Here is a 72,089-nt window from a genome sequence, read left to right as displayed (position 1 = left end):
CCTAGTTTCCATCTCTTCCGACTTTCCAGACCTGCGTACCTTCGAGAGCGAGCAACGTTACGACCCTACCTTGAAATCCCTACGGGCAGCTGCACGTGAGCCAGCAGGAACAACACCGTTTACTTTGCGTAATGGTTTCTGTACAAAAAAAATTACTCCGCGGATGGTCCCCCATTGCTTCTAGTTTTGCCCGAAAATCTGCGCCCTGCTGTCCTCCGTTCCATGCATGACGATATCACGTCCGGGCACCTTGGATTTGCACGCACACTACACCGACTTAGACAGATATTTTTCTGGCCCAAGCTCTGGAAAACAACGAAACAGTATCTCGCCAGCTGTACTCTTTGCCAGCGCCACAAGCAAACGACGACGGCCCCAGCAGGCTATTTACAGCCCGTTAGGCCACCGACGCTACCCTTTCAAAAAGTTGGCATCGACTTGCTTGGCCCGCTCCCAAAGACGTCGGCTGGCTATCGCTGGATTATTGTATGCGTAGACTATCTTACTCGCTACACGGAAACGGCGGCACTTCCATCCGCCACTGCAGCAGATGTCTCTTCATTTTTGTTGCACCACGTCATACTCCGTCACGGCGCTCCCCGGGTTGTCATCAGTGACCGTGGACGGCAATTCACCGCCGACGTCGTTGAAGAACTTTTACGGCTTTGTGGTTCTGCATATCGGCATTCCACTCCTTACCACCCGCAAACCAATGGCCTCACGGAGCGGATGAATCGAACCCTTACCAACATGTTATCAATGTATGTCGCTGCTGACCACAAAAATTGGGACGCCGTCTTACCTTTTGTAACGTACGCATACAATAGTGCCAAGCACGAAGTTACTGGATATGCGCCCTTCTTTTTGCTGTACGCACGCGCCTCCCAGAGCTTTCTAGACACTATTCTACCTCTATCGTGCCAAGAAGATCTTTGCGTCGCCCAAACTCTGTGTAGTGCTGAGGAAGCTCGTCGACTGGCGCATCTTAGGACGTTGTCCTCACAAGGCAACAGCAAGATTCGCTATGATGCGCGGCATATCCCCGTCAGCTGTACTCCCGGTGATTATGTTTGGTAGTGGACACCTGTTCGCAAGAAGGGATTGTACCGCAAGTTTCTCGCCACTTACACGGGACCATTCGTTATACTCAGCCGCTTGAGTGATGTGAACTATGTCGTCGCCAAAGTGACGGCAAGTAATCGGCGTTCGCGTGCGACGCAAGTTGTTCACGTGGCCAGACTCAAGCAGTACAATCACAGGTCCCTTTAACTCGCTCAGCGAGCTTCGTCTGCCCCCGGGGAAAATGTCGCAGCACTGCGCGACTGAGGCAGAGAAAGAAGTAGGGTGTGCGCGCGTGATCTCGGGGTGCGACAGCTTGGCCTGCCATTGAACACTCCGGTACTACTGTCTTTCGTCTGTGCTTGGGCACTCACACAGGAATGTGTGCTTCGCCTTAGAAAAATTTATTATTGAATCAAACCGATTTCATTGATGACCGTATTATTCTATTCATTCCTCCTCTATTGCCTCATTGATATATTATAGATAATTATTTTTTTTCCCTCTACGTAGCATGACAATCTACTGAACCGTTTCGATTTTCCCTCGCCTAAATTCATGTAACAAATTTTAGATTTTTACCTCCATTTTCTGAACACATAAGCAAAGTCTGCCCGACTCTTGGCCAATCCCCGCGAGTGGGTAAGCGCCAATCTCATCAAGGACATCATCATCATCATCTCGGGGTACTCTGCGCCGGCTGGGCCTAGCCTGTAGCTTCCATCTCGGATCTCGTTTCACCCTGTAAATAAACATCATGCGTAACAGTATTTTGCCCACAAAGTATCCAATTCGCGTTACTGTGCCTGTCCCAGCACTAATGTCCAACCGTTGTCTCCAATCAACTGCTGTCATTTCGTTTAAGATACAGAGTACGGGCGATTCCTTTCCATAAAAAGGTAGTAAAGAAAGCTATAAATTAAAGGCCAATATCGAATATTGCAGATTTTTCGAAGGGTCTGGAGAGAGCAATTTTAAAGAGACTCTTGAGTTTCGGGCAGTAATAACGCATCAAAGCAAAAGCTGAGCATGGCTTCCAAGAACACCGCTCCATTGAGCTTACTTGATTAAAAGAATACTTGCTCAGAAATCTTGAGGATATGAAAGTATTTGTCTTTTTTTATTTCACTCTGGTTATCGACAGTGTAGATAGGGCCATTCCCAAAATTAAGCCACTATGGTGTCCGCGGCCCGCCTCTCGAACTCTTAAGAAGTTTTCTATCAAATAGATTCCACTTCGCCTAAATAGGAGATGAAATATCAAAGAAAGTGAAAATTATTTCCAGTGTTCCCCAAGGTAGTCTTCTTCGTACCTCAGTTTCCAACTTGTACATAAATGACACAGTCCGTATTTCTTGCATTCTAAATATGCAGTGCATGTTTACAACACTAGCATCTTTGTAGCCTGTTGGTCTCCAGATGAGGCATTTTCCTAGGCGATAAAGGTTACTGAAGAATTAGACTCATGGACGAAAAGGAACAAGCTAAATATTATTACAAACCAAACCAATGCAGTCATTCTTGAGCTAAAAACAGACGCGTTCCTGTACAATATAACATGACTTTTCGTTCTTATGGAATTGAAAGTGATAAATCTTCTGTGAGCGCTGCGTCTGCATTTCATCTTCCTCATCTGTACGTACTCATCGCCACTCGGGGTCGTAAGAAAGGCGGCTCGCTCGCTGAAATAAAAGGAAAGACCTGCGTCCTATGCGTTGTCTCTGAATTGACGGAGGTTGCTCTCCGGCCCCGCAGTCCTCTCCTCTACCGAGCTTCCCCTCGAGCACATCCATTAAGCTCCGCTGAGCTTGTCGCTTGTTCGCTGCGTTCATTATTCCTCGAAGCTTTCAACGATGACGCATCTGCTGCCCACTTATATTTTGACAAAATCCACAACCGGATCAAGAGCCCTTTCTACAATCCTGGCCTTTCTACCGTCGTGGCTAAGTCCCTCGCTTCTTGTACATTTTTTGCTTTGCGAAAGTGGCCACCAAAGCGTTCTGCTGACCTGCTGCAGCCTATTCCTATATGGGGACACCTTCTAACATCGTTGGAATAGACTTTGTCGCACCTCTTCCAATCCCGCCGACAGGACATCGACGGATATTTTCTACTGTCGATCAACTCACAGGCTACCCAGAGACCGCTCCTCTACCCTCTGGCTCTGCGTCAGAAGTCGCCACCTTCTTTCTTGAAGCCACCGTGCTACGTCATGGAACACCTGGCGTCCTGCTGAGTAACTGAAGCGGGACTTTTTTGTAGACAATGCTGCAAGAAATACTCAGAAAATGTCGAACAGTTCATAAAACGTCATCAGCTTACTACCTACAAAGAAATGGCACATTAGTTGACATGACATCCATGTATATCTGACCAGACCATAACAACAGCGACACATTCTCCGATTTGTGACGTTTGTTCATAATGCCGCTGTTGAATGAGCTACTGGCTACTTCCCTTCATACCTCGTTTATGGCTATTCGCCGACATTTACGATCGATGCTTCATCTTTAGTATCCCTGCTAGCTCTTTAGAGTATGTGTCCGAATCGTTCGTCTCAAGACTTGACAAATGTCGACAACATGCTTGACTTGATACAGAAACCATGCAACAAGACCACGGGCAGCGTTACAACTCTCACCGTGATGTTTCGTTAGGTCGCGGAAATGAGGTGCAGCTCTTGACACCAGTTCGCACCCCGGGCTTGTGTGAGAGGGTCCTCTCGCGTTTTCTAGGACCCGATATCATTACAGAACAAACGTCACCTGTGAACTACCGTGTCAATCCGTTAAAATTCCTTCTCACCATCTTTGCCGTGGTTCCGAGGTTGTTCCCTTGTCGCTTCCCTTATAGTAGGTTCGGGGTTCCATGCCAGTCTATGTTGCGGCCGGGTGGCCTGTTTCAGCGCGCGAGTGAAATTAGTGTGAGCGCTGCGTATGCATGTAATCTTCCCCATGTGTACATACTGATCATCACCACTCGGGGCCATAATGGTTGTTGGCTTGCGCGCTGAAATTAAAGAGAAGACATGTCACCTAACCGTTGTTTCTTACTATAAAGGTTCTTGGTGTTTACTTTCATAGACGCTAATGTGGGGAGACCATGTGAATCATATATGAGTAAAATTTTGCCATAATGCAGGCATCAATAAACAAAAATCACTATTTACTATCCCAAAACGTTAAATTATTAACCTACAAACCTATTTGCTTTCCTATTTGCCTTACTGTAGTTTAATAATGTGCCCAACCACAAAAAGAAATGTTGCGAAGCTCATAAAAGCTCAAAGAAATGGCCGTGGCTTAGCTTGGTTAAGCCTGGTGATTGCGAAGCAATAGTGTGTTATTCTCGGATCAGCTGGTAGTATGGCTGGTGGTAGACTTGGGTTATGCTAGTGTTACGGCTTACGGTGAATCATCTAAGTACCAGCACGTCCAGGTGCATCTCGGACTTGAGCACGCCGTTGGCGAACGGCCGTATAGAGCTGAAGGACGAGAGGTCCAAGTAGCGCATGACGACGTTCTCGATGCTCGACACCCGCCGAACGTCGGCGGCTGCGAGGAGGCCGCTGCTGATGTCGCGACACGCGAGGATACTCGGGCGCCGCGCCGCGCCCCTGGTGAGAGGAGCGGGAGTTAGGCCGCGGTTGGTGGCTACCGCCTCGCCTCGCGACGGCCTGAGATGGGGCCCCGTTTTTACACATCGTGTGTGACGTCACTCTAGGTCACGTGGTGTGACGTCACGCAGCGAGGTCACGCTAAAGGTCAATCATGCCTACCACCGCCTCGCCACGGAACGGGCTGAAGTGCGACCTAAAGTAGTATTGCTCCGCAATAAAAAGTATTCTGCGGGTTATTTCAAACCTCGCTTATAGCGAGCCTGCGTCGCACTTGCTCAAGAGCTTGACCATGGTAAAGCTTACTGATCTATGCTCGTATAGGTTAGCCCGAGCAAAGTTGAAGAAACACTGAAAAATAATTTGCCACGAATATCAAATAAATGTCATATATTCCGCATAAACTGTTCGTGAGTTAAACAATATGATTTGGCTGCACTATTCATTATGTAAATTACTCAGATTTGTTTATACAGTTTGTTTTTCACTGCTTTTGTCAAGGTACATCTATATGTCATGTTGCCTTTTGTAATTATCCCCGTTTGGTTCCTGTTGACCCATCTCACAGCATCCCTTATAAATTTACGCACTTGTCGATGTACACGTGTCAGCGATGTTTATTGTATGTGCTGACAGGCAGCACCAATCGTATGCCTTCGTTGTCTTTTATTTTTTCATCTATTAGTTTTTTATTGTGTGTTTTGCTTGCCTGTCTCACCGTCATGTTGGCAAGCGGTTGACGGCAGTCAAGCGATATTTTTGCAGCTTTTTTCTCACCCCCTCCACTGATCAATGGGAAGTCAGGTTCATTCAGTCAACAAAAAATAGACTGATGAAGACAATGATAGTAGAGCGCCTTTGAACATGAAGCGTTGTCTGAGAAAGCTTACAGACCTTAAGGAGCACGAGTCCGGCATTTGGAAGCGCCTCCAAAGAAAATGCGCACCGGCGTTTTCTGACCTACAGTGGTCAGGACTCGTCACCCTGCATATGCTCCAAAGGGGTGCAGAGTTGAATATATTACAAGCATTCTGTCCCAATGCAATCCGGTAAAGCCACTCACCGCGCACGAAGGCGCCAAACTTGTAGGTATATCAATGCATTTCTGCAGCTATGTTATTTTATTGCGAATCATTTTTAAGCAGTTTTAGGCACATCGATTCTGTCTGTCTGTCTTTCTCTGTCTGTCTGTCTGTCTGTCTGTCTGTCTGTCTGTCTGTCTGTCTGTCTGTCTGTCTGTCTGTCTGTCTGTCTGTCTGTCTGTCTGTCTGTCTGTCTGTCTGTCTGTCTGTCTGTCTGTCTGTCTGTCTGTCTGTCTGTCTGTCTGTCTGTCTGTCTGTCTGTCTGTCTGTCTGTCTGTCTGTCTGTCTGTCTGTCTGTCTGTCTGTCTGTCTGTCTGTCTGTCTGTCTGTCTGTCTGTCTGTCTGTCTGTCTGTCTGTCTGTCTGTCTGTCTGTCTGTCTGTCTGTCTGTCTGTCTGTCTGTCTGTCTGTCTGTCTGTCTGTCTGTCTGTCTGTCTGTCTGTCTGTCTGTCTGTCTGTCTGTCTGTCTGTCTGTCTGTCTGTCTGTCTGTCTGTCTGTCTGTCTGTCTGTCTGTCTGTCTGTCTGTCTGTCTGTCTGTCTGTCTGTCTGTCTGTCTGTCTGTCTGTCTGTCTGTCTGTCTGTCTGTCTGTCTGTCTGTCTGTCTGTCTGTCTGTCTGTCTGTCTGTCTGTCTGTCTGTCTGTCTGTCTGTCTGTCTGTCTGTCTGTCTGTCTGTCTGTCTGTCTGTCTGTCTGTCTGTCTGTCTGTCTGTCTGTCTGTCTGTCTGTCTGTCTGTCTGTCTGTCTGTCTGTCTGTCTGTCTGTCTGTCTGTCTGTCTGTCTGTCTGTCTGTCTGTCTGTCTGTCTGTCTGTCTGTCTGTCTGTCTGTCTGTCTGTCTGTCTGTCTGTCTGTCTGTCTGTCTGTCTGTCTGTCTGTCTGTCTGTCTGTCTGTCTGTCTGTCTGTCTGTCTGTCTGTCTGTCTGTCTGTCTGTCTGTCTGTCTGTCTGTCTGTCTGTCTGTCTGTCTGTCTGTCTGTCTGTCTGTCTGTCTGTCTGTCTGTCTGTCTGTCTGTCTGTCTGTCTGTCTGTCTGTCTGTCTGTCTGTCTGTCTGTCTGTCTGTCTGTCTGTCTGTCTGTCTGTCTGTCTGTCTGTCTGTCTGTCTGTCTGTCTGTCTGTCTGTCTGTCTGTCTGTCTGTCTGTCTGTCTGTCTGTCTGTCTGTCTGTCTGTCTGTCTGTCTGTCTGTCTGTCTGTCTGTCTGTCTGTCTGTCTGTCTGTCTGTCTGTCTGTCTGTCTGTCTGTCTGTCTGTCTGTCTGTCTGTCTGTCTGTCTGTCTGTCTGTCTGTCTGTCTGTCTGTCTGTCTGACTATACATATGTCGCTCTGTATCTACTTAGGGTGTCGTGACGCCATGATGGCAATTTGCTTTACTAAACTATTTTTCCTTAATTTGATGATGATATGCGGCACTTGAGATGACTACGTCTCATGTTATAACATTTTAGTATCAATGCCATCAATGTCATTATCTAGTCTTTTATGCCATAGTAATGCCATCTTGGGGATTTCTCTTAACTGCATCGCATCAGGATATGTATGAAATGCATGAATACCAGGAAATTCAAAGTATCGATAACATGACATTCCAAATCTGCTAGACGTTCATGACATGCTTTAGATTTTATCACGAACATGCGTGACAAGACGCAATAGGGTGCATGTATAGCACAACATGCTTATTACACCTATCATATGAATGCCATGACAACCTGGTCATGACATGTATTTTATGATGGTATTTCTGTCCTGTCATTCATATTAAGTTATGCACTGCTAGCTTGCGCTACTAGGTGTGTGCTCGTGCGTGACCTGTCATGTTATGAATGTATGTCGTACATGTAATTCATATCTTCGTCAGGACATGCGATGTCATTTATGCTGCGCATTCAAGTCATGTGTGTCGTTCACGCTATGTCATGTTGGGTATATAATGACAAGAATTACACGTCATTTCGCATGTTACGCAAGAATTATTATTCTTGGCATGGGAAGCAAGCTAAGTGACGTAATTACATTTCATGTCATTCATCTCATGACAGATTGATTTCACTCACGCACATCTTTATCATGTTAAGCGATTTGTGACAGTACTTGTAATAAAAGTAATGGCGCGAGTGTTGCGGAAACAGCAGTTGCGATGTTGATGACATACAAAGTACCAAAAACTTCGCGTCAAATCCGGGAAGTCGGTATATCTGTAGCACAGCGAAACAATGGACATCAATTTAGGTCAGGCAATTTCACTCGGCGAGTAGCAGCATGGACTTGGAAGAGAAAAGTTTGGCACAGTTGCGTTCTCTTTGGGATGCTGTACACTAGTAAGAACTTGTGTACGTCGCGGTGTCGTGTACGAAGCTGACAAACTTCTCCTGGCGGCTGTCACACTGTTCTAGAAGCAATGCTTTCTTTGTAGCCGAGGCGGGTTATAACACAATACACAAACACAGTTGGAAGCCGAACCAGCTTGTACCGTAATCACAGCGATAACGGGAGGATGATAGTGCACGACAGTACTTCGCGCATCATTCAACAATGTGAAACGGTGCTAGATCATGTGTTGCCCCTTCGAGCCGATGAGCTGCATGGTCCATCTGGACACCACCTTGGCCTGTCGGCGTACCTCAACGTAACGGAATGCGCATGCGTATTACTTGTCTCTAAGCCGATGTTTTGTTCTGTTGTCATTTTTTCGTTACAATATGATGTAGCAGTACAACGTAAACAAAGAGCAGAACAGATGAAGAAAAGACAAGATGAGTGATGACGTGTGTTGTCCTGTCTTCTGGTTACTTCCTTCACTCTTCAACTCTCTCCTCACTTCAAATGCATTTACAAAATAAACCCTACATATCAAATGCGTTAAACAGTTAATTTATTAGGAAGTGACGCTTTTGCAGAAGATGTAGATTTGAGCACGTGAATTTGGCGTGGCCAACAACGGAAAGCCCACAGCCAACCAATGCAGCATCCCCGCGGTTGCGCACGTTCATAGAGGCAAACACAGGTGCTCAGCGTTTGTAGCCTATTTCAAACAATCCTCCGTTCTGGCCGAAGAATTGAACCAGCGCTACTGTGCCTTGATGACGACGGTCAGTTCGAAGGCCTATTGTGAGGTAAATGCCTGCGGACGACTTTTCCAGCTTGTCATTGTCCCTGCCCGGAGTGCTTTCTCCGAGCTCATGAAACAGCAAAGCTCAGCTCTGCTTCAAATGAAGGATATAGAAGCTTACATCGAAGCCTTGAAACTTGCACCCAAAGTGTTCGAACGTTATTTCTCAACAAATGCCTTCTTCGCGCAAATCCACCAAGTTTTCAGTGTCGCCGCTGGTGTACTGAAAAGAAAACGATGGATATTTGCCGACGAGAAGTTTGGAAAACAATTTTCACTTATGTGGAAAATTTTGCTGCAAGGAACACACCGACGGATCCAGAGAAGCTTGTTTTTTTCTTGTATTTGTGCAATATAATGGAGTTTTTTAACATAACTACAACGTCTTAAATATGTGACTGGAGAGGCGTTGTAATGCGTAGGACAGATAACCAGCGAACCATTAGGTTTAGAGAATGGGTGCCGCGGGAACGTTAACGCAGCCGAGGATGGCAGAAAAGTAGAAGGGATTTTTATTTATTTACAGAGCACCTACATCGCCATAAAGGCCTTACGTAGGGGGGAACAAAATAGAACCAGTAATATAGAAAAGCTTTTGGACAGATATACTCACAAACAGAAGCACTACAATAGCTTTTAGAGAAAGGCATACAAGTAATGTGAAACAAACAGCTTTCAAGATATATAACACATACATTTGTTTTACAAGAGCGCCATCACAGCATAGAATCGAATAATTCGTTATTTGAAAAATTTACTACATCATTTGATAAATTGTTCCATTGTCTAATTTATTTGAAAAAAAAAGACAAGTAGAAAGTCTTTGTTCTGCAGTTGTAGGCTGAGATCATTTTGTTGTTATCACAGCGTCGATATGTAATCTGGTTCCAGGAGATAGTTATAGCCATTACTACCTGTCTGACTGTTATATATTCGGTGCAATGGTTTGAGCCTTAACTTCTGCCTACGCATATGAAGTAGATGCCACCCTAAAGTGGCCTTCATTTCGGAAATGCAATGATGAAATTAGGAAATCTGCTGGCGCAACTTGCAATCAGCTAGCCCAAGATAGCGGCACTTCGAGATTGCTGGGAGAGGATTAGAACCTTAGCCATGGAACCCTAACCTTATACAGCTTCGCTGCAAAAGGCGGTTGAGAGATAACTTAGGATTTGGGCTATTGGGTTTGTGCGCATTCTTGGCTACTTGGCCATGATGAATTTAAAATTATGACAAGAAGGGGATATATTTAATTGTATGTAAGCCATTGATTTGTCTGCACACACTTCGCGTGAACATACTTCCCTCTACAAGCATCATCCATCGCATTTATTTCGTGAAGCGGAGACGTGACATATACAGGCGATCGGGTTGTGTCCGCGTCATAGGGTACTGCAGCTCGTTAGGTAGCTCAAGCAAGGTTAGAGTCATTTAAATTGGAGCACATCGTTGGATCTGCGTTTGTTCAAAGCGAATAGCTATCTTTGCCTATTTCGTCCGCTTTCGCCGTCGATCGGTGATTAAAAAGGCTACCGATAAACTGATGCTAATGCAAAAGACATCTTTGCTAGTGTAGCCGAGTGACCAAGGTGACCAGCGCAGTCGAAGCCTAACCAGAAATACGATTTTGAAACCCGTGGGAATTCTGTGCAGTGCGAAAGCTTAGATGTTGTGGTGAAGCGGTCGGGAAAAACGGGCTTCTTCTCCTTCCACCTACCAGTGACCCTAAGGCGGCGGTGAGAGTGCGCTCCACTGGGAGATGACTATGACTCCAAGCAATACTCACACGACAAATCGGTTTATATGTAAAAGCACATGTACAACTATGAGTGTACTGGTTAGTGACTCTACATTTCCGGAATTACGCGATGAGACTACGAACCCTACCTAAATATTTTCACCGCAAGAAGTATGCTTTATCAAGCACGTTATTCTTTAAATAAAGGGAATAGCTTTCTAGAAGCGTTTGGCTATTCGCTAACCTCGAAAAACTTTTGGCGATAATTATTGTTCTTATGTTATGTATGCAAGAGCCGGAGCCCCCCATTTAGAACCAAAGGAAGGGGACGCCACAGGAGCTACATCGTTCAAGTTAGTGCACACGACCGAAGCATACGCCTGTTCTAACAAAAATTGATCAACCAAATTTTCTTATGTCATGAATTTCATACATAGCAAACTTCATGATTTCAAGCTGGGAAGTGTACAGTCGGCATTGATTGTGAAAATTGAGAGAGAAATGCAAAACTTGGGAGGCAGCGACTAGGACAGGCAACCTATGACTGCACAGGTCGGGTGCGGTGTGCCGTATGCCAGAGGTACGACCTTAAGTAAGAATTGTCATCACGTATAGGCTCTAAAGATATACGAGTTCTTTGTTGGCTTAGCTGCAACAATCGCAATTTATCTCAACATGGTGATGCTACGCATCATTCACTGAGTGAGGCAGGAGGGCAGGTGGCCCATGGATAAACTTCTTGGCTATATTTACTTTGGAGCCACACTGCCAAAACACTGTATGCGTGACGGATGCGCATAAATCCCACATTCTTACCATGTTAGAGTGCAGTCTAATAGAAAATAAAAAAGGCGAAGAGCAAATAGCTTTTTATTGAAGCTGCATTTGATTATTTTATTTCCGATATACTGATTTCTATGAAATATTTGATCGTCAGAATAAATGGCTGAATATGTCCGCTTAAGTCCACTTAAGTTGAGTAATAGAGCTACTTCTTATGTGAAAGAATGGAACAATGTCTGTGGAATTGTCCTGTTTATAGCATGCCTTGAGGGCCAGAATATTAGGCGCTGAAGCCTAGCGAATGCAACATGCAGCCATTCGTCGAATACTCGACTTACAGTTGTTCAGATACGCTGAAACGATATGCAAGGTCGTTGAATCGCAGCCTCGAATTCAGCTTCATCAAGAAGACCGAAAATTCATCGAACTTTGCGGTCGAGTTTCGTTGAACTCCGCAATCTTGTTTCGGAGCCTTCAGTTGAGTTTCTGCCCGTTCCATCTGTTTAACAGTGGGGTTTTTGCTTCTAGAGATGAGCTAAGCGGCTATCCATCCTTACCGCTTCCAGTTCAGTTTGGACTTTCTTTGTCGCCGCACTAAGATCCTCTTTCATCTGTTAGCCTACTGCTCTAGGCTAAGTTCTGAGCCATGTTTGTGCTCGCTCTTCCCTATTCTTGCAAGATTAATTCCAACCTGTACTAGTGAACTCTTTCAGAAAATTAATATTGGAAATAAGACTCAGTTTCACATTAGGACGTTGTCAGCGCCACACAAGTTGCGCAGCTGGGTTCGTATTTTTATCGTACAATAAACAGTTGAAAAAAAGACGTGAGCAAAGTGATTTTCCGCCGTACGCATATTAGTGCATTTGGCGATGTGCGAATTTCATGCAACCAGGGCCCAGTGGTTCCAGAATTTATATTGGGATTGGTAAATTCGTTTTCTACCGCATGTTTACCGAAGCGTTTTCTAGAAGTAGGCATCGTTTTTGCTTTTCAACATATTTGCTCGTTCGGGACTTTTGGAAAAGGTGTAATAAAACCCCATAGCATATCTCTGAGCCTGTATACGTCTGATCAATAAAAACAAACAAGACTGTAAACTATGTTGCTCAAGCTGTTGGCTGGATTAAAGAAATTAACAGAAGATTGCCTAAAGAAAGGTCGCCTATGAAAATGAAGGACTTAGCGCGAACTGCGACATAAAACAGGACGTCCCAGCACCTTTGATAGGCTTTTATTTTTTTTGGCGGAGTTATATTTTTGGTTTCAATATTTCAAGAGACCACATATCGTTTGACGGAAATGAAATCCACCTTTTTGAGCCCCTGCAAAATGAAATTTAAGGAAGGTGTACGTTTCTCAAGGAATACATCACGTGTCGATTCACAACCATAGAGCCCTGCTCTCTTCATCTGACACCATAACCATAACTGTGCTAAACCTTCTAGAAATAATTTTTTCCTTTTGTATCTATTTCAGAGCCCTTTTTCGCAAGAAGTATTTCTAGGCAAAACAATTCTTTACTACAGAATAAATTTAGGTGGCTAAGCGTTTTCTAAAACAGTCTAGGTTGCACTTCGGTTTCGAGCAAACCTCAGTCCAACACAAACGTCTCATTTAGATTTGGTGCGAAAATTCTACGCCTTGTTTGGCATTGAATTTTTTCAAAATATATTGGGAGCACTGTGTATTGTCTCGAAAGACAACAAATATGGTGTAGCAAAACTCTAGGGGGGGGTTAACATAAAACCGTGGCGTGGTAAAACCTCCTCTATGTAACTCAAAAAATCCAATTCTACACTTCGCTAACTGAGGGGCCAAACATATTGACAATCAATCTGTGGTGCTTCGTACAGAGGGAAGAGAGCGAGGCTCTTCATTATAAAAAAAGATTTTTGCCGTCCCGTATACAAATATTTATATTTCTTGCCTCTCAAAGCACATATATAAACGTCCTTTCATGTTTCCCAAATTCACCTGTGTTTTTGCATTTTTTACAGTTGCATATGTGAGTAGTTTCCTGGCAGCGACTCTCTCGTGACTACACGAGAGAGTCAATGAACTCCAGCTTTGCAACGTTCTTGTTCCTGCTCATATGGCTGCGATTTTCCACGTTGCGCTAGTATATGCTGGCAGCTTGGGTCGTAGATAAAAATTCCATGCTTCTCGTACTTCTGGAACCATGTCAGACAATTCTTCTGCGGAGGCTTTGTGATGAAGGCATTCCTAATTCTCAGGTCGTATCTGCGAAGTCTGCCTAGAAAAGGATCAAAATTGTCTTAACGTTGACCAAGCCAACTGACAAAACTGCTAATCTTTCACATTATCTTAAAGAGCGCAGCTGCTCAAACTAGATTCATTTACTAGATTTTATGTGCTAAATTTCAAAACCAATATTCTATTTCAGTGTTTGAGCAATATATTGGCATATGCTTTTGTTCATATAAATGGGTTAATCATTCACTGAAGACGACAACTTCTGAATGAACTACTCAAACCATCGTTTTTTCTTTCAGTGGTCTCCATGAGCTTTGTCTCGTAGCGACCACCTAAATTCTACGTAGATGTACTACGTACGCTTATTTATTCTTCGTACCCAATCGTCTTTTGACAGACTAACCGCATTGTTAAAATTTTATGAATTACGTTTAAATACTTCAAACGGAACAATGTTTATTTTATCAAATACTCAGGGCACTTATGACAGCAAAACTCGATGCAGGATCTCAAACGCGTTCTGTAGGGTGCAGCTTCTAAAACAAAGAGGGTTACTTTCAATAGTAAAAGTAAACCTTATACAGGCGTACTTTCCATTTGGATGGCAAATATAAAAGTCTAGTAGCCATCATTCTTTGTTTAGGAGGTCTACTTTTTATTTATACGTGTTATCAATTATTTCAGCAGGTGACATTAAAGAGCTTTGGCGTGGCTTTCCCAGACGCTTGGTGTGCTACTATAACACTTTATCCAGACGGATACGTCACAATTCACAATGATGCAGCCGCACAAGTGTATTCTACTGATTATTTGGCTCAATAGCGATTGTAACTTTAAATGTAAAGGTGACCTCACTTCTGATGGCAGCCAATTTCTTGTACTTTAAATCTACTGCACGATCTGATTAGTGAAACTTTGCTACAAGCTTCTGGCCTATCATGTTACACTGTCCGCATGTGGTTCCCAATTTCCTAAATGCCCGCTGGCCTATTTTTATATCTTTGCTGATTTCACCACCAGAGCTGTACATCGTACACCTCTCCTTGTCCTTTTTTAGTTTTCCCCACCTGGCAATTTAATAATATATTACATAAGCATCTCGAATAACAACATGCTAATAAACCATTCATAGTGTTTCAATTATTTATAAATATACTGTAAAAATATTCACCATATATTGAATGTGAGGAAAAGAGTATTGTATTTTGGTCAGAAGCAAAAGAAAGAATGCGAGAGAAGAATACCAATATAGACATAATTTTTATTGCCTCTTTGCCTGCCACCACGTGGTAATTTATATTTTTAGCCACTGAAAAGTGTGTTTTCTCAAAATATATCTAAAACATCCATGATATGTTCTTGAAGGACAAACGAACTTTTCTAACATACGCATAGGTCCAATGTACTTCAGAAACTTCGCCTACATTGGTCGAATAATATGCATAGCATAGTAAATGTCATGTCACCATTTATGACATTCTTCCGCGTAGCCTACACACAAAAACTAGCTAATTGATAGCAGTTGGTGAGTGTTATAAAAATGAACGTGTGCGAGCCATAGTACTGGTACCATCTTATCTCCGATTTCGACGTTGCTTAGATGAAACCGTCATGCAGCTAAAATAAAAGTGCAACGACGTCATCTTGACACGATCTTGGGCCCCATAACGTAAAACTATTCCAAGACGTCTTTATTCAAGTTTCTGACGCCAAATTTGCGTAACCGCCGACGCAAGCATCGGGTGGCGACCAGCAACGTTGCCTCAACAGCCCAATTAAACGGTCTCCTAGATTATTGGAGGTGACTTTTCTTTGCTTTCAGAATAAAGAATATTGCCTACATGGAGCGGTTTTTCGTTTGTAATTGGCTACCAGAAGGCGAGGATCACGATCAAGTGGAGGGGGTTTCGATGGGGCCGAGCCAGCGCACTGAAAATAGATAACCGGATGAAGAGGGCACTGTCGGCGTCTACGAATGGTCCGCTGTTCGTTACTTAGGAAGGTTTAGAATGCCGCTAAAACGGATCCTCAGCATAGTTGGCAGAGCGAGGCCGCAAACGGTCCGAAAGTGCTCTAAGACATTACATCGCCGCGCAAGAAGTTTTTTATACGCAAATGAATCCAAGCTTTCCGACAGTTGTGAGTAGCCAGTGCGTGATCAATCGGCAGCAGTCATCTTTTATTCTTTTCGGAACGGGGCAGCCTGCGGCTATTCAGAAAAAAAATTGTTTTGTTCGGCATATTAATGCATCCTTAACGCGCACACGTCACTTTGATGTGTTGAGTTTTGGTCGTTTTTTGATGCCACGTGACAGGCACGTGAAGTGGGTGTAGCAGGAAAACTATTGACTAATAGCAGAGGGCTAATGGCTAAAAGGCGTCTGATCAGAAATAGCCATTTTTTCTTTGGTTCAGTTAAATCATGCATAATCAGTATGTACACATCATATGAGATGGGGAGCACTTGTGGTTTTCGTGACGTCACGTAACAGACAGGCCAAATGAGGTTGGCCCAAAAAATGTTTTTCACCTATAGCGGAGGGTGGATTGCAGACTTGGAACAGGACAGCTTGGAATAGCTTTACATTATAGCGCCCCTTTTGCAGCAATATAACCCATGAAATATTACAGGATATTTTTGGAAACTGAAAAATAAGGTTGGTTGGGCATATTTTTACATCTCAAATTTTTGAGGTTCTTTCTACAAATTATGCTTTCGATCATTGAGTAGTGGGGTCGATTGTGATATTTGGATTCATATGTCTAAAAACGCAAGATAACAAATGCGACAGGTCGGTTCCTCAAGATCAAAGGAAACATTCGCACCCAAACGCTTCAATGATGAAGGGTGTTATATACCTTATTTAGTTGGAATGGTCACACACGTAATTTACGGCTTGCAGTACTGCATGGCAGGCAGGTTCACTGAAACAAAACCTCCATTTAACATGAAGTCATGAAATACTCAGTGAAATATTCCGTAATATTTTGTGGAACCTTTGAGAGAATATGCGGCTGCAGCCAACCTTACTGCGTCGATGTTCACAGCATGACTCGTGGCATAACGCAAGAGCTACGAGAACTAAAGCTGTGAATCGTCAACTATTGCTTTGCGCTCCCTTGTGTTCAAAAACGTTGCTTCTTTAGCAGGATCTTCATCACTGCTGACTTCATTGACATCGGCATCCCTCCTATCCCATCATGGCTTTGAAGACACCGTCCGTTGTCACTATGTTGTCGTCGTCGACTGGGACATATTCGGCGTCCGTAGCACCCGTTGACACGAAATGACAAGCCGGGCACTAGCTGAACGAGTTCTGGGTCAGCTCAGCAGGACAACTTTTGACATCGGCATGGTCGTCAAATGCGTGGCCAGCGCTGCCGATACATGGCGCATCGTGGGGACATATTCTGGGTCGATCACCTTAGGCGAGACTGTTACCTCAGGCATGGTGCTCGCGGCGATTGGCTGGTTGAGCAGAACCGGACGAGCTGATTCGCTGGTTGAGCACTACATAACGCGAAGGCGATAGTATCGCCGACAGTGCTCGTCCCAGAATACCTCCCTTGGAGAAGTCTGCGGAGAGTAGTAGTGTCTGTGCTACGTGGCTTTTGTTGTAAAGAAACAACTCAGCTGTTGAGAATGTTTAAACTTCGTTGTACAGGCAAATTTATTGTAATATTCTGCGTTGTAGTGACAGTTACATATAAATGATAGCAATGAGGCACGGGTATCCTGAATCATTCCTTGTACTGATCAATTAGCCACAGAGGCGTTCGAATTAGATGCCTTCAAATGCACTCTTCTTTTTTTTTGAAGTCAACTACGTTTTTACGAGACGAAAATACTAAGTTTGAGAAAAGTTACAGCGTAGACAACAACAACGCTTCCGTTGCAATCCTGTGCGTGTGTATCTTGTAAAACTAGTTGCCATACTATGATGTTTTACTAGTATTGTAAACTAATCTAATGCCGGCTAAAGCAGCGTTACATTGCAAGTTTTTAAGCCGAGTCATAATGTAGATATGCGGTTGATTGCGAACGGTAATTGTGTTACCTGTGATTTGGGTATTTTTGGCTAGCAGTAGTAGCAAAATGTTTGTTACGACTATGGGTAACAGACCATTTAAACAACTTCAATACAACTTTTCTGGAAAGGAGATAAAATATTTGCTACCAATTACAAACTTGAATTACGGCTGGCAGTTATTCAATAACGGCCTACCCTATCTAAGTTGCACAGTGCTGTACGGGAACACGCTGGAAGTAATGAACAGTTGTTAAACAAAACGCAAATACGTTGTTCAACTACTGCTGACTAAAGAAAGCCAGGGTTACACAAAAACATAAAAAATGCTGCGGCTGTCATTATTTTAAATCTTAAAAGATTTATATTGTAAAGCGTAGTTAACACAATTTATAACAACGTCGTAGCGATTTAACTGAATCAGTAAAAATGTAATTTATTCGCATGTCAGCCAAGAACATTGCAGAAGCATCTAATTTTTCTTGCCCATCCTCTCGTCCTGCCTGAAATGATCTGTCGAATGAACTACAACGCGTTTTGGGCACGTAATACTATTAATATGCACAATGTCATTATTACTAGTAATAGTATTATATGCGAAAAAACACATGCACATACAGAGAGGGAAATAGGGAAGAAGCCGGCTGGCAACAGCCACCTAGAGGGACACGAAGCTATCCTACTACTCAGGAAGAAGGGATAGCAGTGACGCAGCTATAATGCGCAACAAATACTAGATTGCCTAATAAGCGATTGCAGCTGTGTAGTTTTAGCACCTACTGTACTGGAATCGGCAACCCCTAAGGATCTGTCGAGTCATTGCAACTCCAGGAAGAGACGCAACACGTCGTATGACCTTGCTTTTGTCCTAAAATATTGTATCAGCAAACAACTGCGTCTACCTGTTGAGATTTCCTACAGCCTTCATTGATACGTGCAGTGCGACAACGCAGGGCAGTGTGATCTTCACTACTTTTTCATAGGGCGTGGCTCGACGGAAACTGGTACCGCCGGAAACATTGGCGGCAGTTTGCGCCAGTGATTGCATGCGGTACATCGCATGGTTTAATGCTACCGTTGTCGCGAAACTATCGATGGATTTCAGATTCATATTGATGGTTTCGCATTTTGTATTCTACCTATCTTTGTAAAATGATTTCCGTGAATGCTCGTATATTCTCCCGGCAATGTTTGGCGAATTGCCAGATTCTCTTTGACTCTTGTTGTCCAGGTAAACTGTCCCAATGTTTCACAGTATTGGCTTTCATTTTCTTGTCACGCTGCTCCAAGCTTCTTCCCCCCAAATGGTGTTGGCACTTTCAACTTTTCATCAAAAAGTTCGTCATAACCACCCGCCTACACATCGTCAACGATTTCTCTTGATGACATGTGAAATAATGTTGTTCTTTATTTGGACGGAGTTTTGCGTTACTGCCTTCGCATCTACTCTCAAACTTCGACCCGCGCGCACAAGGGGAACAATGATGTCGTAATTTTTGTACGCGTTATTCGCCTCCAAAACGGCACAAGAAACAACGAATAAATGCTTACGCTAACCGCTTTCTACACGCATCAAAGCAGAATTACCATTTCACAAAACATTTGTGTAGAGCACTTGTTTCTGCCCGACAAAAGGTCTTTATATATACAAAAACTCTTCGGAAGTTAATGGCCATACTCGCACTGCTGGCTGCGGCTTCCCCGCGGGCGTGCACAATATCATCATCATCAGCAGCAGCAACAGCCTATTTTATTTACACGGCAAGACGAATGCCTCTTTCTGCGATATCGAATTGCAAGCCTCTTCCGCGAACCAAGTCCAGCAAGCGCACGCGAATTTTCTAATTCCATCGCCCCACCTTGTCTTCTGCCGTCCTTGACTGCGCTTCCCTTCTCTTGGCACCCATTCTGTAACCGCACTGTTCCACCGGTTATCTAACCTACGCAAGACATGACCTGCCGAGCTCAATTTTCTTAAGTTAAAGTCAATTACAGTATCGGCTATACCCGCTCCTCTCTGATCAAAACCACTCTCTTTCTCTCTCTGAATGTTATGCGTAGCATTCTTTCTTCCATCGCTCTTTGCGCGGTTTTTAAGTTGTTCTCAAGCTTCTTTGTCAGCCCATGTTTCGGCCTGATATGTGAGTGCCGGTAAAATACACTGATTATACGCATATCTTTTCAAAGATAATGGTAAGATTCCAGTCCGGAGCTGACAATGTCTGCCGTATGTGGTGGAACTCATGTTGTGTAAATTTCCTTCTCTTGATGCCCGTTCTCTGTGAGTAATGGCCCTAGGAGAACGCAATGCTTCACAGCCTCTAGAGGCTGACTGGCGATACTAAACTCTTGTTCCGTTGCCCAGCTATTCATCATTACCTTTCTCTTCTGCATATTAACCTTCAACCCCACTCTTACACTCTCTCTGTCCAGGTCCTCAATCATTTGTTGTAAGTCGTCTCCAGTGTAGGCGAACACGACAATACCATCTGCAAACAGAAGGTTGCTGAGATATTCGCTGTTGCTCCTTACTCTTAAGCCTGCCCAGTTTAATATCTTGAATACTTCTTTCAAGCACGCATCGAATAGCATTGGAGAGATTTTGTCTCCGTATGTAACCCCATTCTTTATGAGAATCTTTCTACTTTTCTTGTGGAGAATTAAGGTGGCTGTGGGATCTTTGTAGACATTTTCCAAGATGTTTACGTAATTGGCCTGTACTCCATGATTACACATCACCTCTATGACTGCTGGTATCACTACTGAATCAAATACATTTTCGTAATCTCTAAAGCCATATAAAGTGGCTGATTGAACTCTGCAGGTTTGTCGATAACCTGATTAATGACATGCATATGTTCAATTGTAGAGTATTCCTTCCTGTAGCCAGCTTGTTCCCTTGTTTGACTAAAGTCCAGTGTTGCCCTTATTCTATTGGAAATTATCTTGGTGAATACATTACATATTACCTGGAGTAAGCTAATGTGCCTATAATTGTTCAATTCTTTAACGTCTCTCTTTTTGTTTCTTTGAATAATATTTGCATTGTTACAGTTACCTGGTACCTGAAGTTGATAGACACTTCATATAGAGAGCCGACAGTTTTTGAAGCATGAATGTCTCCTCCATATTTTGTTAAATATACTGTTTTTTTCATCTTCTGCAGCCACTTTTCCCCGTTTCATGTCTTGCAAGACATTTCTAGCCCCATCGCAGAATATATAGGGAATTTCTGCAACCTGTTCATTACTTGCTCGAATGGAGTTATCGTCGCTTCTCTGGGTACTCTACAGGTCAGTATAGACTTCTAGCGCTGCTTTTACTGTACCGTCAATATTGCTGAATATATTATCGTACTAAGCTCTAGTGCATATGCAAAAGGTCTCTGGCATTGTGTTTTTTTTTTCTTTCCGGAAGTGTCCTTATGTGGTTCGACAATAACGAGGGCTCACTGAGAACTTCGGATAGCTTCGTCTAAGAGATAAATAAATGATTTCTTGATTACATTTCGTAAAAGAAAGGGCTGAGCAGACACTTTCTTGACAAGTGCAGCAACCCGGAGAGACGAGCACTGCCTAGATTGAGGAAATCCTGAAGTTCTGCGGAGTTGCGAACTCGGGTATGCCGGACGAGGACAAGGTTGGACACCTACTTAAAGAATTGCCGAAGCGGTCTACAAATTTTTTTTATCTGCTAGGAAGACCTCACTACCCCTTCCGACTTATTACGGCACTGTCGTACCTTCACGATTCCTAAAACACGCCATGTTCTTCCCAAGTTTGATCGACTGAAAAATGTGAACAACGCCGCATGCATGGACGTATTTGCCTCTAACGACCGTTATTGTATTATTACGGCGAGTTAACTGAAATGAGATGGCTCATTTTCAAGGACCAGATGCCAAATGCGTGTGTCAGCAATGCTCCGTGGATAAGCGCTATTGTGAGGAATCTGGCCTGGCCACAATATGCCTAGAGGGGCCATCCAGTTTAGGATAACACCAATGCCCAGGGCCTATGGTCCAGCCACCTCCTACGATTTTTGAACGCCGACATGACAGACAGCCGCGACGTGAGTGTGTCGCCAGCATCACACCTTACAGGTTTGGGCCCAACTTCAATGAAACTTGCAGGTGACTTGTTTTCTACAGCTGCGAGGCTCAGGGACACATCACAAAGTACGATCGTGCGCTTGTTTCTATACAGTTTATTCTTTCTATCTCTCTCTCTCTCTCTCGGCAATACGACAGAAGTCGTAAGCCGTTTATTCAGCCGAGCACAAGTGATTGCTCACGAAGTTACAGACATGCTAAAGAAGGGTGTCATCTATGAGTCCAATAGTCCGTGGGCGGTTCCAATTATATTGGTCAAGACGAAAGACTGTTCATGGCGATTCTGCATCGAATGCAAGTGCCTAAACGCAATCACAATGAAGTACGTGTATCCTATCGCACATATAGATGACGTCATTGACTGTTTATATTCTGCTTCGTACTTCTCGTCTGTCGATCTGCGCTCAGGCTACTGGAAGATTCCTATGCACCCCCCAGAGAAGGAGAAAACTGGATTCAAGATGCCGGAAGAACTCTTCGAGTTTGAGGTAATCCCTTTCGGTTCATTTAATGTTCCGCCAACATTTTAACAATTTGTGGACCCGATTATGCGGAGTTCGATGGGAATAATGGAGGGGTTATATGAACGGCGTTGTCATTAAAAGAAAGATATTTCACATGCACAGCCAACGAATGGAAGTTGTCGTTCACAACATATGGCAAGCTAGATTGATTTAAACGTGGAAAAGAAGTGCCACTGGAGCGAGCGTCAAACAGATCTTTTGGCCGGTTTGCAGCCGTTTGTGACTATCATCAGCCAAATAAGACAAAATACTTCCGATGTTTCATAGGATTCCACAGTTACATGGGAAGCGTCAGCAACAGCATGATTCTTTAACAAGACCTATTCTTGCGCCTCTCGGTAATGAGCACTGGGCTCACCTTTCATTATGGTTGACGGTTTATTGTACCAGGCGAATTATTCGGCTGACGGCACTCCACTTCTCGTCGTGGTTCCTCAGGCATTGAGACCTATGATCCTTCATGCCGTGCACAATGGCATCACGTCAGGCCACTTTGGCTTTGCCCGGGCGATCCGCCTACTGCACCAGCGTTTCTATTGGTTCAGGGTCCGGAAAACGGGCAAGCTGTACGTGTCCAGCTTTGCAATGTGCCAACGCCATAAGCAGTTAACGACGCCTTCTGCGAGTGATATGCAGCCAGTTAAGCCACCTGCCTTTTGGGGACGTTGGTGTAAATTTGCTGGGTCCCCTCCCCAAGTCTACTGCCGGACGTCCTTGGATTATCGCGCGTGTGGAATATTTGACGTGGTTTATTCAGACGGTGGCACTTGCTTCGGAGATTTCAATCTTCCCGGTATAAATTGGGGATTGGGCAATGTACTTACACGTCTGCAACATGCAGTTTATATACAGCTTTCTTTGAGTTTGTCCACAAAAATATGCTTCATTAGTTCGTAAGACCCTTCGTGTAATGATGGCACTGGTAATGTGCTTGATCTGTTGTTTTGTGATGCACCAAGCATTGTATCAAATGTACGTGTTTTGCATGGTATAAGCGACCATAATGTTATTGTAGCCGACATTAACTTTCGAAATGTGTGTGTATCAAAAAAACCTCCTATAAATGTGTGTGGATATAGTAGGGCTAACTACGGAGCTCTAAAATTAGCGCTTGAAACTTATTTCCCTACGTTTGACACATTAGCCGACGAATTAAACGTGGGGGACTTATAGGGGGTACACAAAAACATGCTTTTCGAACTGCGAGATGAGTTTGCTCCCGTTATAACTCTGTCTTCCAAACGCGCGAAAGAAACAGCATGGTTTCAACGTCGACTCTGTTTCTTTTTACGAAAAATTAGAATTTATGTGCAGATTGAAACTAAGGAATCGGGTAAGCGTCACATGCAGATAGTTAAAACGTAGCTTTAGAGAGCTCGCTAGATTTGCTAAACGCACGCACTTTACCAACTTGGCGGAGAGATTAGTGGTCGATCGTAAGGAATTTAGGAAATATGTTAAGAGAAACGGTAAGGATTACACTTCGGTTTCACTCTTGCACTGGTCCTACAGAATTGTCAATGACGACTCCAGTAAGGTCAAATTTTTTATTAATTGGTTTTTATCAGTATTTCTGTTTACTCATTCAAATATTAGTGCGGTTAACAGTGTTGGTTTTCCGGTAGAAACCGACGAAATATCTGAGGTTGTGTTTAGTGTGACGGGCATCGAGTGCTTATTACTCTATTTGAAAAAACAAAAGTGTGTGGTTCGGATAATATCCCTGCATAATTCCTTAAAGATTGCTTGGGCATTTTATGTTTGTACTTGTTTCATTTATATCAAAATTGTTTAAATAACAGCATTGTTCCTTGTGATTGGAAACTTGCGCGAGTGGTGCCAATTCATAAGAGTGGACAGATGGACAGAGTTGAGAATTACAGACCAGTATCCTTAAGTAGCATTGTATGTAAGGTTATAGAACATTTTATTTATAGCTGCGTCATGCCTCATCTTGATAACAATAACCTTCTTCATCCCACTCAGCATGGGTTTAGGCAGGGATTTTCGCGTACGAAACAAGTGGTGGCATTCACTCATGAGCTAATCTAAGCCGTCGACAAGAAACAAATTGCTGACTGTATATTTTTGGATTTCAAAAAACCTTTTGACGTCGTTGCGCATAGTCTACTGATCGCTAAAATTGGACGTTACAAATTGAATTACAAAGTGATCGCATGGATTGCTAGTGTCTTCGCTCAAGACAAATGTCTGTGGCTGTCAACGAATGGTCCTCTGAATATTTTCATGTGACCTCTGGTGTACCCCAGGGATCAGCTTTAGGTCCACTTTTATTTTTGTTGTTCATTACTGACATCACTTTGGGCATTACATCACCGGTTGGAATGTTTTCAGATGACTGTACAGCACATAGGGTCATCCGTAGCGAATCTGACCAATAAGCCCTACATCATAATTTGGATTTGATTGCCGCATGGTGTGAAAAATGAAAAATGGCGCTTAGTGTGAAAAAGAGTGTACACGTCACCTTTAGCATGAGGCGCTCATACGACAGTGATCATTACACTATAAATATGGCTACTCTTGAACAAGCAACAGAATATTAATATATAGGTCTATTTCTTTCTTCTGACCTTAGTTGGAACAGTCATGTTAGTCATGTTAGGAACAAGGCTGTCGAAGCATTGGTTTTCTTTTTATTTTTTTTATTTGATACCTAATTTTAGTAGTTTGCCACATAAACTTAGGGAGCGGCTGTATTTCACACATGTGCTCACTACACTGGCGTATGCGTGTGTTTGCTGGGATCGATATACTACACAACTTCTAGATAAACTAGAAAAAGTGCAGAACAGTGCAGTTCGGTTTGTCCTTGGCGAATATGACAGGATCGTTAGCCTGACAGAAAGAAAAAAAGCATTGAATTGGCATCTTCTTGAACACCATCATCTAAATCTCAGATAAAAATTTCTTCTTATCATATACTACTGTAAAACAGGTATAGCTAAGTAATTGTATTTTCAGCCGCCCACATATGTTTCTAAAAGGCAAAATCACAAATAAAAAATACGTGAGATTCCTTTTAATAGTGACGGTTTCCGCTACTCTTTCTTTGTTAGTACTACAAGGGATTCGAATACTCTACCACCTGACACTGTCTGTATTTGTTCAAATTACGATTTCTTCCATGCTTTATGAATGTAATTTTGAGTGTTTGTTTATGTGAGTTGTACCCTCCCTGCTGTAAGGCCTGAATGGCGAAGCAGGTACCCAATAAATAAATAAATAAATAAATAAATAAATAAATAAATAAATAAATAAATAAATGCCTAAATAAATAAATAAATAAATGTCTCGACAATTCTCAAAATGGGGATTATATTTTACCATTTGTTACGTACGCTTTCAATACTGGCCAGGATTAAGTCACAGGTTATGCGCCTTTCTTGCTTCTGTACGCTCGCAACCCTCAGCGCTTCATCGACACCATCCTCCCATGGTCTGCACACCTTAACTCTTCAGTAGGCCAGAGTTTATGTCGTGCCAAAGGAGCCCGGCGACTAGCCATGTTCCAGACTCTCTCCTCTGAGGATCTTGCCAAGTCTCGTTATCACGCCCGACATATTCTAGTCACATCTGCACCTGGGGACTTTCTTGTGCTTTCTACATCTGTACGGAAAAATGAGCTGTACACAAAATTTCTGTCACAATGCACAGGCCCATACGTCATACTGATACGCTTGACTCACTAGACATACGTCACCGCAAGAGCAACTTCGCACAACAGCATTCACGTAAAACGCAAGTCGTGCACGTCGCGTGACTGAAACTGCACCACCTTCTGGCTATGTAACTCGCTCGGAGAGCTTCGTATTCCACACAAGAAACTCATGCTGCACGACATAGCCGAAGGAAGTGAATGTAGAAGTTAGCGAGAGGGAGCTTGCCGTTGTGTGTTGGCCTTGCATGACCGTCCCATCCCTTGCACAACGCCAGCCACCTATGATATTGTTACGTGTAGAAAGACACAGACAAAAGAGGCTATTTACAGACTATTTACACTAGAATGTCGGCCTGGCGCTCTGGCTCCATTCTAGTGTAAATAGTCTGTAAATAGCCTCTTTTGTCTGTGTCTTTCTACACAAAACAATATTCTAAGTAAAATCATCCCATCCTTAATAATACCAAGAAAACCTACAATATAATTACGATTGCGCTTCAGTAGGTAGAACTTGCAAACAGAAACGCTTCTGCAAAAGGAGCTGCAGTGGTCTAAAATCATCAGAAAAGGAGCGTTAAATAGGGTAAACGTACCGCAAACATTCGTTGTGCTCATAACCACTGCACAGCTGTTGTCATCGCTCATAAAGAGCAGATCCTCGTGAAACTTGAATGCAGAATCTGAAAGTGAATACATCGTTTGTTGAGAGATGGAATGCGGTAAATACAATGTTAGTTCATTGCTTTACTAATTAGCCAAGCAGAAACTTTATTAGCTATAAAATAGCATCACCTCAAGGGGGCACATTGATGCTATTTTATTGCACTTTACGCTCTAAATATGTGCTTTGAAATCATTCAGAATATGCGAGTGGCAATGCTTTTGTACGTGGAGAAACTCTGGAACAAAAACACCGCAATTTTGGGCGCTCATTTAGTATGATGTCGTCGTTGACCTATAAATATACAGAAGAGGGGGGAGATACGGTAATGTATAGCAAAAAATTTAATAACTGTGATATTATTCCGTGCTATTGACAATTATTGGGCGGTATGGAACAGGATAAATGCAGAAGACACTCATTTGTAGGGTCTAATAAACGAGAACAAGGATTTCGCTAGCGGATGTAAGTATTTGGTGCGTCGAGTCGGAAGCCTCTGTTCGGAGCATTTCTGCTAACTATTGCACCATAAACCAACACGTCAGCTCGCGAAGGTGCATTTCAAATACTGAACACACCTGAAGTTTCCACCTCCATGTACTTTTTTCGGTGCTCATCAAATATTCCTTGAAATGACCTAGATAACCTGCAAATAAATGGAACGCGAATATTAATTCATATATCTTTCATGCTTACGTTATTATTACTTGTGGCCGCGATTGTAGCATGATCGTGTGAAGTTTACGGACATTCCTTCCTTTATATCCACCACGTCCACTAAACACCTTAATTGGGTGGGCCCAGAGGTGCTGTATATCCATATTGGTTCGTTCGTAGAAAATAACTGCAAAAAAAAAAAGAAAATAATTTCCATGAGAGTCATATTGACATGGAAAAATATGGTTGGAATATTTCAATGCAATGCTTTGATAGAAAATAATCCCTGAGGTGCGACCCCTGTCTGAATCTGCGTGACCCACAAAGCTTCACACAATTTGGCGACCGTCAAAGCAGCGTTAGCGCAGTATTATAGTCATTTATGAAGGCAATGGAAGGATTCACGGCTACTCAGCAACCCGCAAATTTCATCCGGGTGAAACACGTGTCGGGGAAAACTGAACAAATCAAATCAACTTGCAATTACATTTCGGTTTTTGTGCCGTAGGCTTGTGCCGAAATTTGATTGTTATCGAACATATTAAACAAGAGGGCTATATTCTCGGGGCGCAAAAGTTTCCTAAATTTCATCATCATCATCATCATCATCATCAGCCTAGTTACGCCCACTGCAGGGCAAAGGCCTCTCCCATACTTCTCCAACTACCCCGGTCATGTACTAATTGTGGCCATGTTGTCCCTGCAAACGTCTTAATGTCATCCGCCCACCTAACTTTCTGCCGCCCCCTACTACGCTTCCCTTACCTTGGAATCCAGTCCGTAACCCTTAATGACCATCGGTTATCTTCCCTCCTCATTACATGTCCGGCCCATGCCCATTTCTTTTTCTTGATTTCAACTAAGATGTCATTTACCCGCGTTTGTTCCCTCACCCAATCTGCTCTTTTTTTATCCCGTAACGTTACGCCTATCATTCGTCTTTCCACAGCTCGTTGCGTCCTCCTCCATTTCAGCAGAACCCTTTTCGTAAGCCTCCAGGTTTCTGCCCCGTAGGTGAGTACTGGTAAGACACAGCTGCTATACACTTTCCTCTTGAGGGTTAGTGGCAACCTGCTGTTCATGATCTGACAATGCCTGCCAAACGCACCCCAGCCCATTCTTATTCTTCTGGTTATTTCAGTCTCATGATCCGGATCCGTGGTCACTACCTGCCCTAAGTAGATGTATTCCCTTACCACTTCCAGTGCCTCGCTATCTATCGTAAACTGCTGTTCTCTCCCGAGACTGTTAAACATTACTTTAGTTTTCTGTAGATTAATTTTCAGACCCACCCTTCTACTTTGCCTGTTCAGGTCAGTGAGCATGCATTGCAAATGGTCTCCTGAGTTATTAAGCAAGGCAATATCATCAGCGAATCGCAAGTTGCTAAGGTATTCTCCATCAACTTTTATCCCGAATTCTTCCCACTCCAGGTCTCTGAATACCTCCTGTAAACATGCTGTGAATAGCATTGGAGATATCGTATCTCCCTGTCTAACGCCTTTCTTTATTGGGATTTTGTTGCTTTCTTTGTGGAGGAATACGGTGGCTGTGGAACCGCTATAGATAGCTTCCAGTATCTTTACATATGGCTCATCTACACCCTGATTCCGTAGTGCCTTCATGACTGCTGAGGTTTCGACTGAATCAAACGCTTTCTCGTAATCAATGAAAGCTATATATAAGGGTTGGTTATATTCTGCACATTTCTCTATCACTTGATTGATAGTGTGAATATGGTCTATTGTTGAGTAGCCTTTACGGAATCCTGCCTGGTCCTTTGGTTGACAGAAGTCTAAGGTGTTCCTGATTCTATTTTCGATTACCTTAGTAAATACTTTGTAGGCAACGGATAGTAAGCTGATCGGTCTATAATTTTTCAAGTCTTTGGCGTCCCCTTTCTTATGGATTAGGATTATGTTAGCGTTCTTCCAAGATTCCGGTACGTTCGAGGTCATGAGGCATTGTGTATATAGGGCGGCCAACCTTTCTAGGACAGTGTTCCCACCATCCTTCAACAAATCTGCTGTTACCTGATCCTCCCCAGCTGCCTTCCCCCTTTGCATAGCTCCCAAGGCCTTCTTTACCTCTTCCGGTGTTACTTGCGGGATTTCAAGTTCCTCTAGACTATTCTCTCTCACCTTATCGTCGTGGGTGTTACTGGTACTGTATATATCTCTACAAAACTCTTCAGCCACTTGAACTATCTCATTCATATTAGTAACGATATTGCTGGCTTTGTCTCTTAACGCACACATCTGATTCTTACCTATTCCTAGTTTCTTCTTTACTGCTTTAGGCTTCCTCCGTTCCTGAGAGCCTGTTCAATTCTATCCATATTATAGTTCCTTATGTCCGCTGTCTTACGCTTGTTGATTAACTTAGAAAGTTCTGCCAGTTCTATTCTAGCTGTAGGGTTAGAGGCTTTCATACATTGGCGTTTCTTGATCAGGTCTTTCGTCTCCTGCGATAGATTACTGGTTTCCTGTTTAACGGCGTTACCACCGACTTCTATTGCGCACTCCTTAATGATGCCCATAAGATTGTCGTTCATTGCTTCAACACTATGGTCCTCTTCCTGGGTTAAAGCCGAATACCTGTTCTGTAGCTTGATCCGGAATTCCTCTAGTTTCCCTCTTACCGCTAACTCATTGATTGGTTTCTTATGTACCAGTTTCTTCCGTTCCCTCCTCAAGTCAAGGCTAATTCGAGTTCTTACCATCCTATGGTCACTGCAGCGCACCTTGCCGAGCACGTCTACATCTTGTATGATGCCAGGGTTCGCGCAGAGTATAAAGTCGATTTCATTTCTAGTCTCACCATTCGCGCTCCTCCACGTCCACTTTCGACTAACCCGCTTGCGGAAAAAGGTATTCATTATCCGCATATTATTCTGTTCTGCAAACTCTACTAATAACTCTCCTCTGCTATTCCTAGAGCCTATGCCATATTCCCCCACTGCCTTGTCTCCGGCCTGCTTCTTGCCTACCCTGGCATTGAAATCGCCCATCAGTATACTGTATTTTGTTTTGACTTTACCTATCGCCGATTCCACGTCTTCATAGAAGCTTTCGACTTCCTGGTCATCATGACTGGATGTAGGGGCGTAGACCTGTACAACCTTCATTTTGTACATCTTAAGTTTCACAACAAGACATGCCACCCTCTCGTTAATGCTATAGAATTCCTGTATGTTACCAGCTGTTTTCTTATTAATCAGGAATCCGACTCCTAGTTCTCGTCTCTCTGCTAAGCCCCGGTACCACAGGACGTGCCCGCTTTTTAGCACTGTATATGCTTCTTTTGGCCTCCTAACTTCACTGAGCCCTATTATATCCCATTTACTGCCCTCTAATTCCTTTAATAGCACTGCTAGACTCGCCTCACTAGATAACGTTCTAGCGTTAAACGTTGCCAGGTTCATATTCCAATGGCGGCCTGTCCGGTAGTGCGTCATGAACACAACCTCCTAAATTTACGAGTCCTCAGACCAGTTTTTGACGTCATATCTTTGTATCACAAAACATTAATCAAATGGACCAGAGCCCATTGATGGCATTTAGTAGGAATCTAGTCCTAGTCAAATTGTCCTGCTTCCAGCACTACATTGCACGAGGGGCATAAGTTTGATCCCTACATTTGTTTTTCCAGCTTTCTTCATGAAGAGCACTATTTACTCTGCCTGAGCGCAGTAAAAGGAGCCGCTTCCTGTGATACGCCGTTGCTTCAAAGCGCCGAGATAAAGCAAAAAGACAGAAGGTTATCGAAGCAATGCCACCCGGCTGTAAAACATGCGCTCGTAACGTCACCGCTTTCGTTGAAATGTGCTCGCAACCGATTGTTTATCACAAAGTAACAATTGAAATATATAGTATATTCCTAGGGGGGGGGGGGGGGGGGCTAGTATTGGAAGGTTCGAATATGAATACGACTAGGTAGTGCGTCATACACATTTGCTATGTATTTAAAAATTAACTATTCGGCATTTCTGAGTATCGAAAGTAAGCAAATATTTCGCAGCACGATGGTAAATTTGTGTTACTGTGTTCCACCTGCCGAACAGTATGTATCGCACAATGCCAGTAGTAAAACAACGACAAACGTTTTCAAAACACCGCAGAGTATAACAGGATAATGCATGCTTTACTTTCGGTTTCGCGGTGGAAGTGTGGCGCAAGTTAGCACTCTTGCAGTTACATCTTGTAGACATGCACAAAAATTCACAAGAAATGAACCTGTGAACAGCCATTTCCTTAGCCACACTGACAGCGCAATGCGTCCGTTATGCGGAGGTTGTAGGTTCCGCTCCCACAGGCAGCAAAATGCCTTTCCTCCACTTTCATTTACCCGTACGTTTTAATTCCTACACACCACACAAGAACTACAACAAAATGATGCGATGCTTTCATTTTCTTAATATGTTAGGGCTTCATATGGTGGTTAACAAAAATCTGGGCCCTGGATTTCCCGTGTTCTCTTCAATTTTTCGACAAACGGTTATGTTAGCTTCTTGTCTGCTTGTAAAGGTTTTTGTTTTTTTATTTAGTCTAGTCACACAGCCGTTTTATGTTTTATTCTGCAATGAGTGAGCTTTTCCCTGTAAAGGGCCCTTTATTGATTCCAAGGCTGAGAAATGCTTTTTCATTTTTCCCCACACATTGTGATATTTTTTCAGCACCAATTTATTTCGCGCTTCTGCAGAGCTAGTGACACAGCACCGGTAATTCCTCGAACGTTTACGTGCTACGAAGGTCTAAAGAAGTCGATTGGCTATTCGTGCAGTTCTTTTATTGAAAAATATAGCCATCCTGCGCTTCAACATGATCGTAATTGTATGCGGTAGTTGGCAGACTATTTGTCACTAAATAGTATGAGCGTGTTACCTAATAAACAAAAATACATGTTCAAGTTCTCGATATATGCGTCGGCGTTACACTATTAAATTTCATTCTTCTATGGTATTTGTTCTTCACTTTAAAAGAGGTCAAGAAAAGCTGTTCCATTACGGCTTCAGGAAAATCTTGGTCCCCTTGGCAATGATGGCGACGAAGCAACACAGGCCAGAAGTTAGTTAGTTAGTTAATTCCGGTTTAATGGCGGAAAAGCGACTAAGGCGATGCTGCGCCAGCCACAAGATATTAGGAGTTAAAATGTTAAAGCAGCGGAAGCTGCGTTTTCTTATAGTCTGTGTAAAAAACCGGTTTCTTCTAGAAAGCTGAACAAGTCAGTGAAGGGCACCAGCGGTTCATCTCCGAGTATTGAGGCGGGGTGTAAAGGTATTTGTAAGTTATAGAGATTCTGTAAAAGCTTTGTCCCTGTGTTTCAATATTTGGACCTGACATAATAATGTCCATTACTGTGAGTGGTTCATGACACTTCTCGCACGTTGGCGGGTTTTCGTTTTGAAGTAGAAAATTGTGTGTCAGGTGTGTATGCCCGATTCGAAGTCTACATAGGATCACCTCATAGAAGCGTTGCTGATGACTGCATGACTTCCATTCGCTGAGCAGGGGTTTTATTGTGTGTAACTTGTTATTTGTGCAAGAGGCCCATTCTAGTTGCCACTTTGATGTCAGGGCCTTATGAATCGCTCGGATACTGTCTTTGTACGGAACTGTTGTTTGCGTTATACCTTTGTGCACTGCCATGAACGCACATCTATCTGCTGCTTTATTCCCTTGTATCCCAACATGGCTTGGGACCCAGCAGAATCGTAAGGTTCTTCGGTATTCATTATAGGCCAACATGTTTAGGATATCACCAAGTAGGGGTTCAGACGCGGAGATAAGGTTTAGAGCTGTGAGTGCGCTTAGCGAGTCAGTATATATGCTGGCAGTCATCTGCTGGTAATTTTTTTTTTACTGCCGTCCATGTCGCAAAAACTTCGGCGGTAAACGCTGAAAAAAAAAATTATTTATCCGAATGCTATTTTGCCAATTTTTCGTTATTATTCTGACACGTACGTATTGTGTTTTAGGGCCGTCAGTGTAAAATTCCATGTAATTTTTATATTTTCCTTGAATAGCTCGGAACTCTTTTATTATGTGTTCTTGTGGAATGTCTTTTTTCTTTAGATGTGTTAGTGTCCAGTCACATAGCTGTGAAAAGTTGTACCATGGTGGCAAACTTAGTGGCCTTTCAGCAACCTGCAGGGCCTCATGAGGAACATCATAAGTCTCACAGTATCCTTCGTGTCGTAAGGTTAGTGGCCGAATCATGTTCGGTTTGCTTGTGTAGTGTATCCGTGATTTCCACTGTGTTACGATGCTGTAGCATATATGTTGTGGTGATGATCGAATTCGTAGTACATAGGAAAGTGTAAGTAGTGCTCTGCGTTGCTGCAAGGAAGGCTCATTGCAGCAACGAGGATGCTACGTACGTGGGACCGGTATATACGTAGTAGACAAGTTCGGTCATATCCCCAGTGCTTGTGCGATAGCACTTTGAGGAGAGTCAATGCTTTATTTGCTTTAATTTTAGTTGTCTTAATGCGGACCAAGAAGTTCAGCTTTGTGTCAAATGTTACGCCTAAAAATTTGTAGTGTTCTTTGACCGGCAAGGTTGTACCCTGCAATGGGAGAACTGGATTGAAGTGTAACCCTCGTTTCTGGGAGAAGAGAACTGTAACAGTCTTGTCTGTTGAAAAACGTAATCCATTTTCGTCAGCCCATTGTGTACGGTTATTTATGGTTATTTGTAGTTGTCTTTCGCAAGTGGGTAGACTTGAGGCGCGGCAAGCCACTTGCAGATGTTCGACATATATTGAGTGCATAACAGAGGATGGTATGATCTTATTAACGGAGTTCATTTTGATTATGAAGAGTGTCGTGCTTAGAATACAACCCTGTGGAACGCCATTTTCCTGTGTAAATGTGCGTGGAAGTAAATGTGCGTGGAAGCCCGGTACCTGCAGCATACGATACGGACGCTCCACCATATCACCACCGCTGCAATTTAAATGAGCCTGACTATCTCGTGGCACCAACATCCTTAAAGGTTGGTGTGCGTTCAAGAGTCTGGGACTCCCGTAGTCGCCGATCACCGGGCAGGGAGCGCGCACGCAATTAATCAGCAGGTATTCGGCGCCAGTACATGTATTCCATCCACAGCCGTGGTGGATGTTCGACTATTTCCCCAAAGCTCTGTTGGGAGGTCGGGCGTCCCGATGAATTTGTATGTCTCCTTAGGGCCTGCGTTCTAGAGGAGAAGCCATATTAACAACCGAACGTCAGGTCTAGGCCCTTCTCTGCACATCAGATAAAAATTGGTGGCTTTCATACAGCACCAGGGGCGCTATAACGCAAAGCTAATTAATTTTTTTATTTTCCGATTCTGCAATCAGCCCTCCCTTATGGGTTAAAAATTTGTTTTGACCACCCTCGATTCACCTGTTTGCAAGGTGACGTCATGACATCAGCGACAGGTACCCAACAAATATGACATGTATACACTGAGTATCACGATTAAAATGAACAAAATAAAAAGAAATGTTTCTGATTCGACGCTTTTCCGAATTAACCTTCTGCTATTCGTCAAATTTTTTCGGGTTGCACCCACTTCCCGTCTGTCACGCGATGTCACATATCCGCGAAAACTCACCGCGTCAAAGGCAAGTGTACGCCTTTAAGATGGATCAATTTGCCGCAAAAAACTGAATTTTTCTGAACAGCCGGAGATTGCTCCATTTGGAAAGGAATAGAAGATGGCTGCCGCCAATCGCTCAGGCACTGGCTACTAGCACCTTCCGGGTAGTATGACTTTATTTGTGTACAAAAAAAAAACGTTTGCGTGGCCGTGTAACGTTTTCAAGCACTTTCGGCACGTTTAATACCTCGTTCTAATAACTTTTGCTGAGGATCCGTTTTAGCGTCATTCTTAAGCTTCCGTTGCATGCCAACAATATTTGAGCAGCCATCGCAAGCTAAGTAAGGGAAAGTGCACCAATTGCAGACGCCAGCACCACCCTCTTCATCCTTATCTGTATTCAGTGCGCTGGCTCGGCACCGTGCAAACCCTCTCTACTTGAGCGTGCGTTTTTCTTATTGTCAGCCAATTAGATAAGAAAAAGGGCTCAATGTAGGCAAAGTTATTTGTTTTCGAAGCAAACAAAAGTGACCGTCTATAAACGAGGAGAGCGTTTGATTGGGCTGTTGAGGCAACGCAATGGGCCCCGCCCGATGCTTGCGTCGGCGGTCAAGTAAATTCGATGCCAGGAGATTGGAATAGAAGCGTATTGTAATAATTTTACGTTATAAGGCCCTATGATTCGAGCCTATATCTTCCGGCGTGCGGCACGGACGCTATACCATTTCAGCCCTGCGGTGGTCGTGAATGACGGCCAGATATAGACTTGCAAAGGTTTCGGGAAACTGTCATAGGCAAAATATCAACACCTTGCACCCGTTAGCACCGGTATATGGACCAGGCATTGTGCACTAAGATTTATTTTAGGCTCTGCCTTTGAGTGAAACTTCAGTTTGAAGACTGCGGTGCAAAACATGGCACGACAAACTTCCAAGTGCGCTCGCCTATTTCAGTTTATGCATGGTAATCACCAGAAAATTCAGTTTTTTCGTGGACCCTCTGGTTCGTATACTTTTCCTCTCGTGTGTCCAGTGTAGATCTTTTTCTGGTGATCGTGTTTCACCATCTAGCGCCGGCTACAAATTTATTATTAGGCGCATGACGCGCCTCCGTGTGTCCGTTGTCGCCGGTTTTATACCAAGAATCTTTTCTAATCAGACGACGTGCATGACGCGAGCCACGGCATACATTCATTAATATTGGAGCATTAGCGATTACGCAGGGATGTACGAAGGCTCGAGTACTTGAACCGAAGAGCAAAGTTGAACTTCCAACCACTGTGCTCACCAATGTCTTCGTGCTTTCAGTGAAACGTTGTTTTCTCGGCACAACTTGGACAGACACAAAGTAGGATTCAGAACTCATGGTTGTGGCTTCCTCTGGTTCTTCATGGTCATTGCAACGTGATATTATAAGGTGCTGACATGCTATAAAACAGTTGCTTCCTCTAAGCAAGTCATAGTCATTGTAATGGTGCAGTTTCCTCCATGTCCCTCGATGACGTTGATTTCGCATTTCCCGCGTCATTAGAAAGCCGAATAAATAAAAATATTAGGTTGAACTAAACTGCCAATTGGGTTTTAGAAAAACAAGATCACTACTGGCAGCACAACTACCCAGCTCGTGTCAGTGAGAAATTGACAGACATGGTCAAATGGCAAGGCGCTGCCTTTTTGGGGGGATGCTACCTCTGATATGACATCTGCACTAGCTGATTTGCTGAGAACATCGGAGACATTTAGCCATATTTTAGCTTCCTCTTTCTAGGTAACTGTAGAGAATGGGATTTTAGTTGTTTTAATGTATCCGAGGGCCCCTAATTCCTCGTTTTAATTGTAATATAGATGAAAGCCAGCTTTCATATCAAGCGGCTTTACAATACCAGCCATCTTTTTGTGTACCCCTCCTAATTACACTATCGCAATTCTTTTACTTTCACGTGCCATGAATGGCTAAACAAAAAACCTTAAGGGATAGTATTGTGCATTCCGCCAGCTGTGCTTGCTGAATATCTTGATAAAGATGCGACTTGAACGATTTATATGGACGACAGAAGTAGTCTTGTTTACAAGTGAAGCTCCATTTTACACCGGCACAAACTTAAAAGCAAGCCACGTGCATTCGAGTGCCTGCTGATGTTTGATTACGTCGAAATATTCTGAGCAATAGCACGAAAGAGGAGAATAAAACGGTGGTTTGCAATGTAGTAGTCGATTGCAAAGGAACAACTTGCGCTACAAAAAATCTGCTCAGATCAATTGGTCATGTTACCAAGACAGTAGCTTGAGCCCTATGTTGGGAAAAGGCACAACGCAGCTATTAGCTTTGTCTGAATAGGATAGCTAGTCCACTGCCATATGGAGGCGATAACCTCTATTAGATGTATGAATCATTGTAAGAACTTGTTACAGTTGTAGTAGGCGAAGTGTACGAGCATTAAAAAGAAGTGCTGATTTTATTTTAGAACTGGAAAAACACATGCTTTTTAGGAACACATTTTCGGATTGCAGTGACGGTGCGAATCCATACAGCAGAAAAACTGCGAGTAAAGAAACAGAACACTATTTTTGGGTGAACTTGTAAAAAGTGACATCAAATTTGATCTGCAGGTCGGGTGCGTCTGCTGTTGATACATTTCTCATTGAACGTTCTAGAATATTCACTTCTGCACGCGCACATTCTAGAATGTACACTACTATTCACGTGAGGCATGCAATGTGATTAGAGACAAGATTTTTTCGCTATCGAATTGGCGACGACATTCCAGAAGGTTCAGGCATGTAGGCGCGTCTTCGGACCCGTTGTTACTGTGGTTAGCCGCTGAAAAGCGGTCCTCGGAATAGGAGAAACAATGTGGGCGTGCCAATAGCTAATCGTTTCTAACTCATCCAAGCAACTTTCTTTAAATCTGCCAATTTTAAGGCTTCTGACAATTGCAGAGTATTTAGCGTTTGAGTGACTCATTTTGACTATCGCTATTATGCTTGCCCAATGGGAAACGGCTTGGGGCACTCATTTTAAGCGACATGATTGCATATGCATTGGCCATTAATGTTTGATATTATCATGACTACTTGATGCGTTGCAGATGAGGTTCCTTTTCCTTTTTATGTTGGATTGCATAAAATGATAATATTTCTGGAAAATAAGTAGGTCTGCGAGCCTTCACGCCCCTGTATTTCTCAGTTTTGCGAATATATCCAGATATAGCGTGGTGTCGTTTTGCTGCTTAATTAGGGATATTAGCTGGCGAATATTGGCCCGCAAACCTACTTATCGTTCAGGTGCCCTAAAATTGGCAGAGTTCGAAAAGTACCACAGATGAGTTATAAACTAATAGATATTGACACGCCACCATTGTTTATCCTACTCCTAAATGGGCATAGTTCTTCGGGTATATTCATGTGGGGAGTGTTTCCGGAATTACATTGATAATATTGGTGGAAGAACTTGTAGATTATTGTTTAAACAGAGATATTTAGATTGGAACGCATGTGTGCTTTCAGAGTAAACAAATTACCTTTCTGATGCTGGCGGCCCTTCTTCCACATCCCCAGCAGTTGCATTTTAGCACAGAGAAACAAGCGACGCATAGAAGAGCTCTAAAAAGCAGCTTTCCCGCCATGTCTTTCCTATGACAACAACCCGCTGGATGACGCTGAACATAACACTCCCGCAACCTAAGCTTAAGAATAAGAGCTTTGTACAAGACAATGAGCATGAAAGTTGGCAAGAGCACTCACCGGTGAACAGCGCCGCAATGACTTTTCATACTGTAGCTGCTTACGTGTTGGCATGCGATTCTTTATTTGACACTGATAAAATGCAGCTACAGGTGCTTTAAAACGCTGTATGCATGGGTTCTGATTTTTGAGGGGGAATGCTAAACCTAATTGAGGCACTAATTCTCAAAAATGTTCTCCAATTGACTCTCGCACTTCACCTACGCACGCTAAGGCTAGCCTTGCGACACTTGCTGTTGGGGATATAGATTGAGTACTATCTGATACGCCTCGTCTGATTTTTACATTACAATCATCATTGTCAGCCTATCTATGTCCACTACAGGACACAGGTCTCTCCCTGCGATCTCCTATTACGCGTCAACGGATTCCAACTAGCGCCCGCGAATTTCGTAATTGCCCCACCTAGTCTTCTGGTGTCCTCGACTAGGCTTGTTTTCTCTTGGTACCCATTCTCTAACCCTAATAGTCCTACAGTTATCCAACCTGCGCATTACATGACCTGCCCAGCTCCATTTTTGTTTCCTAAATTCAACTAGAATATCGTGGTTACACAGACAAAAACAGGAATAAAACGAAACAACCCGACCTGTCGCCGGACATGGGGTGGGTATTCCGCGCTTTTCTTAGTTTCGATAGCAGAAAATATAGTAAAGAAAATCAAGCAAGGAAGCCAACGACCAGCAGACTTCGCTGCCAGTGACGAGAAGCAATTCACTGAGATGCCTTATTGCACAACATTTCACACAACTTCAAGAAGCTTGGCAATAAAGTAAATCTTAAAGCTGTTGTCCTTCTGCTCAGGAGAAATTACCAGTATTATGCATATGTGCGAATACTCATGCGGCATGGCGAAATATTTGCACTACTAAGCATAAGAGGTGGTTTGTAGCATGCGCACTGAGTGTGGTTCACATGGTTCCCCTGACTGGCGAAAAGAAATAAGTTGGCTTGTTGTTTAGATGAGTCATTGAAAGATGTTTAGATGAGTCATTGAAAGTGTGTTGTTACAATGTCCCCACAGCTGTTTAAGGGCATCTTCACATTCGCTGTAGAGACTTAACATGCTTAATATGATAAATATGATAAATGTTTGATAATTTCCAAACACCAAGAACAGCTTACCCGGGAGATTATGAAGGCTGACAAGATACAGCGACTGGGTTACCTTTGCATCAGCATAGCGTCTCACCCTCTCGTCAAATGAAAAATTGGGTAACTGGCTGGGATGCGATACTGGATCATCGGAAGTGTAACGCCAGGCAAAAGTTGTAGTTTCAAATTTGTTCACGTCTAAGGTGTAATGTTTTTGGAGATTTCTTAAATGAAGCTCAGTTGGAGTGAGCGATTGTGTTGTTTCCTTTCTTCTGTCCTCGTCTTTGTGCCCTGTGCAGTCATGTCGATATCAAAAGAAAACTCCCAGACGCGCACGGAAATACATGCTACGTGATCAGAATTCGCTTGCAGTCGGACATACGCGCCTATTTTCCGAGGAATCCAGCTGAAGCCTTTCTTTACCATAAGAACTGCGCCGGGAAGCCCGACATGTAGAGCGAGAATAAAGAGCGAAATTGGTTAGGCCGAAGTGGTGATGCGTGGGGAAGCATTGGTGTGTGGATTCTTTAGGTGCTAAATAAAAACTCTAAAATACTCATTTTCTGCCCTTTGAGCCATCATTTGAAAAGGGCAAACAGTTCACTCGGTCTCATGCGCAGATTTGTTCATTGTTCATTAGAGCAAATTATATCAAACTGTGAGAGAAAAACAATTGTTCGATTGTAGAAGTGGAGTTTCTGCGAGTGTGGTAAGTTCTTCGTTGTTATATTTGTGCACCATGTGGTGAAGGAGAGATTGGAGGGGAAGAGGCATGGAAATGTAGTTATTTTGAAGAGACACATAGGACAGAGAGGCGAAAGCTCCAGTAGCCTGGCCGCTCAATGGCGTACATCGTAAAGCCCTCGCTCATCACTCTTGCAATTTACCCACGGCTCTAGTCCCTAGCTGGTGCGGAACACTGACCAAGGCTAATAATTTCAGGATCCGGGCATGGCGCTACTGTAAACTGCTCCTGGCAAAGTTTAAGATGCAAGCCTCCTCGTATGAGGCAATCTTTGCAGGGCTCTTTGCGGAGTTATCAGACATTGCTTCCATTATTGTAAGCCTTAGCGCGGTTAGAACTTCTGATGGTTTTACAGTAAGCACTAACGCCCACGTTGTGTTCTATAAGGGTAGAGAATACGAGATAGGACTTAACATGCACAATTCGGCAAATCTGTATCATTATAGAGAGGGCAAAAGTGCTCGTGCTAAATATAAATATGAGATATATATTTAGATTAGTACAAGTCCCCGCTCCAACCTCCTGTCATGATGATCAATAAATACAACAGCTTTATAATGACGCTGAATCAAAAATAGGAAACCGCAACCACTGTACACTGTAGCCAAGGGTCACTTCAATAAAAAGAGGAAAGAAACATGGTGGGGAACAAGCAGTTGGCCACTCCTTAAGAAATTTAGGATTAGTAGATAAATGACGTTCGTAGAATTCGTGGCAAGAAGACTCTGAGTAATGACCACATTCTCCAGAAAGCACGGGAACAGAAAGCCGAGCTTGACAGGCCCAAGTGCATTAACAAGAAATCACATTTCACCCTCTGCTGAAGTGAAGGCTGTAGAAGTGGTACAGTAAAGGACAGTTAACATAGGATAGTATGGTCTAGGATTTTTTATCAACTGAAGAGCGAAAGAACAAATTTCATGACAAAACAGCCCAACGTAGAACCATAAGGGTCAAAGAAGATGAATTGAGGTTTCGTTTCGTAAACAAATATGGATCTTCAGAACTTCAACACGAAGATGTCGTAGAGGTAATGAATGGAGCCGTAATTAAGCTGTTTGAAGAAGACGCAATTAGGTTGGAGGTAAGGCATCAAGCCACTCAGTACGTAGTCTCTCCCATGTGGTAAACGACTGAATAAAGAAATCTCATTGCATGAATATGTCTAACTCAAGATATCAGATGGAATTCCCATAACAGTATAATTTTATTAACAAGAAGAAGATAAGCAATATTCAAAATTGTAACGTTGGGAAAGATTGAGGAAGCAGTAAAAAGTACAGCAGCATGAAATCAGTACTTATTTGTATAGGACCAGGAAAGATGTATCCAGTGAAATATAAGTCTATACACTGTTTCTATAGATATGGTGAATTTTATTATAGAAAGAAAAGAAAATGTCATCAGCAGTTTCCATTTTAGAGTAAAAGCAGCAGAAACGTTACACACTCACCATTACAGTACCCAAAGCGGACATACAAACTTGATTGGAAGAAGATAACGACAGGCTAGAGAGGCTCCGTCCTTAACTAGCAATGAAGTTGTAAGGTTCTTCCAATACGTGTATCGGGTAAAAGCGGTAGAAGATGGGATAGCCGTCAATTTCATCAAAGGTGGAGGAGATATTTTGCTTTATAAGCTTGCGGCATTTTACACGCAATGCCTTGCGATTTCAACTGTGCTAGAGGGCTGGAAGAATGCTAAAATTAAAGATATCCATAGAAGGGGAGATAATCATAAAATGGAAATATAGGCTCCTTAGCTTGCTTTCAGTTGTGTATAAAATATTCGCCAATTTAGTTTCCAATGGAACTAGGTCAACGCTTGACTTCAATCAATCAGGAAAACACGCTAGTTTCAGTAAAGGATGTATTACAAGGAATCCCATCCATGTCGTCAATGAAGCAATAGTGAAATGTGCGGGGTACAAGGAAACTCTTTATCTTGCTTTCGTTGATTAGGAAAAACAGTTGATTCAGCAGAGATACCAACCGTGATGGAGGCATTGCCTAATCAAAGGGTAAAGGAAGCATCGGTGAATATTTTGAGAAATGTCTACAAAGATTCCAGTGCTACCCCATTTTTCCTCACGAAAAGTACATAATCACCTACTAAGAAATGGGTCAGGCAAGCCGACAGAATCTCCGCAATGATAATAACTGCATGCTTCCAAAAGCTTTCAAGATATTAAACTTGAAATGCTGAGCAGTGAGGATCAACGGAGAATATCTCACCAACCTTCAGTTTACAGATGATATTGTCCTGTTCAGCGACATGGGCGACAAATCACAACAAATGATTGAGAGCCTCAAAAAGGAAAGTGTCAGATTGGAGGTGAATAATTGTATAGAGAAGACAAAGATAATTCTTAGTAGCCTGGCAAGAGAACAAGAGTTCAGGATCGCCAGTCAGCCTCCAGAAACTCTAAAAGCGTATGTTAACTACGTCAATCACCCATAGGGGATCCTGATTATAAGAAAGAAATTAATAGAAGAATAAAAATGGGTTGGAATACATACGGCGGGCATTGCCGGACTGTCATTGGGAGCTCTCCACTACCTTTGAAAAGAAAGGTGTAGAATCATAGCTTTCTACTGGTGCTAACATATGGGACAGAACATGGACGTTTACAAGAAATATCGAGAACTAGTTAGAGACCTCGCTAAGAGCGGTCGAAGAAAAAATGCTAAGCGTAACGTTAAAAGACAGGAAAAGAGCGGTGTCGATAAGAGAAAACGTGGATAGCCAACACTATATTTGACAATAAGACATAAAGGGAGCTTGGCAGGCCACGTGATTTGTACGATGGATAACCGGTAGACCAATAAAGTTAAAGACTAGGTGCCAAGAGGAAAGAAGCGCAGTCCACGACGGCAAAACTCTAGGTGGGGTGATGAAATGAGAAAATTTGAAGGCGCATGTTGGAATCAGTTGGCGCAGGACCGAGACAACTGTAGATCCCATAGACAGGCTTTGTTCCTGCAGTGGATATAAAAATTACGCTGTTGAGGACGATTCTGTCTCCTATTAATGGAAATCACTATGAATTGTTACTTGCAAGTGACACCAATATTGATATGAGCAGTGTCAGTGTCAAAGCGTTTAGATTTGAAACTGTTTTGAGTAGCAGTGGCTGCACAAATTGGTATGGTTCGTTGTCTTCTTCGGGGCGCCCGCGTCCATCGGCCACAAGAAATAGGCAATATGCATCTATCATTATCACCGACGGCGGAAGAACCGTCCCGGTGCGTCTCCATATCGGTGATAACAGGAGAGTAATATGGTTTGAGGCGTGCGACATGCACAACGTCAGTGGAATTCGGGGAGGATGATGCACTGCTACTGACTTGGGCGATTTCCTACGTGACTGGAGTCACGGCATGCAGCACTCGATATGGGCCTGTGTACCGAGACGGGAGTTTTTCTGACAGGCCAACGTGACGAATCGGCGACTACAGGAGTACCAGAGATCCAGGCGAAAAGTAGACGTCTCTGTGTTGGCGATGGTGCAAACGCCTTTGCTTCTCTTGCGAGGTCAGGAGGCGAGCGCGGGCAATTTCGCGGGATTGTGCTGCCCTGGTGATGGCGTCAAGTGCATAGTCGATGGTCTCTGCTGCGGTAGATGGGAGGGATGCGTCAGCGGCAATGTATGTTCTCGGCCGAACAACAGAAAGAACGGGGAATAACCGGCAGTGTCGTGACGCGAAGAGTTATACGCAAAAGTGGCGTAGGTTAGGGTAAGGTGCCAATCAGTATGGTCGGACTAGACATACTTTGCAAGCATGTCTGTTAGGGTAAGATTCCGACGTTCCGTGAGACCATTAGTCTCTGGATGGTAAGACGTAGTAAGCTAGTGCCTGGTTAAGCAGGACTGCAGGATGTCGGCTATTACTTTAGAAAGAAATGTGCGACCACAGTCAGTGAGCAATTGGTGTAGAGAGTCATGCTGCAGAATCACGTCGCGCAAAAGGAAATCGGCGACATCTGTGGCGCAACTTGTTGGAAGCGCTCTGGTGGCGCAACTTGTTGGATGTGGGTCACGTGGCATAATCTGTCGCCACAGCGACCCACTTGTTGCCAGATGTGGATAGAGGGAAAGGGCCAAGTAGGTCAAGCCAACGCGAAAGAATGGCTCCGAAGGAATGTCGAGTGGTTGAAGGCACCTGGCAGTGAGCGTCTATGGTGTTTTTCGGCACTGGGATTTCTCACACACCGCAACGTATTTCCAGATGGAGGGGCAAGGCCTGGCCAAAAGAAGCGTCGGCAAGTCCGGCCGTAGGTGCGGGAGGCGCCGAGGTGACCTGCCGTTGGTAAATCATAAAGTTCTTGCAGAACAGCTGACCGGAGGTGTTTTGGAATGGCGAGGAGCAGGGCAGGATTGTCGAGGCGTACATTGTGGCGATATAATACCCCATCCTGGAGAACAAACAGGTGAAGGGAGGAATCACAAGGCGAAGATTCCAAGCCATCAATGATGGCGCGCAAGGTGGCATCACGGCGTTGCTCGTCGGCAATGTGTAGCAGCTGAGAGACGGAGAAAACGCAAGCGTCGGCAACGCGGTCAGGGTCGGCGGTTGGTTCGTCCACTGGATAGCGTGATAAACAGGCTGTGTCTCGATGTAATCGGGCCGACTTGTACACTACTGCATAGGAATATTCGTGCAGCCGCAGAGCCCAGCGACCAAACCGGCTGGTAGTATCCTTGAGTGAGGAAAGCCAGCAGAGCGCGTGGTGGTCCGTGATTACAGAAAAGTGCGTGCCGTACAAGTACGGGTGGAATTTGGAAACCGCCCAGACGAGAGCCGGGAATTTACGACCTATCATCGAATTTCTGCGCTCCGCTGCTGTGAGGAGGCGGCTAGCATAGACGATAACATTATCTGGACCCTGTTGGCGCTGGCCTAAGACGGCTCCGATACCGTGACCACTGGCACCGGTACGCACCTCTGTAGGAGAGGACGGGTCAAAGTGGGCCAGCACAGGTGGCGTGGGGAGAATATTGGTTAGCGGGGCAAACGCGGAAGTTTGAGCGGGGCCCCACGTAAACGGCACGTACTTCTTCACAAGATCAGTAAGCGGTCGGGCAATCTCTGCGAAGTCTTTAACGAAGCGTCGAAAGTAGGAGCAGTCCTAGAAAAATTCTGACTTATTTGACAGACTGAGGTAGAGAAAAAGACGTTACAGCACGAATTTTCCCCGGGTCTGGTTGAATACCGGAAGCGTCGACGAGGTGGCCCATCACTGTAATCTTCCGACAACCGAAGTGACACTTCGATGAATTTAGTTGCAGCGCAGCCTCACGGAAACTTGAAGTACAACTGATAAGCGCGCAAGTTGTGTTTCAAATGTAGGTGAAAATAAGAGAACGTCGTTTGGGTAGCAGAGGCATGCTGACCATTTGAGCCCTTGAAGTAAAGAGTCAATCACACGTTTGAACTGAAAGAATGGCATAACTTTGCTTTAATATAGGCCATCAAGGGTGACGAGCGCGCTCTCCTCTGGGTCCTTTTCATCCACAGAAATTTGCCAATAGCCAGATCGAATGTCTATTGATGAAAAGTATTTGGCACCGTGGAGCCAATCGAGGGCGTCGTCAATGCAAGGCAAGGGGTAGCCGTCTTTCTTGGTAATGTGGTTTACATGACGATAATCTACGCAGAAACGCCATGTGCCATATTTCTTCTAACAAGTACCACGAGCGACGCTCAAGGGCTCGACGAAGGTTTAACAATACCTTTGGCAAGCGTCTTGTTCACTTCATCTTGAATAACCTAACGCTCTGAAGCAGAAAGTCGATATGACAGGAGATGAATAGGACTGGCATAACCAGTATTTATGTGATGCTTAACAATTGAAATCTGGCCCAATTGGTGATTTTTGAGGTCGAAGATATCGTGGTAGGAACCCAAAAGGCGGCACAAAGCTGCTGCTTGTTCAGGCAATAGGTCTGCAGCAATCATGGGACGAAATGTTGCATTAGGGTAAATGGCTTCCTGTGGACATAGTGAAGAACCTGAGCAGACGTCAACTGAAAACGTCGTGACGTTGCCACCTCCCATAGCAGGCAGCGTTGCAACCGATATGGGAGGTTGCAACGCTGCCTGCTATACAAAGCAAGTTCTAGACAAAGCAAGTTCTACCCTCCCTTTGGGGTAGAACTTGCTTTGTCAGGCCAAAATTGACGATGGGAAGGCATGTCCAGTTATTGGCGACGGTGACGACGGAGTGGGGCACAGTGATGTTGCGCAGTAAAAGGGCATCACAAAGAGGTGTGGCTACGTAATCACCATCGGGCAAAAGGAAGCATGATAGCAAATGGACCAATATCAAGGTTTTAGGTGGAAGGCGGACGAAGGCGGACGAAGGTGGTCGTACTAAAGTTGTTCGGCAATTCGGCATGAATATGCGCGAGTAGAGGAAGTTCGAGGCAAAGATCACCGGCAGAGCAGTCGATCAAAGCTGAATGCGCTGTAAGATAGTTGAGTCCGAAGATTAGGTCACGGGGGCAATTGGTCAGCACTGTAAAAAGAATAGGAACGTGGCGATCGGCGATACTGATACGGGAAGTACACATTCCAGTGATGTCAACAGTGCTACGATCGAGCACGCGTACAGCTCGAGTAGTAGGAGGCGTGACAACCTTCCTTAGTCGACGAATGAGGTTACAACTGATTTGGAAACCTGGGTTCCAGTATCTATTAACGCTGTGAAATGAACACCGTTGACGTGAACATCAAGTAAGTTCTGGTTCGTTGGGAATGTCAATGGAGGATTTCTACACGACGACGATAATGCAGTGCTACTTCCAGGAGCTGCATGGTCTAGTTTTCCGTCCGGGAATGCAGCACTACCTCCAGCAGCGGCAGAGTCTAGTTTTCCGTCAGGGAGGGTTCATAATTGGTTGGCGACGAATAGCGGCGTGGTTGTGGCGACGGGGACCGAACTATATCTGTCTAAAAGGCGCTGCTTCTACATGCCTAGTCACATTCAAAGCTGGTGAAGCCAGCAATGGCAAACCTATTATTTGTGAATGCGCTCTGCAAATCATGCCCCTACCGGATTCCTGGGAGTATTTTGAGTCAAAGAGGGCGGCTACTGAAAGCGGGCTACTCAATCTACCTACTTTTGTCAGTGGCGGAAAACGCGCTGAAAAACTTTAAGGAAAAAGGATTGTAAAGGCGAGCGCAGCCACAAAAGGGAAAGGTGGTTGTACCGAACGTCCATAGAATATCACATGGTTTACAGAAGGTGGCCCAAAATGTGGAAGTGGACGACGCATTTTCAGCTCTACAAGAGCTATAATTCAAGTTGTTACGGATGTAGAAAGGATTTATTTACAGGGAAAATGGTAGAGGAGGCTTGGGATGGCACGAAAGAGCCGATCACCGAAAATACTCGGACCACTTCTTCCTCTTGGACGGTCTTTTAAGGCACGTTTACAGTCCGACGTTATCGGCGCGCGGGCGAGCGTCGTTCGCGGTCATTTACGCTACGTCGGGTGCACTGCGCCAGCCGAGATGCCATCCCCTCTATACTTCAACGCGCCCGCCGTCGGCTACTATCTCCGGATCATGCGCAGAACGTTCACCAAGTCGCGCGCCGTCCGCAATAGCCGTCTGCGGAGTTGTGTTGGCGCACTTGTGTTGGCGCCTTTTTCTTCGCGCGCAATGCATTGTGGTGCGAGAGTTCCGCCGACTCCGAAGCGCACATAATCTACGCGCACAATTACCTAGCTACAGCAGCCAGTGGAAGACTTCGGGAAGGGACCGAGCACATCTATATCCCTTAATCAAAAGGTGAAGTGGGCGGTCGCATGCTTCTGGCGTTGACAGACGTCACAGCTGACGACATACTACTTGGCTGTCATCCACGACTGAGGCCAATAGAAACGTTGTCGGATGCGGTGGAGCGTTCGAGAGGTTCCAAAGTGACCGAACGTCAGGTCGTCGTTCATGGCCCGAAGTACAACAAGGCCCAGGCATTTTGCGAAGACAAGCAGCAGTGAGCACGGTTCGAATAATTCTTGTGGTAAAGCAGACCGTCCCGAACCACAAACTGCGTAGGCGGTTCAGATCTGTGGGTCGCAGTGATAGTCACAGTGAATGTACGCGCTGCTGTTCGTTTTTGAAGACGGAAAAGTCATAAAGTTCGATGGGATTGTAGGTGTGTAGTCGTCGAAATCATCATCATCGGTACCCTCGCTCTAAGAGGTAAAATAAGATAAGCAGTCGGCATCTGTGTGGCACCGACCGCTGTTATACGCAATAGCAAAGTCGTATTCTTGGAGACCCAAAGCCCACGGAGCCGACCGCCCAGCTGGATCACGTAGCTCAACGAGCCAGCAGAAAGAGTGATGGTCGGTGACAATTTTGAAATGGTGGCCATACAAATAAGATCTGAACTTGTTTATGGCAAAACAGCAGAAAGACGTTCCAGTTCTATAAGTGGGTAATTGTTCTCGGCATTTGTCAAAGTACGACTCCAGTACGCAATGACGTGTTGGCGTCCGTCATGACGAGCACAGCACCAACTCCCACACCCCGTGTATCAGTATGGAGTTCGGCGAACGCCTCCGGATCGAAATGACGGAGAAGTGGCCCAGACGTGAGCCAGTATTTCAGCTGCTGGAAAGCTTGTCCTTTATGTTTCCTTCTTCGCCGTTGTCGTTTGCGCGGTTAAATAATGCATTCCAATATCGACCACCAACTAGCGCGCCTCTCTCGGTTAAATATGCTCAAAAGCAGTCTCGCACTGAGCGGACCATATGTAGGGAGTGTCCTTGCGGAGCAGGTCGTCAGTGGACAGGCAAGCTGGGCGAAGTCTTTATTAAATCTGCGAAAATAAGAACAAAGGCCCAGGAAACGTCAGTTGTCTTTGACTGTCTTCGGCTGCCTAAAGTTGCGAACAGCAGAAATATTTGGGGGATCTGGCCGTATATCATCCTTATCGACACGATATGCCAGCCCAAGGGTTTGATGCTATTCGAAACGATACTCCTTAGAGTTTAAAATGAGGCCAGCCTGTTGTATGCAGTGCAAAATAACCGCGAGCCGCTGGTTGTGCTCCTGGAAAGGTCGGCCGAAAATAATCACCTCATCTAAGTAACACCTACAAATATATCATTCGAGACTGCGGGGGATGGAGTCCACAAATTGGCCCAAGGTTTCTGGGTAATTACACAAGCCAAACGGCATAACGTTAACCTCACAGAGTCCGTCAGGCGTAACAAAAGCGGTCTTTCCGTGTCAGATGGGTGCATCGGTATCTGCCAGTACCGAAACCGGAGGTCAGCCGACGAAAACTATGAGGCGCAGTCAATGCACTCAACAGCATCGTCAGCGCGTGGTAAAGAATTAAAATCTTTCGTTGTGATGGCACTAAGGCGGCGGTAGTCAACACAAAATCTCCACGAGTTGTCTTTTCTTTTCACTAGTATAAAAGGAGCTGCCCTGGGACTGTAAGACTCCTGAATGACACGTCTCTGCAACATTACTTCAGCCTGTTCGGCGATCACTTTTGTTTCCGTGAGAGATAGGCGATAGGGTTTCTGAGGTATCGGAGTCGCTTGCCTTGTGCTGATGCGGTGGTGCATGCGGGATTTAGGTTAAATTCAAGAACACTCGCGTTGAGTAAAATGAAATACGGACGTGTAGCCGGCGAGTCCTTGTTGAAGTACGTCCTGCTCGGAAGACGACAATGACTTGTTTATCATACGTCATATGTGATCTGATGACTTCGGCAATGGTCGACTGATGTCAGAAGACGCTGCAACTGTTGGTACAACCCTTGTGTTTCGCTCCTCAAATGATGCCAATTTAAGTCCAACTGGCAGGGTAACAGACTCCGCAGAAGCGTTCACTGTCCACAAGAAAGCGCGCCCGTCAATACTTTCAACGATCAACACACAGAGACCAATACATCTCTTTATCGCGTTGTTACCATCTGGCTCGATAAGATCGCTGCATGATCCACGCGGACGTGTGATGAACTCATGGGAACAATGACTGTCCAATCAGGTAGAAACACATCTTGAGACAGCGAAAAGGGGTCGGTTTTATCGTTCTGCGAATCATCAAGTATGACGATTGGCAACGTGCTCCTTAGTAAAATCTCTCCACATGCACATTGACAACCAGTACCTACTCCCTGAAGCCGTGCAAGCTCATCGTGAACCACTCGACGCACGATTGAGGAGATCTCATCGCACGCAGCGACGTCCATACTTGCAGCTGTGGTCACGTTATCCAAGCGCCCTAACTTCAGAAAGATCCTTTGGGTTTTCAGATCTTCGAACGCGCGACATTGCTGCCTGAATTTGGAAGGAGTGTTCAGGTCTTCTTTCAATGTTAAAAAATTGGAGACTTCTTCACCGATGCCTTTTATCAGACGTGCTACTTTTTCTTCCTCTGGCATATTCGCGTTGAGAAGAGGTTTATTGGCGGCTCGTAAGGCAAAAGCGCAGCGACCGGGAACGGCGAGACAGCCCGAAGCACTGTCCAAAAAAGGCGACAGTAATCAACAGCGCGAGCGGAGCCGAGCCGCGCGTTGGCGATGTGTCTGTGCCGCGCGGCGCGTCTTCTTCTTCACAATCTCCCCCCCGGACAAAAAAAGAGCCATCCTGGCGGCTTAAGAATCGGGAGGCAGAGGGTCGTGGTAGGGCTTCAGACGCGAGACGTGGACAATGTCACGTCCACGCCGGCGCAAGTCTTCAGGTGGTGACAGTGGCTCAACTAGAAAATTCACCGGAGATGTTTGCTCCAAGACTCGGTAAGGCCCTTCGAACTTCGGGACGAGTTTCGAGGAAAGCCCCGGAGCCTGGAAAGGCACAGACAACCACACAAGAACGCCTGGAGCGTAGGTGGTGTTCGGAAGCGTGTCGGTGCGGTTTTCTTTCTGGCGCTGCTGTTGCTCGGCCGTAAAGGAGCGCGCTAGCTGGCGGCATTCTTCGGCCTGTCGGGCGATGTCGGACACAGGTAGACACTCGGAGGCGTCAGAACGGTATGGAAGGAGCGTGTCGATGGTATGCGTAGGCTGGCGGCCATACAGGAGGAAGAAAGGTGAAAATCCCGTAGTGGCCTGGATCGCGGTGTTGTACGCGAACGTGATGAATGGAAGGATGCGGTACCAGTTACCATGATCAGATGCCACGTACATCGACAGCATGTCACCAAGTGTGCGGTTAAATCGCTCTGTGAGTCCGTTAGTCTGGGGGTGGTATGCCGTGCTTGTCCGATGAATAATGCGGCATTCCGAGAGCAAACTTTTGACGACTTCGGAGAGGAAGGCGCGACCTCGATCACTGAGGAGTTCTCGAGGTGCGCCGTGTCGAAGCACGAAGCGATGTAGAACGAAAAAGGCTACATCCCGTGCCGTAGCACTTGGTAAAGCAGCAGTTTCGGCGTAGCGTGTCAAGTGGTCGACAGCAACTACGATCCACCGATTGCCGTCTGGCGTCATAGGAAGCGGGCCGTATAGGTCGATGCCGACGCGATCGAAGGGTGTGGCAGGGCACGGGAGCGGCTGCAAGGCACCAGACGGGCGTAAAGGCGGCGATTTGCGGCGTTGACAGTCAAGACAGCACCGAACAAACTTTTGTACAAAATTGTACATGCCGCGCCAGTAGTAGCGGTGGCGAATTCGTTCGTACGTCTTGAAGACTCCGGCGTGGCCACACTGTGGATCGTTGTGGAAAGCGGCACATATTTGTGACCTTAAGCTGCGGGGAATCACCAGAAGCCACCGACGGCCTTCAGGAGAGTAATTGCGTCGGTGGAGCAGCTGGTCACGAATGGCAAAATGAACTGCTTGGCGTCGGAGGGTTCGGGATACAGGCATGGTCGATGATCCAGAAAGATAGTCGAAAAGAGAAGTGATCCACGGGTCACGACGTTGTGCGGTGGCAAAGGAGTCCATGTCGAGAGATGAGATGGAGTGTGCGGAAGTTGTTCCGCAGGCCGAGTCTGGAGGTAAAGGTGAACGAGACAGAGCGTCGGCGTCGGAGTGTGTTCGCCCACTGCGGTATACGACGCGAATATCGTACTCCTGGATGCGTAATGCCCAACGGGCTAGGCGGCCAGTGGGATCTTTCAAGTTGGCAAGCCAACAAAGCGCGTGGTGATCTGTGACCAAGTCGAATGGGCGCCCGTACAGGTATGGTCGGAACTTGCCAAGTGCCCATACTAAGGCCAAGCACTCTTTTTCGGTCACGCTGTAATTGGCCTCAGGCTTCGTCAGCGTGCGACTCGCATAGGCGACTACGTATTCGGGGTAGCCTGGCTTTCGTTGGGCGAGGACGGCGCCGAGACCGACCCCGCTGGCATCTGTGTGTACCTCAGTTGCAGCCGACGGGTCGAAATGGCGAAGAATAGGTGGGGAGGTGAGAAGACGACGCAGCGTAGCGAAGGCGGAGTCACATGCAGGGGACCAGGAGGAGAGGGTGGTGTCACCGCGCAGAAGCTGAGTCAATGGCGCCATGATCGATGCGAAATTCCGAACAAAGCGCCGGAAATATGAGCATAGGCCCACAAAGCTCCGAAGTTCTTTGATGGTCTGAGGCTTCGGAAACTCAGCGACTGCTCGAAGTTTTGCAGGATCGGGTAGAACGCCGTGCTTGGACACAACGTGGCCTAAAATGGTGAGCTCTCGCGCGGCGAAGCGGCACTTCTTGAGGTTGAGTTGGAGGCCAGCGTTCGTTAGACAGGTCAAAACAAGTCTGAGGCGGAGCAGGTGAGTCGGAAAATCAGGCGAGAAAACCACGACATCGTCGAGGTAACACAGACATATGGACCACTTGAGGCCACGCAGCGTGTTGTCCATGAGTCGTTCAAAGGCGGCAGGGGCGTTACAAAGCCCGAACGGCATTACGTAAATTCATATAAGCCGTCAGGCGTAATGAATGCGGTTTTCTGGCGATCGGCTGCAGCCATCGGTACCTGCCAGTACCCCGAACGCAAGTCAAGGGACGAGAAGAATTCTGCTCCCTGAAGGCTGTCGAGGGCGTCGTCGATGCGCGGCAAAGGATAGACGTCTTTGCGCGTTACCTTATTTAGCCGACGGTAGTCGACGCAAAAGCGAATAGACCCGTCCTTCTTGCGAACGAGAACGACAGGCGACGCCCAGGGACTGTGCGAAGGTTGAATAACGTCACGGCGCAGCATATCTTCGACTTGGGTGGTAATGACACGACGCTCTTCGGCCGAGACGCGGTAGGGTCGTTGACGTAACGGCTGGTGTGAACCGGTGTCAATGTAGTGCTGCACTTCCGACGTGCGGCCCAGGTGAGGTTGTGAAACGTCGAATGAACTTCTAAAGTGGTGCAGGAGATCAAGAAGGTCGGCGCGTTCGGCAGGTGTGAGGGTATCGGCGATGGCACTCGAGAATGCATCCTTGGACGTCTCTTCAAGCGCGGAAATCGAAGACGACTGGCCGGAGTCGACATCAAAAGAGTCTCCGGGGACGTCAACCAAAGACGAAGAGTCGAGGAGTTCCACGATGCCAAGGCATTCACCAACGAGCAATGTAATCGGCGCACAGAGGGGATTGCAGAAGTATATATTGCTACAGCCGCCAGCAATGTCAAGTGTTGCGAAGGGTAGTCGGAGAGATTTACGGCTCATGAAGACGTCGGAAGGTGTGAAGAGGACCGTTGCATCAGTGATGGCATCGCAAGAGACGGGTACGAGAGCGAAGGAGCCAGGTGGAATATCTGTGTCCTCGCGCACGGTAAGTTTAGAAGGGCGGTCACAATCTTCGTGCGAGGGTGCGTCACAAGGAAAAAATTCAACTTCGGCGCGTGCGCAGTCGATCACGGCTTTATGACGGGATAAGAAGTCCCATCCGAGGATGACGTCATGCGAGCAGGTGGGAAGAACAATGCACTCGACTATGTAAACAATGCCGTGAATAAGCACACGTACAGTACAGGCTGCGTGCGGAGTGACGTGCTGAGCGCTTGCCGTACGAAGCGACAGTCCAGAAAGCGGCGTGGTCACCTTGCGCAGCGAACGGCACAGTTTGGCGGCTATCACAGAAACGGCTGCGCCGGTATCCACAAGAGCGAATGCAGGAACACCTTCTACACTAATTTCGACCACGTTAGCAGGACAGGCGCGAGGACTTGGACAGTTCGAATGGGGCGCAGTTCTTGCCTCGTGAACTGCGACGTTCAGTTTTCCTGGTCAGGTGGTGCGGGTCGCCGACGCATTGGGGAGAGCGAGCGTCGGCGAGGGGATGGCGAGCGACGCGAAGGAAATTCTGGAAGGTCAGCACGAGCATACGGTTGGTGGGAAGGAGTGGCGTATTGGCGAAAGGGCTGGCTGCCGTACTGGAAGGGCCGAGAGGCGTCGCCGAACGCTTGAGGCCGACGTCGGCAATATCGGGCGACGTGTCCAGGAGTACAGCAAGAATAGTAGATGGGACGATTATCAGGCGTCCTCCAAGGATTAGCTCTCGGTGCGGTCCAAGATGCAGCATGGGCTTCCGGTGGCACCGGTTGGGAATGGGTCGCGAAAGACGCAGGCGGAGGCCTGCGTACTGCCTGCGCGTACGTAAGAGGCGCAGCCACAGGCAGGACTGGCTGCGCATAGGTGCGAGGAGTCGCGACAGGCTGCACTGCCAGAGCAGAGTTGAGATTCGTGGCTGCAGGCGGCTGATGGTGTGCGGAAGGGACAACTTGAGCGACCTCTTCGGAGATGAGAGTGCGGAGCGTGTTTGGAAGACTGGAGGTGGGCTCCTGAGTGAAGGGGACTAAAGAAAGTTGGCGGGCAACTTCCTCACGCACGAAGTCCTTGACCCGTTGAAGTAATGAGCATGGGTCGTACATGCTGTCAAGGCTTGCCACCAAGTCGTCGCTGCCCAGAGCACGCCGAGTCGAAGCGCGTTGCTTGCGTAACTCATCATAACTTTGGCATAGGCTGACGACTTCGGACACAGTGCGCGGATTCCTGGCTAGAAGCATCTGGAAAGCGCCGTCATCGATGCCCTTCAGTATATGGTGAATTCGCTCAGCTTCGGGCATTGCCGCGTTGACTCGTTTACACAGGTCCACGACGTCTTCAATGTAGCTCGTGAATGTTTCTGCCGTCTGCTGTGCTCGGGCGCGCAAGCGTTGTTCAGCGCGCAGTTTGCGAACAGCGGGTCGGCCGAACAGTTCTGTAAAGGTGGTCTTAAAGATTGACCATGTGGGTAAGTCACTTTCGTGGTTGTGAAACCAGAGTTGGGCAACACCAGCCAGATAAAAGATGACGTGGGTTAACTTCGCTGGATCATCCCACTTGTTGTGCGCGCTCACCCGTTCATATGAAGCCAGCCAGTCTTCTACATCTTCGTCGTCTGCACCGCTGAAGATCTTGGGGTCGCGTTGTCGTGCAACGCCGGTGCAAGTGACGGACTGTGGCGTCGGCGCCGTTTGGGATGAGCTGTCGGTCATGGCGGGCGATAGCGTTCTTGATCGCAGCTCCAGGGTTACAAGCGACGGGGTTTGAGTCCCAGCACCTCCACCAATTGAGAAGAGGTTTATTGGCGGCTCGTAAGGCAAAAGCGCAGCGACCGGGAACGGCGAGACAGCCCGAAGCACTGTCCAAAAAAGGCGACAGTAATCAACAGCGCGAGCGGAGCCGAGCCGCGCGTTGGCGATGTGTCTGTGCCGCGCGGCGCGTCTTCTTCTTCACAGCGTTTACAATTCCGCATAGCTACAATATTTTTTCAATATACGATGTATACGTTCCACCAGGCAATTGGGCTCTGCACGAAAGTGCGTGTTGTGCTTTCTTCTTTCTGGAATTCGAGTCGCCAAAGCAGGCTTTCAATTCCAGGACAAAGTTTTCCAAGTGGTCAGCACGCATTCATTATTCTCAAAGCATAGTAGAGCGGTACCGGCAAGAAAAAGTGCAACGTTCACAAGCAGCGCTGACGTACTCCACCCGTTACTCTGGCTTACTCTTTTGTAGGGTCTCAGCCAGTCATCCACGTCTTCATCGGTTTAACCTGAAAATATGCGCGGTTCCGGCGTCCAGTAGCTAGGTTGCTTTGGTCTCTGGCTGGCTTGAACGATGCCGTCTTTGATGGCATTCATTGTCCAGCCTGCTTGGACGTCGGCCATGCTTGTTGGCTCTGGCGGTAGTCCAGCTAGGTGTCTGCTTCTTCGAAGCACTTGTAGCAATGTGTTGTCCTAGGCGTCCAGTACCCAGCACGTCCACCACTTTTTACGAATGTAGAATAGATTTATTTACAGTGAAAGGGGTAGAGAAGACATGCGGTGGTCTGAAACAGCCGATCCCCTAAAATCCTTGTGCCGCTTCTTCTTTCTCTTCCGCGCTCTTCCAGTGCGGCGTTACATTATGTAAGGCCGCCGATACACTGACAAAGACGCGCCGCGGAGGCGCGAAGAAGCATGGCCCGCCTTTTGTGCAATGCACACAAGGTGTATATCACTTCCCTTTCTGTTCCGACAAAGTGTACATAAGGCAAACAGGCAGGTGCATCAGTGACTGCCTAAGGGACGACAAGTAAAAACGGAACTCTTATTGGAATGAACTCTTATTGGGATTCGGTCTCCATGGACTGCAAAGGTTACGGGTGTAGACCGCTGTTTAAGGATTGTTTAGTCGTGTTTAGATTACAGGCAAAGATACGCCGGAAATTGTAGAAGCAAGGTTGATTACAAAAAAGGTGCTAACTACGTTACTCTAAGCAGAAAGGAAACTGCCTATCTGCAAGATGTCGGATTACGTCTGCGACGATTTCTACTCGCTTGGCTGGTATAAGTGCCACGCTTTTCTGAAATAACATTCAGTTGATAGTTAGCACACGTCCTGTCGTGTTTCTTGTTTGTGTCAATCCAGTGCTATGACTCCATTTGATGCAACAAACCAACTAGGCCAAAAATCTGCACTCATTGATTAAATAGATGGCGGCTACTTGGTGTTAGGCTCTGAGACCCTGCAACCGTATTTCTGTCTTTTCAGGCAATGCTAGCTTAAACTTCTTACAAATATTGACACTATTGTTAAGTCTAAGAAATCAAAACTTTCTATTGTACGAGAAGAATGCTATTGAAGTGGTGCGCTCATAATTCGTTTCGCTTGAGAGGCCTTACTTCCAGAAAATTTCAAAAAAGAACTATATATGTGCAACTCGGAAACCCTATTCTATAATGCTTTTTTTAACACACTGCCTCGATAGGTTCTCAGATATTGTCATTAAGTCCGCCAGTTCACCCCACATCTAGTTCATACTTTGTGCAACAATACAGTGTCACTCACAATGTAAAGCACCGCCCTACGTATGTCTCCTTATAGCCGTCTCATTATCGTATACGTAGTCTTCGGATTCTAGCGATACGCACTTGGGAATCTAGCACCGAACAATAAGTGTGTACTTTCAATGATCGTTTTGCGCAGGTGTTAAAGGATAATTGGTTGCATACGAGAATGTAAGTAAATCATGTTGCTTTGGCAAATATTTAAACTATGGTTATGAAGCCATTTGATAATTTATTTGCCTATATATGTATTACAAGCTACACTGAAGCGCGGCCCTCATAGCAGCAATTTCAGGTGTCCAAGCGCCGAACTTCATCCGTCGGCGTCGCTCGACGCCCGGTGTCAAAATTCAGGACGCGCGCGACTGTTGATGGAAGCGTTCAGTGTGCGGCAACCTACCCCAGCCAATCAGTAGCTAGCACTTCGGGCCACAGCATCACGGGATTGATGTCGGTGGTGTACTTACGATAATCGATTGTGTACTGCCGAACGTATTTTTTTTTTTTCGTAGCGTCGCAACATTCCCCGTGAGTAGTGAGCATGCAAGAAGTGCACGACCAACCAGCGCATTTGCAAAATAAGTCATTAAAGGCCGGGCACGTCGAATTTAATAATAGACTGATAACCACGGTGCCAAAACGACCACTGATGTGGGACTTCTGCAGACCCCACTACAACGACCAGCGCAAGAAGATGACGGCATGGGAAGAGATGGCCATCGAGCGTGGACGTGACCCGGAGAGACCCTAGCACACGACAGCTAAAGAAATACTAGACTGTCTACCGATGTGCGTGAGCGGTCCGAACGTTGCAGGTGTTCCATGTCCACACTAGATACTCTATCCACATGTTGGCAGAACAAAGCAGTTTTCTGCGCTTTCTGGAGGCTCCGAATAGCCAGGTGCAAAAAGTAGAAGAAATAACTGCAATAGAATTTCAAACACTAAGTTATGGTGTTATTAAGTTTGCAACATGCTAAACAGTACTGTCGGTCGCATTTAAGGAGCAATAAACTCCTGCATTACGGCTGGCCACATTGTTAGCGGCTCGGCAGCGTTCGCCGCTGGATCTTCGCATAAGTGGCAGTGAAGCAAAAACGTGGGCGATGCGTCCCCCTACATTTTATGACGCGCGAACTTCATCGGGCAAGTTCGCTCCGTGAGGGTCGGGGTTTAAAGCGCAACGATAGTGGCGAAAACAGTCGGCGATCGTCGAAATCTGATCAGCTGGTTAAGTGCGTCAGCTTTTATACGTGGTTTGCACGGAGGTCGCATCCCGGAGCGAGAGGGCCGGAAACATCCATGTTTAAGAACACTTGCAGATGTCTGAAATCGTATTGGAGAGGTTCACAAAAGTGAGATCTGTTCTGGAGACACGTCTCCGGCTTCACCATTACGATTTGCGCTATTTATGGCTGGAAAAGAAGAAGTGAACCTTGTGGTTCTAAAGACAAGGTAGAGCCAAGCCTTAGAATGTTCAGTTTAGGCGCGATTATCACAAATCAGTGGGCGAGAACAATGCTGTCGTCCGAAGAGCGCCGGAACGCTTGGTTGTCGCGCATTAAACGGGAAGACTTGAGAAACGAGAAATGCGTCCGTGTCTGCAGTATTTACTTCATCACAGGTAAGGGTACTTTCGAGTTATGCCCAGATTTAAGAGGTTTACCAACGCATTGCGTCGCTTCTCCCATTGCTGCCGAGGTTCATAGTGATGTTCACCTTTTCTTTTCCCTTTGAATAAACGTGCCTCCAATTGTTAACTGTGGCTTAACTGTGCAACACATGTGTACGCGTCCTCTTTCAAAAGGGAACCTGCAAATTTAGTTGGTGACACAAACCCCCATTGGGCACCGAGTCTACAGCTGGGCCACGACCGTTAAGACCGGACTACGGCCGCAGCAACCACGCGTTTTCACCGCTGTGAAGAGCAGCGTAAAAGCAAGCTGGATGTTGTCGCAGCAAAAAGACCGACCACGGAGCCTGGAACACTGCTCGTGCTGCCTGCCATGGACGCAGAACCATAGCTCGACAAGCCCTCTCCAGTAGGCCCCAATCGGGAGTCGAAATCAGTTAAGTGGTTATGGCAGTCGAGAGGGGATCTTACGGTCGCGGGATGGAATCGCGGCCGCGGCGACCGCATTTCAATCTAGGTGAAATGCTAAAGACCCGTGTACTTTGCATTCGGTGCACGTTAAAGATACCCAGGTGGTGGTATTTTTCTGAGCCCTCTACTACCGTTTTCTTATACTTTCAAATATTTCATTCCCTTACAACAAATCACAATGACCTTATTTGTGGTACTTTGTACTTTCCTCTTCTGTGCCTGGGGCTCACGCTGATAGGTGCTTCTGGCTCATTTCATTACCTTTTGCCGAAGTTGAAATGCAAAGAGACCTCACGCGCCAAATCTTCAGGCACTGCAAGGGGACTACAAGAACTTAGCTAGCGAGTTGGGCACTTGAAAATCAAGAAACAATCTGCTTAAATGTCAGAGGTCTCCTTTCGTGAACAGCCCAAGACGATGGACGTTTACACAGGACTTCCGAATTGTCCAGTCCTTCTGCCAGTGTTCAACTTTGTGCAAGTGTTTGTCAAGCACACACCGTAAAACGCCTTAGGAAAGTTCGACGAGGGTTTGGTCTTTTTGGGGAAACGGAATTTGAGACTGCCATTCAAAGACCTTCATTACGTTTCAGTATGTCTGAATCAAATGTAGGTCGAGTATTCGACGAATGGCTACATGTTGCATTTGCTAGACTTCAGCCCCTAATATACTGGCCCTCAAGGCATGCTATAAAGAGTACAATGCCACAGGCCATTTTCCATTTTTTTCGGAGGAAAGGTAGCTGCAACACTCGATCGCTTTTAGATCAGACATAAGCGGCAGTCATCTCTTAGGCCAAGGAGCGAGATTAGGTCGCACTATAAGTGCAGTAACACAGCCAAATACCTCATAGGGATATACCCTTAGGGGGTGACCAATTGTATTTCATAGATGTGGGGAGGAAACACCCCCGAAAAGCACCATTACCAAATTCAGTGGTAATCTTGACCATTTTTCGCAACTAGACATGGTGTTGGCTGATCGAGGCTTTGAAACTGCGTACATGGTAGGTCTTTACTGTGCAAGGCTCACATTCTTGCGATCACAAAGAGCAAAATTCAACTCTCGGCAGTAGACGGCAATAGATGTACAGGGATGAAGGAAACTTGCGAATGGTAGAATACACATTGAAAGGGTAATCGGCCTGGTTAGGAAGAAGTATACTATAATGATGTCAGTCCTGCAACTAGATTGAGTATATGACTCACAAACCAGGATACCATATTACTCCGCTCGAGAGGATTGTTGTCATGTGCTATGCACCTATTAATTTCTTCCAGTCGGTTATTTCTGCTAATAGAAAACCATGTATCTATGTTTGCGACATATTCAAGTTAGTTTGCAGTAGGCATTACATACTTGCATTCATTGAAGTGTGTTCGTAATTCTGGCCATTCTGGCTGCATGCCAAAAATATTCCTTCATATTTACTTGCATGCTGTTTCAATACAAACAAAAAATGTGCAGATGACATTAGAAGACTTTCAAATCACATCACTATCGAATCCTTCTATTGTCGCGTGACGTGAGTTATAAAAACAAATGTAGTTAAAGCCACAACTTAATTAGGACAGTTCAAAGACTAGTGTAACGTTTTTTTTTTATTTTTCTTTCAATCAATTCAATTGCAATTTTCTGCCAGTAAATACTTCATGCATAAATTAAGTGAGGTGCGCAATTATGAGACCACATTCTTTGCACTTAATTTTTCTGACAAATGAGCTAGGAACTCCTCATCATTGCAGAGTTTCATGCTGTATATTTGATGCTTTCATTGTGCATTAAAGGCTGTCTTGCTTTTTGTATTCTTTGTTACTTTGCATAAATTATCAGTTTTTCTGTCGTAACAGAGAAATTCTTTCTCTACTCTCTCCTACTTTACACATGCTAGAAGCTTGTGTGATGCAGAAAGTAATATGCAGCGCTCTCCCACTTGAGCCCAATGCGGATTTGTACAACGCAACACAGAAATTTTGGCAAAATGGTGAACATTCATGTGCAGAGACAAATGAATAAATAGTGCTCGTAAATAGGTTTCTCTCCACTGAAAACCTGAACTTCTACCGCTGGGACTCTCCTATGCTTTCTTCAGTGGCTCGAGATCGGCACAATACCAGAGCTTCTGCTTCGGTGCTGGCTTTAGTCCAATGCAGGCGTCGTGGAACCATTTGTGTCGGCAGAGATCCTCATCACAGTCTACCATTATCCCTATCTGTGGGCCTTGAGAGTAACAGTAGACAGGTTTTTGGAGCTATTGCCAGCCTCTGGTGCATCTTTTTGGGGGAAGTGCACTGAAAAAATTTCCGGTAGGACAACGTGTGTGAAATACTGCGTGGTAGGTCTGACAATTCAAAGAAAGAATGCATTCTCTTCCATTATCCTTTCAATATGCACTGACAGAGGTGTCCAAATAACAAAGACATAATACTTTGAACTGCACATAGCCAATTGTGTCTGCACCTGATAAAAGTAGCCATTAGTTCTTTTCAAGCGGAGTCCCTCTGTACTTGTCCCCAGGCCAAAATCTTTGCTTCCTAATGCAGCTTATATTCCAGACTGTGCCACAGAATAGGGGTATTTCACCTCAGTAATGTCTTCACCACAGCACAAACAGCTGACAACAGCATCTGTGGATGAAACACGGTGGAGATACTTTATACTTTATAAACACCAACTCTTTTCAGTGTCATAATGGTGTGGCGTTGCACTGCTTGTTTCTGGTAGGCAGAGAGGGCGGTGTCTTCATGAATACGTCCCCATTTTGGCGCTGAGGAAGAAAACTGGTTTTTCTCTGGGTAACATATTCTTTTTAATACACTAATTCACGGCTGCCTCAGACTTGTGTTGCACACACGTTTCATAACAGAAGAGGTTACCCGGCCTGCTCTATATGCAAACCACTCGGCGCATTTGAACTGCTCTCTTCTGTGGCTTCCACATGCCGCACCATCTCCACTGTAACAAACATTTCTTTTAAAAACACTTCAGGCCGCCGCACCAGGGCAGAAAATCCTCGGAGTTGGCCTCTTCACACATAATGTTACGGAGAAGGACCACGGGCTCTTTCTTTTGTGGTGGCTAATAAAGTGCGCTATATTCTTCATGTAACATGAACTGCGCTGACACGGTCCGTGCTTTTGCTATAGCTACAAAACACTGCAATATATCTGCCTTCGTTGGAGCTGGGATTGGCTGTGGCGGTGGAGCTTCTTGGGCATAACTGCTGTTTGTATTGCTGTTCATATTCATTTTTTTATTTTCGCTGATGAGAAGTCAATCTCGCTTAGCCTCTTGAATTCAGTATTTAGGATATGGGGTGGTAGCATTAATTTTTATTTTCGGTTCAAGTCACAGCGTCCCTCAGCTTCACAGCAGTTTGAAGGGCGAAAAGTGTCGCGGCTACGTGTGAGCACGCTGCAGATAAACCTGCAATGCAATTACAATGAGCTGTAGAAACAGTGCCGTCTGGTCTGTCCAAAAATCTCCCTTTCAGCGGTGACCCTCTTAGGCGCTGGGAGTGGTTGACCGGAAAGGTTGATTTAAATCTCAGTTGGTACTGTTCTATAAATGAAAGCTTAGCTTTTCTGAATGCAACGACAGACCCGGCTGTATGGTGCCATGAAGCCTTATCAACACAATTACTAGAAATTTAACCAGAACTAGATGATTTTACTTGTGCGTTACAAGTTTTAGGCAACCTCGGAAGTAGCCTCTAGAAAGGAGGTTATAGCTCTAGCTTTCATTTAATGTAACCGATATTTCGCTGGTGATATCCTGACAATTTATACATTCTTTTCTGACCGCTAGATCATCTTTATCGTTCCCGCGTGCGGCCATCGTAAGCAACGAATCCACAGCGCACCAAATAAAAAGAAAGTAAACAGGAATTGTCTACAGGAACCACAACAAGCACAAGTGCGGTCCCGTAGCAAAAATGAACTTATAATTCAGCCGTAACATGAAAAAAACGTCAACTAAGCTCGCTTAGAACAATGACACGCTGCAATGCAGACTGCTTTGCTGCTACGCTCTTTACCAATCCGCTGGTGAAGTAGTTTTGGCCGTCCAGTGACTTGTAGGCCTTCATCAGCTGCAAAGTAGACGTGGCTTGTCACAAAGCACCAAATAATTGTATCAGGCAGGCAACAGATGTTCTGTGCAGCATTCTTATCGATGCGCAGTCCGTAGGGGAAGATGCCATAGCACATTTGCCAACGCACCCGGGTTGATGATGCCATCGCACATTTGACAAACCCGGGATGTCAACACACCTAAGTTGGTCCCACCAGCTCTTCAAAGCATGAAGCGCAAAGCGCGTGCACGTTTCATTTCTCCATGGCGACAAGCTGCGGCGTGGTGATAAGCGGCGCGCGCAGCGCGCGGCAGCCCTACTTTGTGTTCTTAAATATGGCGCTCGCTTGCTCTGCAAGCCGGAACTGACGTCACCTGCAACCCATGTATACATGAGTCATCGAAGGTTCCAGAGTAATCGCTGGTGCCCTTGTGTCGTCCAGAAAATTCTACTACAATTCCCGTCACACAGGCACTGAGATTACACAAGCTTCAGTGACAACAGAAAGCGGGTAGTAAAATTGATAACATTCGAGAAACTTCCAATACATGCAGGTGCGTACCGCGTTGAGCGATTACTTTTGCTAGATGGTGAAAAGTGTTCAACCGAAAAAGACAAAAACGTACACAAGTTAATGTCCCCCTTCCTGAAAGTATCCTCCCGATGCTACAAACGAAGCAGGATAGCGAAAAACAAAACGACACTTAACAAACAAAAGCAACAAAACAACAAAGAAACAAACAAAGTAACGCAGTCCAAAAAAAAAGTCCGAAGTCCAACTACGAAAAGTGCCAAAGTTCGTTAGCGCTAGTAGAACGGTTAAGTCGCACAACATGGACTACTTCTGGTCGTTAGCGGCACCGCTGGGATAGCGAATGCTGTCTGGCACGACCTCATAGTGGAGTGCCCTAACGCGTCGGATAATTTTGCAGGGTACGAAAAACCGGCGCTAAAGCTTCTCGCTGTGTCCTCATCGGCGTATTGGCGTCCAAACAGTCGCCGGGCTGGCTTTCCACGTAGCGCCGTCGAAAATTGTGGTGCCGGCTGTCGGTCCTTTGCTGGTTCTTGATGCGCAGGCGGGGCGAGCTGTCGCACTTCTTCAGCGCGTTGGGAATAGGAGGCGAAGTCAACATTTTCTTTGTCGGTGACGTGCGGCAGCATGGCGTCGTGAGTCGTCATAGGCGTTCTTCTGTAAACCACCTTCAACGGCGTGATCAGTGTTGTTTCTTGCACCGCCATGTTGTAAGCAAACCCGCCATGGTTGCCCAGTGGCTATGGTATTGGGCTTCTGAGCACGAGGTCGTGTGATCGAATCGATTCCCGCGACCCCGTGCTCAGAAACAAGCGAATTGTTTTTGACTTGTTCACAATGTGAATTTTTCTATCATAGCGGTGCCTGCTCCGGCGCTGCTGAAAGTTCCATTAAGGGCAAACGAGATCAATTCAAAAAGACTTAAAAGTGCGAGTCTTGCAAACCTACTGGAAGTAAAAGCTCCTCCTCTGCTAAAGCGTGTAAGAGTGAAAGTGAGATAATCAAAATACTTGCTGAAATGGACCAAAAACTAAGCTGGCTTGTTAGTCTGCCAAACAAGGTAGACGGGATCAAACAGTCCCTCCAATCACTTTCCGATCACTTAGATGAAATTCAAAGAAAGCTTGAGAACCACGAAAAGGAATTAAACACTGTCAAACAGAAAGTAGAAAAAATAGAGAAGTACGCTTCTCCTAGGGAGCTCGATCAGATTTAGGCTGACATAGACGCACTTGAGTGGCACAGCAGACGCCTTAACATTGAGATACACGGTGTACCTGAGGCTGACAGTGAAAACCTACTCGAAAAGGTAAACGATCTTGCGAAGAAGCTTGAACTTCAACCTCTATCTGAGGAAAATGTTGTGGCAGTTCACAGGCTCCCTGCAAAGCAAGGAAAATGCGAGGAATTATTATCAGTGTTGCACGGCAGGAACTGAAGGATGCGTGGATTACCAAAGGGCGAGCCTTAAGGGACAACCAGGGCAACATCTTCATTAACGAAAACCTAACCTCTCGCTCGAGGAAGCACTGCCAAAGAATGGGCAAAGGAGGCGGGATACAAGTTCGTGTGGCACTCAAATGGAAAAGTTCTCGTGCGTAGGGCATAGGGTGAAACGGCAGTTGTCGTTAAGAGTGAAAATGATCTTCATGCTCTATTGCAATGAACGCCAATTTCTTGTTGCTATTATTTTACTCTTTGCCGAAATGAATCATTTGGGATGTATTGGCAAGGAGGATTGGTTCACATTCTTGGCCACTCAAAAGAAGGGACTGTCTTTCATACATATGAACATTCCATCAGTCTCCATCAAGCTACCTGAATTATAAACTTTTTTTTCTGATATAAATTATCAGTGCAATGCAGTCATGCTAAGCGAAAAATGGGATTGCTCTGATGATGTCTTTCACCTGCCTTGCAAAAAACTATTTCATAAAAACTGAACCTCACGTCGCGGTGGAGGAGTATCTGTTTTGATAGATGATTCTCTAACATGTGAACTGTTAGCCAAGTATTCTTGTATGACAGAAAACTGTGAAATTTTGTGTGTCCAAACTACGGCTGTACTCTTTGCAGTATGTTACCGCCCGCCCGATGCTTTATTGGAACCTTTTTTTTCATTTTTTTAGAGCGCATGCTAGAATTCGCGTCGGAAAACAAATATAAAGTGGTCTTAGGAGGAGACTTCAACATTGATATGAGTTCCGATGGTGCTAGGAAAACGATATTTCAAAGAATTTTTGTGGCAGGCGGATGTAAAAATTCGGTTGAAACCTTCACGAGATTAACAGAACCTACGAAATCCACTATTGATCTCTTTATAACGAACTTCAATCCATTCTTAGTAACTAGTGGAGTCTTAAACTGTCTTCTCAGTGACCACATGCCATTAGTCATGTTTATCCGCACAAGAGCAAACGATACCGAAAAAGATAACACTGAAAAAACATTTCAGACAATAAGCGAGCACACATTAAGTGCCTTTCAAGATGCCTTGAAACAAGCATCTTGGAAGGAGGTTTTTCAACAAAACGAGGCTGAGCCAGCATACAACATCTTCTTAAAGAAATTCTCAGCTGTTTATGCGCAACATTTTATACATAAGAAAAGAAACCACAAAGCTTATCGGAAACCTTGGATCACCAAAGAGCTTCTAAAAAAATAAAGGAAATAAATAAGCTTTAGGCCGGGTTTATAAAATCTCGGAATGGCGAGGATCTAAAATGCTTCAAAATTTTTAGAAATAAATAAATAAAGAGCTAAGAAATGCAAGAAATCACTATTATTTACGTACTTTTTCTTCATGCAAGGGACAAATAGAGAAGATGTGGAACAAGTTAAATGAACTAATGGGACGTCAACTGAACACTGAACCTATAAAGAAAGTTTCTGTAAGCGGATGCATTTTAACCGGAGATCATTTAGTTAACGCATTTAATGATTGCTTTACAGGCACTGATTCCCATTTATCACTAAGCCCACCATGTACATCTCAGTTCCCTGCAACTATGGACACAATTTTTTTCCAAGCGAAAACCCCCACCGAGGTTTGTTAAGTTTTAAACTGAAAATTTCATGTAGCTGCGATGCTGAAGGCCTCCAAATAACACCTATCAAACACGTCATTTGTGACATTGCACCTGTGTTAGCTTATATTTATAACTTATGCATAACATCAGGTACCTTTCCTGAAAAAATGAAAATTGTAAAAGTAATTGTGTTATATAAGAAAGGTGACAAGCTTGATTTAAAAAATTACCGTCCGATATCTATTCTCCCGCAGTTCTCTAAAGGTCTAGAAAAAATCCTTCTTCACCAATTAACACCTTTCAGCAATAAACATAAGCTAATAACAGACGCTTAATACGGTTTTCAACAAGGTAAATCAAAAGAACTAGCACTTGTAGCACAGAAAGAATATATACTGCACAACCTCGAAAACAAGTTACTTGTAATGGGTCTATTCATAGATTTCGCAAAAGCGCTCGACTGCATAAATCATGGCCTCTTAATACTTAAGCTTGAAAGATGTGGCATCAGGGGCCTTCCTCTTCATTTACTGACATCCTACGTTAGAAATCGACAGCAATATGTGGCTATAAACGCTAGCATATCGTCTAGAGGAAAAATCCAAACAGGTGTCGCTCAAGGAAGTATCCTTAGCCCATTTCTGTTTAACATCTATATAAACGACATAGTTCTTATCCACCGAGAAGCCAAATTCATAAACTACGTAGATGACACGGGTCTTTTTTTTATCAAATAACTCTTATACAGGCCTCTTTGGTGCAGCGAACAACCTATTAACCCATCTCTCAAAATGGAGCCAGGACAACTTTTTAAAAGTAAACTCGAATAAAACACAAGCAGTCATCTTTAAAACAAGAGGTACATGTACTCCATTGACCCACAACATATTTTACAACTCTGAGAAAATAGAAGTTGTTGACACGGTAAAAGTACTTGGCGTATATTTTACCGACACATTGCAATGGGACGCTCACGTGGATTTTGTACTCCAGAAACTGAGCCGCATTAGAGGTATACTACGTCGAAATCGCTACCTTTTACCAACGTCAGCTAAATTGATCATTTATAGTGCACTGTTTGCCTCGCATGTAAATTATTGCCATCTTGTATGGGGCACGACATCAGCTTCCAATCACTCTAAAATACTATTGATGCAAAAAAAAATATTACGCGCCATCGCAAATGTGCCAGACAACTCGTACACTAAGAGTCTTTTCACCAAGTACAACATAACAAAAAGTCATCATCTCTACAAACAAACCCTCCTACGCACCTACTACTTTCAGGTAAAAAATAGAAGCAACTTAATAACAAATATAGCAAACTTAAAAGAGAATACACCCACATATGAGACGCGCAGCCATGAAAAATGGCTCATACCCTTTTTGAGGACAAATTACGGCCATCAAATGGTCGCAAATACCTTGCCACGGCTACTAAATTCTTATCTAGAAGCCGGCATTGACATCCATGGCTTGACACCATCAGAGCTCATCTGTATGGCGCAAACTACGATTTAAATCGAAATGGTTCTGTAAAACCACATGTATTCAATGAAAGAAATGTAATTTATTCGATGTAACTCACTGTTCTTTATTTTTCATTTCTGAAAGTGTTCTTTGCCACTGGTCTGCCAATATGTAAAGGGGGCCAGGGCCACTCAAGCTGCCAATAAGCAGCTTTTACCTTGACCCCTCCATTTGCTTGTAAATGGGCACAAATAAAATGAAATGAAATCCCGGCCACGGCGGCCGCGTTTCGATGCGGGTGAAATGCGAAAACACCCGTGTACTTAGATTTAGGTGCACGTTAAAAAACCCCAGGGGGTCGAAATTTCCGGAGTCCTCCACTACCGCATGCCTCATAATAGAAAAGTGGTTTTGGCACGCAAAACCCCATAATTTTATTAAATAATGTTGTGAGCAAACAAACGGCCGCACGGCTTCCCACGTCTTGTGTACTACGTCGACGTACATCGCTGACGTGCCGGCAAACATCTTCAGTTGTTTCGCTAGGCCGTTTGTCTGCGGGTTGTAACCAGTGGTCCTCCGGTGACTTGTCTGGTTACACTGCAGGATGGCTTCAGTAAGCTCAGCAGTAAAAGTGGTGCCTCTGTCAGTAATCAAAAGTTTTTGCGCAGCATGTCGCACCAGGATGTTCTCGATGAAAAATTTGGCTACTTCCGTCACACTACCTTTAGGCAAAGCATTCGTTTCCGTGCAGCTGGTAAGGTAGTCTGTGGTCACGACGATCCAGTTGTTTCCAGATGTTGACGTCGGAAAGGGTCTCATCAAATCCATCCCGATCTAGAGAGTGGTCTGTAAGGAGGCTCAATTGGCTGTTGTAATCCCGCATGCCTTGGTGGTGTCTTGGCAGTCTCGACAAGTATTGAAGCAACGGGCGATGACGGCGGTCGGGCGCGGCCAATAGCAGTTCACTGGTATTCTTGCGAGCATACGGGAAAACCCGATATGTCCAGCTGTCTTACTATCGTGCCGGGCTTGCAGGACATTCAATCGGAGTGCTGCGGATACACCTAGAAGGTAGTTTGAGCAGGCTGGCGAGAAGTTCTTCACCAGGAAGTGGTTTATTAAGAAAGAAACAACCTAATCCGCAGTAAATAACCTCGGGACAACATCGGTGCTGCTTTGCAAGTACTCGGCAAGCCTTCTGACTTCTGGGTCTGCTCGCTGCGGTCCGGCAAAGCCGTTTGCACTTATTTGACCTAAAAAGGCGTCCTCGTCTTGGTCATCTTGGCGCAGCAGGTCCACGGGAACGTAAGACAGGCAGTCGGCATCAGAGTGTTTTCTACCTCACTTATAGATCACAGTGATTTCATATTCTTGTACAGATATCATTCACTAGAAAACAAGAGCGGCGGGCATGTAAAACCTGTCGAATACATACACTATTATTCGTTATATGTCAAAGAAGATGCACGCTCCGAAGCGGCTTTGCGAATGCAAGGCAAGGAGCCTAAGCTGGAGACAGTCTTTGAATAAGCCTTCACTTCCACGTCGTCCAGCTTTCGTTTGTTGGACCCCATGGCTTGTTTTGGGAGCCTTCATCACAAATATTTTAATGTTAAAGACCAGGTGAATGAACGTGAGCCATACCAACGTTAATATTATCAAATTAATAAAGACGATAGAAAGCTCCCCTTGTTCTTCATGCCACTTACTTAAAGCCTGAGAGTCAACATTACAGATATACGGACTGCACCTACATAGCTCGAACACATATCGTATTTGCACTACAGTCATCGTGAAATGAGATCTGCCATATCTTTTTTAAACTTTTGCTCACATCAATAGGTGGTTAATGACAAGGTGAAATTTATTTTCAAAGTGTGCAAAACCTCAATATTACTGCAGTTAAGATTTTAATTTCTTTGGAAACAAATTTTTCTTCTGCGTAACGGCCCATATTTCACTGGTTTCCAAAGGCTGTTATAGTTCAAGAGTTACAAGCAATTTAGAAAGAATTCCAGGTCACCAGAAACACAAATTAACATGCACAACACGAGGCAGGCTCTATTTTCATTATTGCACTTTCTAAATTGGGCCGTTCTGACTCGAACGATGCACATTCATTATCTCGACCTTTCCTGGAACTTGGTGTTACTGGATCCAGGTTATGAGTGAGCAATCATTCCTTACTTCTCTTTTAATCAGTAAAATGACCATGCGCTTACCATGTCGTGCCACGTAATAAGTGCCGTTGGATTTGTGAAAACCACTACTTCACAGCCATGCAGTATAGAAGTAGTCGCAGAAGATGCAACAAAAGACAGTGCCATCAGCACGCCACAAAGCAGGCCACGACATGCACCACATGTATGCTGCCTGACATTACAGCCCTCCATCTCCAGCGTTATTGAACTGGAATTTACGCTTTCGGACAGTTTACCTTAACCAAATCAGACCTGAATTTTGCTTATGACATTCTTCCTACATTTGTGCAAGAGATCACGTACAATACAAAATAAGACAACGAAAAACGGAAAATTCACGGATGTTTTATTTTTCTAAGACGGTATTTTGCAGAACGTGTATCGCTTAATCTTTAGGCAAGAAGAAAATTGAAAAATGTACCTTAGCTATAAATCTGCAATATTTGTGCAATTCAAAAGCGAATATGTTTACTCCCTTATACTACAAACAAATACAAGCAATGTCTGCTGGTAATCTCATGGTAGTATACCATCCGGTTTCACATATTTTCAAAAGAATTGTGTTCTCAATCACATCAAGTGTGCTGGCAAGAATCGTTGTACAAGGTTGTAACGTGACGTTTTGCCGAAAGCTGCAGAAATTTCGTCACACAAGTTGGGTCTGGACGCTCAATTGTTGAATTCTTCACACGAACTTCATAGTAAAAATCTATAAAGAAATCAAAAGCGTCAGAACCTGTAATCATATATAGCTAAAATAACTAAAAGTGTTCGATTATTGTGCACTTGCCACCTTGTGCCGCATTGCACATATGTCCCCAAAGTATAGCAAAGCCAGATGTTCGGTTACCTTCCTTCGACGTTTAGAGTGACTCTATATTAAGTGCAGTGTACCGCAACCAGAACATTCCACAAAACACACATACTCAGTCAATTACCCTCATCGGCTCTCGTTGCATTAGACTGTAAGCAACGCATTGCCAACTATC

General features: G+C 45.0%; 1 protein-coding gene across 2 annotated transcripts; it reads right to left on the bottom strand.

Moving 5' to 3' along the window:
* Nucleotides 1-13,227: 13,227 nt before the first annotated feature.
* Nucleotides 13,228-38,476, bottom strand: LOC129385435 (uncharacterized). 2 transcript variants are annotated; one of them, XM_055072062.1, is made up of 5 exons: nt 38,367-38,476; nt 27,313-27,449; nt 27,184-27,251; nt 26,538-26,624; nt 13,228-13,639 (listed from the first exon to the last, which is right to left on the bottom strand). In XM_055072062.1, the coding sequence occupies exons 1-5, from the start codon at nt 38,469-38,471 to the stop codon at nt 13,437-13,439; spliced, it is 600 nt and encodes a 199-aa protein (XP_054928037.1). In that variant the 5' UTR covers nt 38,472-38,476; the 3' UTR covers nt 13,228-13,436. The 2 variants fall into 2 exon arrangements, 1 of the variants encoding a protein (XP_054928037.1); XR_011895483.1 differs by lacking the exon at nt 38,367-38,476 and having other exon boundaries at nt 13,228-13,635; nt 27,184-27,679.
* Between the last annotated feature and the right edge of the window lie 33,613 nt (nt 38,477-72,089).

The sequence above is a fragment of the Dermacentor andersoni genome, chromosome 7 (genome assembly GCF_023375885.2).
Source record: "Dermacentor andersoni chromosome 7, qqDerAnde1_hic_scaffold, whole genome shotgun sequence".
NCBI lineage: Eukaryota > Metazoa > Arthropoda > Arachnida > Ixodida > Ixodidae > Dermacentor > Dermacentor andersoni.
Note: the sequence above shows the minus strand (reverse complement) of the source record. Positions and strands in the feature narration are given on the sequence as shown.

Bases quoted from the DNA above. Each gene is read 5' to 3' on its own strand.
- LOC129385435 (XM_055072062.1), bottom strand. From the start codon at position 38,471: ATGGCGGGAAAGCTGCTTTTTAGAGCTCTTCTATGCGTCGCTTGTTTC. The intron at 27,252-27,312 runs GTAATAATAACG...ATTTATTTGCAG, and splicing joins TGCTACAATCGCGGCCACAA to GTTATCTAGGTCATTTCAAG. The intron at 26,625-27,183 runs GTGTGTTCAGTA...ATTCACTTTCAG, and splicing joins CATGGAGGTGGAAACTTCAG to ATTCTGCATTCAAGTTTCAC.